The sequence below is a fragment of the Haliotis rufescens genome, unplaced genomic scaffold (genome assembly GCF_023055435.1).
Source record: "Haliotis rufescens isolate VD_foot unplaced genomic scaffold, xgHalRufe1.0.p SCAF_16, whole genome shotgun sequence".
Lineage (NCBI taxonomy): Eukaryota > Metazoa > Mollusca > Gastropoda > Lepetellida > Haliotidae > Haliotis > Haliotis rufescens.
The window spans coordinates 19574105-19646193 of record NW_025963846.1 but is presented as its reverse complement, the minus strand read 5'-3'; the positions used below and the strand labels follow the sequence as shown (position 1 = coordinate 19646193).

Sequence of the window (72089 nt, the reverse complement as noted above, 5' to 3'; positions counted from 1 at the left end):
CAAGTTGTGCAACTGTCGATATGCTTAACACAGCGAAACAAATGTTGATCCGGGCGGTTCTTGTGTAAACGTTCGGATCAATAAATCAACGATCACGAGTTAAGACATACTAGCGAAAAAAAGCAGCTCTGTTTTATATTAAGTGAAGTGCAGGTTATGTTATTGAACATGGCAACAAATATAAATGGTATTTTGTCTGATCACTGTTTTATCATAACAAGTATATTGACAAAACTCACACCTCGTAACAGGAAGCAGAGCGACACGCCCAAAGAGTAAGAACTGAATTATCAATGTTATCGGCTGTGACCAACATAGGCGTTGATATAGGCGAGGCAGCGGCTGCACATTGAAGACACCAGATGATTGACAACAGCCTGGGGGATGTTGTACAAAATGTCAACCAAAGATTGGTCGAACTCGGTCGAAGATTGCGTTGCCGGCTGGTTCTGGTCCTGTCGTATGCGTCGAACCGTCCTATCCCAGAACATCCCATGTTCTAGGGGGTAGAGGTCTGGAGAAACAATCAAAGGGTAGTACATGACCTACAACGATGTTGACCCGGCAGCGTACGCCATTCAAATGGCCGTTGACAATGATGAGTTGTGTTCTCCCAATAGTTATGCTGCCACCCCATACCATTACACAACACTGACGACGTTGAGTAACGCAAGCTTCGCTAAAACGTTCCCCTGGATGCGACGTCACACGTGGAGGGCTGATCCGTAGCAAGTCATGAGCGTTGCCCTGCTGTAGATAACGTCTCAAAAGAGATTATGTTGCGTTTTGTTGAACACTTATATGTCTGGCAACTTCGTATTGCTGTATACCCACGGCGCGTGGACATTGACTTTCATCAATACGTACATGTAGCATTGCCTGAGCTTTAGATACGGTCAAGCAAAAGCGTTTTACATGATCACATGATAAACAATCATTGTGGGCTGTCACCATTCAAAACCCCCGAGTGTGGGTATCATGCATTCAACAAAGGCACAAACATCCAAAATCTGCGCCATGTATTAACATGAACGTGCAAATTGTGAATCACGACCTTAAAGTCGAGGAGATGTCTTTAGGAATTTCTTAAAACATGCATTATTGAGTTTCAGAATAAATCGATTTCTTATTGAAAACGACGTGAAGAGCAGTTATTTTTTCCGTTTATATACACAGAATATACATATTTGTGATATCATTTTGATTGTGACGTTATGGTGCCCGATGACATCACAATGGTCTTGCTACAAATCAGTATGATGTAAGTTCATTGTAGCGATATCTCTCCTGTCAGTACAGGAGCCAAGACCTGTGAATTGATGGAAAATTGAACTCTCTGATATAGAATTTTGGTGATTATTTCCAATGAAGGGAGTCCTTTGGCAATAGCAAAACCAATGTTTGACAACTGATCACTCTTGCAAAAGCACTATGGTCATCAGTTCTTTTAAAAAGGATCAATACACAATTTGCAGGCCTTGTTTCATATTGTTCACCCTTGACAAAGTAAACGGACTCGTATCACCTTGTATATGGATATATTTTATCACCATAAAACATTTAAACATATTTATTAACAAAGGTATATTCTTGACCCACACAATAATTTTCGAGATGGCCGCCATTTTAATGATGGCTGCCTAGATTCATTTGAAATTCTTATTCAGTTCGAAGATTTTCGTCCTATCACATTGCAATTTTGAAATATATGTGTATCTTAACTTGAAGGTTATTATTGTCAAGCAAGTGCTTCCTAGGGCAATTGAACACTCTTGCAAAAACATTTTAATGTACGATTATTAACATGTCAGCATTATGTTTGCGGTCATTTTCAATATATTTATAGATAAACATCACACTGATTGAGTCAACTGTCACGGATCTGGTTTATACAAATTTGTAATAAGGTGGAAAACATGAATAAACACATTCAATACAAAACAAACAACAATAAACAGATTTAATCGGGTATCTAGTATTACAACAAATGCATTATACTTACTGATTCATAACACATGATATTGTTTTGAAAATCCATCAAACTGGTGGGGCGGCTGAGGCAAAAATTGTGCACTTTGGGTTAAAAGCGCCAAAAAGGGCACATGTATACATTAAACCATTCCAAACGTTTCTGGATATTGAGCTCAGCAGCGTCTCTTGTGATATCAATTTATACTCAATATAACATGACCGTATCATATGGTCAATTTAAACAAATTATCATAGTAATTTATTCAGGACTATTTGCAACAATATTGATTTTAATAATCATTCAAATCTAGTATGAGGCGCCTCCTGGATCGTGACGAAAATCCAAGATGGCCGCCAAAATGACTTTATTTTCAGAATTTTGTTCCATTTCTACTGCAGGTATCTTTGATATCTCTTGCCTACAGATAAGTGAAGTTTTAGATGAGTAGAATATGATGAATAAAACACAGTTTTAAATGACATTACAATAATATATTCACTCCAGAAAAAGTAGCGAATATTCGAAAATAACAGATAATTGCAGAAATACAGGTGATGATAATGGATGGAAAAAGGACGGACTTGGTGCAACATGACAATCATAGGAGATGTTGTCGCTGTGTTGTAAGGACACAAACAACGTTAACCATGATGGCTGAATGTTTGAGGGCTTGGTTTCAGAATGATTGATCTTGGACCAAGGGGGGCATGTGTCGGGGTGGTCATTAACAATTTATGTTTGCAGAAAGTCAAAGTCTGGAAGTCTCAAAATCACTGACTGAAACACATTGAACACATGGGCTACCTCTCGACGAGTTGCACCAGTTTCAAGCATGCCAATACCCCTTGGGCGTTCATCATCTTGTAGACGATCCATTCCGAATCATATCACAAAATACTGCATTAAAGTAAGAGCTCAGAGCGATCTAACGACCCTTCACTTAAGTATCAAATTCAAGAATGACCCCTTACCCAAGGAGGAATTGCATGGTCCTCATACATTGTTTCGGGCGCGTTGGGGCGGTTGAGTTTAGCAGTTACATCTCTTGCAGTCATTTTTAAAGCTGACGTTTCTTCTGATGACCGATCATTACATTTATAGTTCATTTTCTACCTTTTTTGGAGAGTATATATGTTTTGTGTATGATCTATTAGTATCATGGCTCTACTTAGGACAAAAAGGCCTGTGCAAGACTTCATACAGGTGCAGTGCAAAAATAAAACGCCAACGCCATAAGAGTAAACAGTCTAAATTATCGTATTCTATTGGGCGTTAAAGGCAAAATAGTGATGAAAATTACAAGTGATGACACAAGGTGTTCGCGAAAAGAGTAAGCATATCCTGCCCTACCGGTAGTACCGACCATTCCCACAACTTGCACATAAAATTAAGTGTTTGTTTATTAATCCTGAATAAATTACTAAGATTGACGAGATAATGATGGTACAATAAGTACAAATTGACATCATTAGAGATTTCAGCCATGCTGGCGGTCACCCTGGATTTCCTACCACCAGGGAACCCTACTGAGCTGGATCCTTATCCAGAAATGTTCGGATTGGTTCAATGTATAAGTGTGCCAAGTTTCGTGCTTGAACCCCAAAGTGCACGGTTTTGACAAAATCCTGCCTAAACCTCACCACTTAACACCCACTAAGATTTGAACAAAAATGAAAATGTAGTTCAAAGTCAACACAAAACAATCAAGAGGCGCTTTGAGCGGCATTCGACCCATCTCAAAATTCCTAAAAATTGATATTTTTTAAAACATGACCTCAGGTAACTTTTGGCAGAGCTTTAATGAATCCAACATTGGTTAGCTTACCCCTGAGGATGAACTTTACATGTATTGAGGGTCCAAAATTGTATTCCTGAGGTTGTAAGGTAAAGCCATATTTTTGCCTGCTACGAGACTTTGGATCCCGTACTAAAGGAGATCTCAGTGACCCCAAAGCGATATCTCTCATGGAAGCCAATTTTGGAAGGTAAATGTTCTTGTGCCAGGAATCCACACAAAGATAAGTGCAATTTATCACCCAAAACTGGCTCCCACAGGAGATATGGCTTGTGTGACCATTGTTACCATGACGTGACAATCAAATGACATCACTTATAGCTCTGCTACTGTTAGCAGTATTTTTTACACATAAGAGACTGTTTATTACTGTCTACAAACTGAAAAAGTTGGAAGAATGATGTTAGATGATCAATAAAATTTCACCCTCGTGTCTTTTGATACCAAATATATCAACACGAGTTGATATATTTGGTATCAAAAGACACAAGGGTGATATTCTCTATATAAGGATTTTAGAACATTGAATTTACATGGTCTACAGATGTGTTGTCCTGGGACGGGTGGACAGTGGTGTTCCGGGCTCAGAGTGAAACAGGGACGTCCATCTACTCAGCGTGGTTGAACGACAACCTCTACCACGACCACCCACTTCTACCACCTCGATTGATGCCTGGCTGTTTCTCACCCAACACATCTCGTCCCTGTGATGATCATTTCAGAAGCAAGATTGTCTCCACATGGGAATCAGCTAGTGTTCAGCTGGTACGTACATATTTAGTCTACTGAGAAAACTACCAAGTACTGTTATTTTATAGTTGTTCATTAACATGTACATGTTTTAGCTAAGTATATAATAGACATGCACACACACACACACACACACACACACACACACACACACACACACACACACACGTACGCATGCACGCACGCAAGCACACAAATTCATTAGGGTGTGCGTACGTGAATGCGTGCATGTGTATATTTAGCATACAACCTTATCAGAAACAATATATTTTCTTTAAGGTGAAAGTCCTACTGAGAAAGAACAATCAAGTTCGAGGTGAAATTATCTTTAATGGATTCGGCACTAACAAGATGTCCTGGTTTTCGCCTACCAGAGTGATCAACTCAACATGGACTGATCTCACGACGTCAACATTCAATAAATTCAGTATCATAGGGTAGGTTTTCAGTAATTTATATTTAATAAAAACGAGAAAAAAAAAGTTTCTAAAAGGAATTGTTGATTTTATTTACATTATTAAGGCTATTCGCTACACCCAATAATGATATGCCGTATCGTCTCATCTTGTGCTCTATGCTATTCACTGTTCATTTACCACTGTTTGCAAATCTGATCTTCAACCAAGAAGTAATTTTGTATACTTGTACACGATTTGAGGAGTACGTTCCCCGCGCCAGTGATAATGTTCACATTTGTGCTAGTCACATAGCTGTGCTCACTCAACCGCGACAGACACCGTCCTACTTGGCCTAATGTGTCAGGGTTTTCGATGTTATGCAAGTATCATTAGGATTCAAATTGAATATTCAAATGACGTTGAATTAAATCCCAGTCCAATTAGAATAAAAGACTTAAATGCGGTTAAATCAGCCACGATAGTTGATGAGTTGTGCGAGTTTCAAGCTTTCAACTTCAAAGGAAATGTTTTTCTCTGGAGATTACATCAAGAAAGACATAGAGAACGTTAGGTACGAACAAGAAATTATGCATGGAGATGTTGATGCATTACGGGATCAGATTGATAAACTCGAACATCGTTTAGAGGAACAATTGTCTAACATAAAGTGGCTAGAAGCATTTAGTCGGAGGGACAACGTAGTGTTCCGCGGTGTTCCAGAATCAAAGAGTGAAACTCATGAAGATTGTAAAGATACCGTAATTACTCTCCTCAACACACATGTGTCGAATAAATTGTGGCAAAATCGGGATATAGTGAGATCACACTGGTCAGGACCGAAGAGAATGGGGAGTGGAAGTGAGCCCCGCCCACTTATTGTCAAGTTTGCATTTTCTGATGACAAGATTCAGGCACTTGGTAACCGCCAATCATTTCGTCAAGACAACATCTCAAATGATCTGACACATAATCAAAGACAGACTATTGCAGAAATGCGAAGTCGTGTTTTTTTGTGTGCATTTTTTAAGAACGGCCGCCTCCAGACAAAACCCGTGCATGCAGGTTATAGATGGAAAACACTGGCCGCCGCGACAAAATCTAGGTCAAAGGTGAATACTGACGGTAGACAGCCGACACCCAGCACCAACGTGGAGGAAACGTCACAACCTCCACTTAGCATTACCGGTGACTATCCTGAATAGGGGTGTGGTCCTGGCCCAGAGCACCCTCCAGCACCAATCCTTAACAATTCCTTAACAGATGAATGTTTACTTACACATTATCTTAAAGTTTTATCCTGGAATATTAACCATATATCATCTAAACTCGATGATTAGGATTTTCTAAAATATTTATTAGAGTTTGACATTGTGTATTTACTGCAAACATTCAGTGATAAACTATTATCAATTCCATATTTATCAGAGAACACCCCTTATTTAGCAAAGGCACATAAAACTGACCGTCATGTCGACTGTCGAGAAAGACATTAGATGCATTGCGCACACGTGTGATGCTTGGCATTGATAATTCTGTTGCTCTGAGAATATCTAAACGGGTACTGCAAAGCATAAAGGATATTTTCTTGATAGGTATGCACGTACCACCAGAGGGGTCGACATACTATACATCAAGTGTGAAAAGCATTGGTATTGAACTTCTTGAACAATGGCTGGTTGATAACCCAGATATCTAAGCTGACTGTTATGTGATTATCATCGGTGATCTGAACGCCAGAGTTGGACAAAGTAACAACTCGTTTTTCCTCAAGAGCAACCGGTACCACTTAAAAATCGCAAGTCAAGTGACAATGTTACCAATAGATTTGGAAGAATATTACTAAATTTGTGTTATACATTTAATATATATATTCTCAAAGGTCGAGTGTCTGGGGACGCCGACGGAGAATTTACCTTTATATCTGAGCAGGGTTCAAGTGTAAACGATTATTTTATCGCGCGAGTAGACGCTTTTCAGCTGGTGGAGTCAATGCTTATACGCGACAGGGTTGAATCGGATCATATGCCTCTAGAAATCAAGAAAAGACACGGAAAATGTATAATCTGCAACATTCAGATATATGTAGTGATAATTACAAATACACCTGGAAACCAACTCTAGCTAATGTATATATTGAAAATATCCATTGTGCCTCCCGATCATCTTTGTTAGAAGCAAGACCACTGGCTGATATAAGCATTGATTGCGCTTTCGAATCATTTGTCCAGGTTGTTTTAAAAGCAGCCGAATGTATGAGAAAGCGCAAATTTACAGGCGCTTTTAGTGGGTTTTTTTATTTTCAGTGTAAGCGAGAAAAGTGTCGAACTCGCAAGACTTTACGACATTTTCGGAAATGCAAATGTGTCCAAAATAGGCGACTTTATTTTGTTGAAATAAATAAATATAAGAGCATTTGTAGACAGACAAAACAAGCTTATCAAATGTTGAACAAACAACGAATAACCTGTTAGATTTTGGAGGGTACTTAGGGGGATATCCACAGTGCCCCGTCATTTTAACACTATCAGTCAGAATATGTGGTTTTCATATTTCAGTGAAATGTTTCAGTCCAACAGTTTAAACCGCAAGGATAATCAGATTAATATTGAAGAGCCGCCTTTAGATGAAGTTGATTTATACATTATCCTCGAATGGCCTGTTACAGAGGCAGAAATTAAAAAGGCTCTTTATCATATACAAAATGGAAAATCGGCGGGTATAGATGAGATTTTGATTGAAATGTTTAGGAGTACATCAGAAAGTTTTATGCTATTTTTATTTGCCATTTTAATCATATCCACAACTCTAGTATATTTCCTTCAGTTTGGACCCAGTCTATTATTGTACCGCTACATAAGAAGGGAGATAAGAAGATTCCAGACAACTACAGGGGCATTTCATTATTAAGTGTTATAAGCAAGATACACACGGGTGTTCTAAATAACAGACTTTCCGCTTGGGCAGAACTAAAGGACAAAATACTAAAGTCTCAGGCAGGTTTCCGATCTGGGTATTCCACCATCGATCATATTTTTACTTTGCACTCTATCATAGAAAAGTGTTCGATTAAAAAGAGGAAAAACTTATAGTTTGCATTTATAGACTTTAAGAAAGCCTTCGACTATGTAAAAAGAAATAAACTATGGTACTATGGTTTGCAATGTAATGGCCTGGGTGGAAAATGTTATCAGCCCTAAAAGCCGTTTCCTCTTCTGTTAAATCTTGTGTGAGACAAACTCCCTCATATACAGATTTCTTTGCCTGTCCAAGTGGTTTACGCCAAGGTTGCATACTTAGCCCTTTGCTATTTTCTCTCTTGATAGGAGAACTATCAAACGTTATACATGAACACGGTAAACATGGCACACAATTATTTCCAGATATTTATGAAATCTGTTTACTTTTATTTGCAGATGACGTCATCCTTGTCTCTGAATCTATTGCGGGTTTACAGACCCAGCTTAACATACTTGAGGGGTTTTCAGATACATGGGGATTAACTGTTAACATACGAAAATCAAACGTGGTTGCTTTCAAAGAGGGAAGAGTCTTATCTTCCAAGGAGAAATGGACATACAAAGACAACCACTGCCCATAGTTAACAGTTATAAGTACTTGGGTGTAATATTTTCTTCAGCTGTCAAGATGACAAAGTGTATTGCTGATCAAGCAAATCGTGGAAAACAGGCTTTGAAGGAAATAAATATAAATTGGAATAAAATACGAATGATTGATCCAAAGGTATATTTTAAAATATTTGATACACAGGTATTACCAATACTTTTATATGGGTCAGAAGTATAGGGTTACAAGTGGTATGATCAATTAGAACGAGTACATCTTTTGGCATGTAAAAGCTTCTTAAACGTGGGAAAACAAACGCCAAATTCCATTGTCTACGGTGAATGTTGTCGCTACCCGCTTTTATGTCAATGCGGAGGTCCGCATTATAAGTATTGGTTAGAATTAACCAGAATGCACGAAGGAAGGGCGTATCCCAAGAAAGGTATATAACATGTTGATGTATTTCAACAACATTGGTCATAACACTTTGGTAGGATCTGTTCGCAACATTTTATTTTCGCATGGTTTTGGTGTTGAATGGCTAAACCAGTCTGTTTGGGACAATATTGTTTTTATCAGGGTATTTAAAACGTGTGTTGCAGATGAATTTTGTCAAAACTGGATGTCAACACTCAACAATAGTACCCGATATGTGATCTATAAAGAATATGCAACAAGCAGAAGGTTTCAAATTAACCTAAACGTGACATCGCGAGAGTACGACATTTACATTGTCACGTTGTCGCATTGTCGCTCTTTGAATAGTATTTTTTAATTTTTCTCCTAAGGCCAAAATATGTCACATTGTCGTATTGTCTGTCGCCCCATGTCTGTCGCTCCACTAAAATGTGTAAAAATGGCCTTAAAATGCGCGACAATGCGACATATTGAAAATGTCGTTTTGTCACCCCTTTCTGCTCCATTCCATTCCGGGGCGGTCGTGTAGCCTAGTGGTTAAAACTTACGCTCGTCACGCTGAAGACCCGGGTTCGATTCCCGACATGGGTACAATGTGTGAAGCCCATTTCTGGTGTCCCCCGCCGTGATATTGCTGGAATATTGCTAAAAGCGGCGTAAAACCATACTCACTCACTCACTCACTCACTCCATTCCCTTCCATTCCAATCTGGCATAGGCTACTTAATGTTCATCGATACATCCTAACTTAACATTAGTACATACTCTAATGCGTGCTTTTACAGACACATAAAAACTCGTCGCTTCCTGATCAGCCACGCTTACAAATCATGTACCAGGGATACTATATGGATGGTGGTCATCGATGTAAATGATGGAAGGCGCCCATGTAGATGGGATAAGGTAGGAATCACACCCAAGCTCCTCTACACCACCAACAGTGAGAAGACCGCCATAGGAACGTTAACAGGTAAGTCACGACTGCAATATACTGTCAGTGCGTGCGTATGAACACACACTCACACCACCTGAATACGTACATGCGTTTTAAATGTAGTACCACCCTGTTTGCTGTCATCAGAGACCATATAATAGATGCTCCCTGCTGTCATACACATGTACGAGGTTCATTCTGTCACATGGTGAGATAGACAATGACAATTTATACAAGAACCTATATTTGATAGTTATTATCTTTATTCTTCTATAATGTTGTTTCTCGGTCTTATCCACGGCAGCATCACAAACGGCATTATATTCCGATACAAATTTACAGGGGGTTTTCCTAAACAAAATATACTTCTAGCAAGTATGGAATACTACAAGGGGCATAGTCGCGTTGTCACATTGTCGCATTGCTGCATTGTCGCCCTTGCAAAAACAAGCAAAAAGTGTCAAAACTAGCCAAAGCGCGACATTGCGACAGTGCGACAACGCGCCATTTGTCGCATTGTCGCGTTGTCGCACTGTCGCGCTTTGAGTAATCTTTTTTTTATTTTACTAAAGCCCGATAATGCGACAACGCGACATTTTTCAAGGTCAAAATATGTCGCGTTGTGGCATTGTTGCGTTGTCGCGCATTTTAACGCCTTTTTTACACATTTTTGATGGAGCGACAATGCGGCAACGCGACATATTTTGACCTTGAAAAATGTCGTTTTGTCGCATGACTTACAACGTAAGCTGCAACTGTTAACCATCATGCCTGCTTCTTTTCAGACTTCGAGTACGGAGATGTCATGACGATTCTCGTAAAATTAGGCAACTGAGGTCACCAGAAGTCAATCACAGCGGGCGGCACGGGTGGCCCACTCGTCGAAGGCGCCGCGATTCGCTGTGCAGAGTTGCGTCCCTTGTGCACGCCAGAAAACCATGATTTTGGGTTCGAATCCCGGTTCGCCGTGATTATGTTTCTAGGTTTGTCAGCACCACACCCGTGCTCGTGGCCACATTGAGCTGACACGCCGCGATATAACTGGAATACTGTTAGAAGCGGCGTTAAACCCAACTCACTCACCCACTCACTCTAAATATCTCGCCTAAAACTGGAGGAAGAACGATAAGTCTACTACTGGTTTGCCACAAAGCCTTCCGAATATTTAGAATGTACATCATTTGGGGAAGCAAATATCACATAATGAAACTGCGCATGTTTATACGGAAACGAAAGGACGTGTTGAATGAACTAAAATGCCAGTGTAACTTATTCTATGATTTTGTGGTAAACGCGTATATGTTTAAAAAGAGATATAGAGATTACAACACGAGTGTCTGTAGGATACCATTTATCTTACAACGAGTTGTTTCAAAATGCATGTAACGAGCGAAAGCGATTAATGGTATCTGACAGGCATGAGTGCAGTAATCTGTTTCTTACACAGCCTAAAATCGATGCATTTTGTCTGTTATAATGATCGCAGTGGCGCATTAATACATAGCAACACTGTCATGAGTGATGGCATCCGACGTACTGATTACTACTCATAAATAATGTGATCTTCCACCAAATCTGTGGATTATCAAGGCGATGGTGATGGTCATAATCTGACCTCGGGTCATCACCATGGAGTAGCCAATGACGGACTTGGAATTCGTTCACATATGTTTGATACCAGTTATCTTAAATGGGTTTCTCACACACAGGTGTGTAGGAGGTACATGTCCGTATCCATGTGTGTGTAGCGGCCATAAAATGGCCGAGTCCCGTGGTGGGATTCGAACCACGGACCTTCTGACCGAGGTCGGACGCCTTGTCCACATGATCAAAGAGGTTAACCCCGTCAGCAAGCTGATAAGGTAAGGATGTCCTGCTACATACTCCCCAATCAACAGAAGGCACGTCCCGGGCCGCATAGTAGGGCACTGAGGCTTATTTTGCTCAAATTTAATTCATAAATAATGTGACCTTCCACCAAATCTGTGGGTTATCAAGGCGATGGTGATGGTCATAATCTGACCTCGGGGCATCACTATGGAGTGGCCAATGACGGACTTGGAATTCGTTCTCACTGAGGCTTATTTTGCTCAAATTTAATTGTAATGTGCTCAGCCCCACGTCCGAGTCCCGTAATGGGATTCGAACCATGGACCTTCTGATCCGAGGTCGGACGCCTTGTCCACATGACCAAAGAGGTTAACCCCGTCAGCAAGCTGACAAGGTAAGGATGTCATCTGTGGGACGACTCCACGCCCTGCTACATGTGCATTGATGTCTTCAGGACATGGTAACTGCAATCAGATAGTGCTTGAAGGTAGATGTAACCAGATGTGAGGTCAACTCCCCAGATCCCCAATGGTACTGTAATCATGTTGTGTAATCACAATTGTAATTTCATGACAGGGAACTTTATGCGAATAACAAATCTGTCCATAAACAATGAACCACGTCAGCACATTGTTTCAGACAGCAATGATATTGTCATGTAACCACAGATCTTATCATGGTGCTAGCTAATGTGCTTGGAGTTATACAATGTCCTAACTGTGTGGAAGCTGGCTTGTGTGGAAACTGGCTTGTGTGGAAGCTAACAGATGGAAAGATTATATTTACAAACGCATATCAATCGTTAATATATATATATAACGTGAACATCAGAGAAGCCCATTCTCGATTATCCGACGAAACTGTTGGGCGTGAGAGACAAAATAATTTTTTTATGAATATATCACTGAAAACGTACCACTATCGCTATCTCCGCGGCTTAACCTTGTCAATGTGTGAAAACGGTGAACTGGAGATCTGTACATGAACTCTGGTAGTACTTTATGTGAGATATTGTTACGTCCATTCAAAGTTTTACTTATGATGCATTAGACAACAAGTTACAGAAATAGAGACTGCCTATTTAGTGAGTCATTGTACAATTGATATAATCTTTTGCACACTAATATCGATAAGGCTATGCATATGTTAGTAACTTTTAATCACGCGGCTGCTCATGCGAAGAGTATTTATCCTACATGACATAAACATGTTGTTGAGCAAGACCAACTTCCTCCTTGGTAGGACCAGGAATTAGAGGAGATACAAAACATGAACGGAAAGGTCTTAGAGGGCATGGACATTATATTCAGGATTAAAGTGTTTTTGGACAGTTTTGGAATTTGTTGGTTTTTTATTTAACAAGGAGCAGTATTTCAGTACAAAGAAAAATAAATTAGAAGCTTCTAGTAAGAACTCTAAACTGTACTGGAGACTGCTTAAGCAGTGCAATATAACTAGTTGTATTTCACAGTCAATACCTACTCAGCAGTGGATGGATCACTTCATGTTACTGTCTGTTGAACCAGTCAATGTATTACACCCTGATATTGATTTGCTCCCATCTACAGAAAAAAACACTGGAGAACCTAATCAACCAATCGCTGATCAAGAAGGTTTATTTAATATAGTAAATGCTGCAAATATCAAATCACCAGGCCCAGATGGTGGTGCTGCTGATATTTTAAACGCTTCTCTGCATCTTCCTGTCCTTTATCTTACTCACCTTTTTAAATATGACTCCAACAGCTGTAGACGTATTTCTCTCATTGTTAGAGAGAGAGAGTCATAATATCAACAAGCCGATTTAAGGGTTCATGAATTTGTTTTTTTCATTACAAGCAATAGTTCAAAAATACATTGGTTAGAAAAAAAGGCAGATTTTACTGCCACTTATTTGGCTTTTCCAAGGCATGTGTGATGTTCGCCTGCATTTACTGTGTGCAGTTTGTATTGAGGGTATTTTCTTTCTTTTTTTATCACTTCAATGTATCATTATTTATCAGCTTGTGATAGAACCCCTAAAGGTATATCTCAGTGTCTAGCTGTAACCTTGGCTCCCTTCAAATCTGTGTTTCAGGTCCACAAATATTTATTATCTATTATTTTATAAACAAGTTATGTAACCTCATGGAACGAGAGGGTGGTCAAGGTATTACTGTTACATCTTCTATTAATGATTTGTGTTCTCTCATGTTTGCTGCTGATGTCTCAGCAGTGTCTGACACCCTGCTCACAACTGCCAAAAAAGATAACTGTACTGGAAAGCTTTACTTCAGAAAGTAAATCTGAGTAAAACTCAGATTATTGTTTATAAAGGGTAGTCCCTTAAGGTCATATGAAAAGTGCTTTATGATGGTACACCTATAGAAACAATATCTTTATATAAATACCACGGACTTCACCCATAAGTTAATCTGGAGCAAAGCTCAGACCTTGTATTTCAAGCAAATTATACAATATTTTCTGTTTAAAGGAAACTTGGTAATATCATTTGTCAAGATATATTTAAGATATTCGATTGTATGATAATACCTATATTATGGTTCTGAAATGTGGGGCACGAAATATTGTAATACTATTGAATCTGTTCATATTAAATGTTATAAATCTAGTTTTAAAGATGGTTGATCAACATGCAATAATATGGTTCTAGGGGAATGTGGAGGGATGCCTTTACAATTGGTGCAGACTATTACATTAAGCAAACAATAAGGTAACAACACAGTGTTATATTATGTTAAAATCTTTGGATGACACAAATAAAAAATATTCTGTTTTAAAATGAATTTGTCTTTGCCTGGATAAGTCAGGAAAATGGAAACCAAGCAGCCTTCAATGCACTTTTTCAGCAAAGATTACATGATACTTTCTTTCATTCATGGCAAGCATCCTTACCTACAAATCAAAAGTGTTTCTTTCTATAATCAGTTTAAATCCCTTCTATATATTGAAAAATATTTAAGCAAAGGTGATTTGAGAACATTTGAGAACATGCAATCCTAGATTTAGATGTTGAAATTTCAAGCTTGCCTTTAAGTGAGTGAGTGAGTGAGTGAGTAATTTGTAATTTTACATCGCATCGGCAATATTGCAGCCATATCGCGATGAGACTTGCTGATAAGACAGGCAGGTATGAAAATATTTTTTTAATGAAAGATATTGCATTGTATGTCATGCAAGTTTAAAAGCTATGTCATATGTATGTGATTCCTACTCTGAATTGAGATACAAATTCATTGTAAAATTGTTTAGTAGATATCCGACAAATAATAATCTTATTTCTATTATGTAAGAGTATTGATATTATCAGGAATGTCTGTCTGTTCCTATATCTTGTAAGTATAAAAAGAAACACCAAATTATAAAATATAACCGTGCCTTTGTATGTATTTTGGGCTGGAGGTATTATACTGAATAAAACTGTCTGTCTGTCTGTCTGAAACAGAGATTGCTACGCGTGTCCCCATTATTGATGCTGTTTTAATTGAGTGTGTTTCTAAACGTATGTCGTAAATGAAGTACATTATGTAGATACAAACTATTAACGAAATCATAGCATATGAATACAAAACAAGGGAGTGATTCCATGAAGCTGGTGAGGTGAAATTGGGTTTAAGGTCGAGTCCAAGATTATTGCACTTATATAGCGACGTGCATGTACGTGTGTGTGTGGCTTCTTGTACTAGTCCGGACTGATGCCGATTTATAGTGCTAGCTCACTGAGATAGCATGCCGCAGTTTAACATGAATACCCCTCTCAGACACAGTATACTGACTCCGAGCCGACCAGTCCTTGTTTTAGCCCCTTAATGCCGAGCGCCAGACAGGGTTACAACAAGTACCATCTTTTAACGTCTTTTGGTATGACGCGGCTGGGTATCGAACCCCGGACTTTCCGCTCTCCGGGCGGACGCTCTACCACTAGACCATCTAGAGGTAGACATAAATTTCCATTGAAAGAGGTGGTCTTACATGCTCTCTCAGGGGGACAATAATGTTATGCATCTTCAACCCCCGTCCAGGGCAAGGCCACGAAGAATCTCAGTTACTTATCATTCACTACCGATTTATAAAATACATAACTTTTTATTTGTGAATTAGTTCTATATCTTTTATTTAAACGTTAATTAACATTGCTAAAAAGGTCCTTAAGTGTTTTGACACTGAAATATTGATCCCTTCTAATGGAAAAATCAATACAGTCAAGCAGCACATGCTTGACTGTAATTCTCTCATCACAAGGGATACAAAACGGAAGATACTCACCTTTTAATTACTATTCGTGAGTATATCTACTATGGCCAATACGTCATCCTCGTAAAATGACCTCTCCAAATCTGGACTAACAAGATTGTAGGTAGGTGTAACCGATATTTGGTTTAATTACATTTAACTTATTCTATTAATACCTGATTGGGTGTCCCACTTCTTTTGCATGAGATCTCGGATGTAATCACTGTATGGGATAAGAAGTGGCGTCGCAGATTTGTTGAGTTCTGCTTTTGCTGCAGCATCAGCCATTGTGTTACCTTCTATGTCCATATGACTAGGTAACCAGTTGAAAGGTCATTGTAAAGTTCTAAAATATCTAAAATAATTGGATGAGTCGAAGATACATTATTCAGTGCCTGAAGACAAGAAAGAGAATCAGAAATACTGATAAACTGTTTACATGCAGACTGTCGTTGAGTATATATCAAGGCTGTAAGGATAGCATTAGCCTCAGGTATTGTCTGGTATTCTAGATGATATAATTTTTGATCCAACGACAGTAGCACTTGCTACTTTGCCACCATCAGACCCATAAGTAAAGATTGAATGGCGAGTGTCGTATTTATTTCTTAATTGTACATATTCCTGTTGATTAGTGTCAGATGTTTTAAAACGTGTGAGGGAAATGTCTACTTCCGGCCTCTCCAACTGCTAGGGAGTAGAAGACAAAAGTCGGTAAGGAAAGATAATATCCAGATCCAGATTTGCAGCATTAATATGAGATTTGAGCCGAATTCCAAGTGGGGGAAACCAGCTTTGGTTTCTTGTGAAACAGTTCTTCATAGAGGGGATTAAAACGGAGTCATAAGCAGGATTGGAGGGATTGGAACGTAATTTAGTAATATATTCGAGACAATTAAGTACGGCGTTGTTTTAAAGAGGGTTCATCGGCCTCGACAAAGAGGCTGTCAGCCGGATAAGTTCGAAAAGCACCAAGTCAAAGTTTTAACCCTTGATGGTGGATTGAATCCATTTTTTTTAAATTACTCTTGCAGGCTCGAGCATACACAATGGAGCCATAGTCCAGTTTAGAGAGAATTAGAGATCTATATAAGCGAAGACGGGTTATCTGATGCCCTCCCCACTTTGAATTTGAGGCGTCTTTTCACAAATCTAGGGCCTTCAGGCATTTTGTCTTTAGATATTTATAATGTGTCAAAAACGTTAAATGATGGTCGAAAGTTGATCCTAACAATTTGGCTTCTTTACAGTCGTGATTGGCGTGCCATCTAAAAAGAGTTCGGGGTCTTTTGGGGGTTTATAAACTCAAAAACAAAAGTTCCTGTGACACTAATATTATCGTGTATATTTCAAACAAGTAAAGTTTGGTTTTCAATATTGTAGTACATGTATGGAATCAAGTCACAAAAACGCAACTGCTTCAGAAAAGCATGCATTCCATGCAAAAGTTGACTTTTATGCAAGCCCCATGAATTTCACTACCCCAAAATGGGTATAGAAAACATGTGCGTTAACGTGATGTTGCAAGACAATTTAACGTCCACAGAAACACCATTTGGTGTGTATGGCAACGTTGGCAACAGACGAATGCAGTCAGAGACCATCTTCGGAGTGGGGCGGTCGGGTAGCCTAGTGGTTAAAGCGCCGATGACCCGGGTTCGATCCCCGACATGGGTAAAATGTGTGAAGCCCATTTCTGGTGTTCCCCGCCGTGATATTGCTGGGATATTGCTTAAAGCGGCGTAAAACCATACTCACTCACTTTTCGGAGTGGCAGGCCACGCGTAACCAATAATCGACAAGACAACTGGATTCGAACAAAACACCCACGACATCGATTCCAGCCAGCAACAGTGGCTGTAAGAAGCATCCCTGGCCACCGTCAAGCACGTCTGCAATGGTGCAGACAGCGTCTACGCTGGACGGCCATGCAGTGGGGACAAGTTTCCTTTTCACCTCCGCCACAGCGATGGAAGGATTCGAGTGTACCGACGTCGAGGTGAACGTTACGTCAATCATTGTGTCATGGAAGAAGATCGGTTCGGGGGCGGCAGTGTTATGGTATGGGGTGGCAGAGGCAGAGAACCCATTTGATAGTGGTAGAGGGAAATCTCAATGGACAGCGCTACCGCGACGAGATCATCGGCCCTGTTGTTCTACCGTTTTTGCGTCGTCATGGCCCAGGCATTACCTTTCAACATGACAACGCCCGGCCTCATATTGCTCGACTTGTTCAGGATTCTCTTCAACAAAACAACGTGAATGTCATCCCCTGGCCGGCTCGCTCCCCTGATCTCTCACCAATCGAGCACATGTGGGATGAGATGGATCGTCACCTTCGGCGTCAACCACGTGTTCCACAGACACTTCAGGAACTTGGAAACATGCTCCAGCAGATATGGACAGATATCACATAGGACATTGTGCGACGCCTGGTCCATTCCATGAGACGAAGAAGTGTTGCTTGCATCGCTACCAGAGGTGGACACACACGCTATTGATTTGTAAATTGCCATTTTGTCATGTTCATGGTTTTTTTTATGAAATCACGCATTTTCGTAAGTCAGTAGGGCAAATTAAACCATTTGAACACTTACAGGAGTTTTTTATCTGTTGCAAACCGAAATTGTTTCAGATTTGGTAAAAATCATAACTTTGCATTAAATCTTATTCAATGTCACAGGAACTTTTGTTTTTTCGTATACATGCAGACCTATGATTCATGTAAGCACACATACACACGTGTACAGACATAATACTTGCAGGCAAATGATTCATGTAAGCACACATACACACGTGTACAGACATAATACTTGCAGGCCTATGATTCATATAAACACACATACACACGTGTACAGACATAATACTTCCCGGCCTATGATTCATGTAAACACACAAACACACGTGTACAGACATAATGCATGCGGGCTTATGATTCATGTAAACACAAATACACGCGTGTACAGACATTATACATGCAGGCCTGTGATTTCATGAAAAAACACAAACACGTGTACGGACATAATACTCGCAGGCCTACGATTCATGTCAACACACATACACACGTGTACAGACATAATACTTGCAGGCAAATGATTCATGTAAACACACATACACACGTGTGCGGACATAATACTTGCAGGCAAATGATTCACCAAAACACACAAACACACGTGTACAGACATAATACTTGCAGGCCTATGATTCATATAAACACACATACACACGTGTACAGACATAATACTTGCAGGCAAATGATTCATGTAAACACACATACACACGTGTACGGACATAATACTTGCAGGCAAATGATTCATGAAAACACACAAACACACGTGTACAGACATAATACTTGCAGGCCTATGATTCATATAAACACACATACACACGTGTACAGACATAATACTTCCCGGCCTATGATTCATGTAAACACACTTACACACGTGTACGGACATAATACTTCCAGTCCTATGATTCATGAAAACACACAAACACACGTGTACAGACATAATACATACAGGCCTATAATTCATGTCAACACACATACACACGTGTACAGACATTATACTTGCAGGCATATGATTCATGAAAACACACATACACACGTGTACAGACATAATACTTGCAGGCCTATGATTCATATAAACACACATACACACGTGTACAGACATAATACTTGCAGGCTTATGATTCATGATTCATATCTTACCCCAGTTTTCATTTAACTTATTTGTTTTACACAAAATTACCCAGCCACAGATTTCCTTAAGCAAACTGTTGCAGAAACGAGTGATTGTAAAATATACCTAATCAAATTTAACAACAGTTATTTTAATTTTCAATACCATAATACCATGTCGAAAGAATCGACACACACACACACACGCTCTCAAACCATGTATGTTTTCTCTTATATGTCCGCTTCCTTATTTTTGTATTGAAAATTCGTAAATTATGATTTGCAAACATAATTTTCACCAACGGCCCAAACAATCGTAAACGCAGTCCATTATCTCAAAGGACGTCATTTTGTAATATAAAGAATAGTTAAAAATATATTGAATTGAATTTGTAGAAAATACTAAAACAATGAACACACCAAATAAAACGAAAATGATCAATGAGAGCTGTTGGCTGCCGTGAACTGCTATTCATTGATGTAAGGTTTGAACCGTTTGATGAACCTAGTGGGGATTCCAGGTTCGACTCGGTCCCCATCCACCTATATGCGGTTGTACGATGTGACGTAAGTGATCGGGTTGTCAGGCTTTCCTGTCTTGATTGATTGCTTGTCAAGGTATCCCGACGACGACTGCTGATAACATAAATCACTGCATTGGCTGGCAAAGGCGAGATCATTGTGTGTGTGCGTGCGTGCGTGCGTGCGTGCGTGCGTGCGTGCGTGTGTCTGTCTGTGTGTGTGTGTGTGTGTGTGTGTGCGTGCGTGCGTGCGTGCGTGCGTGCATTTGTGTCTGAGCGCGCCAAAGCATCATGCATTCAATCGTCCGTTGGTGTGCTTAAAAAATGCCTATGAATATTCTTGCTTAAAACGCTCAAAATGGATTACCCTAACTATAGGTATTAGTTTTCATGATAGCGATAACAAAAGCACGACCCATAGACAACGCTTTCGATTCAGGTTGCAAACATCGATCAGCAAACTTGTACATGTCTGAAATACATGTTCAAATACAGTGAGTGAGTGGTGTAGTACACTTATCCGTAGATGTATTATTCTGTGATATGTGTAAACATTGACTGTCATGTGATAAATAGATGTTTCCTCAGAAAACGGAGCAGAAACCTTTTCAAAACAAGGAAACGCAGGGCCTGGTTGATTTCCCGCCGCTATTACAGTTGCATCAAGGCGTGCCAGCTTCATGTTCCCGGACAACAAGAAGTGATGCAGATCGGAGATGTTCAATACAACGCTAATGGCAATAATTAATGAAGCGGACGTACATGTACACTCTCCATTGGTGTTATGCGCACTGCCAAACATGTTCATATCGAGAAAGAGTGATCACTGGGGAATGTTTGGAAAAAACAATTTTACATGGTTGTAATCCGTGAGTTTACAGATATAACAACAGTTTTTATCTTCTATTCTTCGTCTAAGGCGCCGCGATTCGCTGTGCAGAGTTGCGTCCCTTGGGCACGCCAGAAACCTATGATTGTGGGTTCGAATCCCGGTTGGCCCCGATTATGTTTCTAGGTTTGTCAGCACCATACCCGTGCTCGTGGGTTTCACCGAAGTGGTAAACGTCTAAGACCTGCATCACTTCGGGCTTTCCTCCCACATTAAGCTGACACGCCGCGATATAACTGGAATACTGTTAAAAGCGGCGTTAAACCCAACTCACTCACACTCTATGTGTATCAACATATCAGTTTGCCGTGAATCATTGTTTGGATCTATTCATTATTGTACAGGCTTTGTCGGATGACATAAGTTTTTGTCCAACACATAAAACGTAAGGAAAACATTCATGAACACGTGACAAATGTGTTTAGCATATTTTGTTTATAATTTTATTTTACACATAAGAAGGCAAATCGAATCACGCGTTAATTGATTTGTAGTCGTTCCCTGTGATCTCGTCAATAATGTTTCTTGACATACAGAGCGTTTTACGACCGCAGCCATAATGGTTTCCAGCGGAGTAATCTCTGCTTCTGACCCTGTTGAACAGTGAATTGGTTACGATCTAATATTAAATGGTAAATGAAGCCTTCGTAACTGACTATGTAACTACAAACACATTTGCAAGAATGAAAGAAACAAAATCCTGTCCGCAATCTAAATAAAACCTACAAAACCCTGTCTATATCTAAAAGCAGATTCGATTGACGATTCCGACTTTATCATGTGCGAAATGGTTTTTGTCACAAACACATGTAAAGACAAGGCCATTCATTGTTCACCTGAAACATCACGGGACGATATTGTACAAGTCAATATAGGGAATTGCATCGGACATCCTTTTTGTCACTGGTGCGTGAACGTTAAGCAAAGGAATATCCATGAGTCCATGTGTGGGTGTGGTTCATTGTTGTGGATGTTATGACTTCCATTGGTTATTAACAGAAAATTCTCTTTCAAGAAAATGTGCTTTTGACTGAACATCATGATTCTTGTAAAGATGAGGCTCTTGGGAGTTGACGAAATATCTGAATACTTCTATCCTCAAGCATTGTGGCCACCTGTGCTGATGGCATCCATGTTCAAATGGATACCCACATGTGCATCCCTTTCTGAACATGGACATGGCTTACAACAAAGTCACAGAAGAACTTATATGGGCATTTTAGTTCACTCAATGGGTGCTTTCTTTTCGTTTATGAAAATGTGAAGTTTCATTTATTTGCGTTTTGTGCTCATATGATGTGACTCAGTTGCCCAATTTTACAAGAATTGCCATGACATCTCCGTACTCGAAATCTGAAAAAAGCAAGCATGATGGTTAGCAGCTGCAGCTAACGTTGAATAGTTAACAGTGTGTGTGTGTGTGTGTATGTGTGTGCGTGCGTGCGTGCGTGCGTGCGTGCGTGCGTGCGTGCGTGCGTGCGTGCGTGCGTGCGTGCATTTGTGTGTGTGTGCATTTGTGTGTGAGCGCGTGTGTGTGTGTGTGTGTGTGCGTGCGCGTGCGTGTTTGTGTGTGTGTGAGTGCGCGCGTGTGTGTGTGTGAGTGCGTGTGTGAGTGCGCGCGCGTGCGTGTGCGTGTGGTGTGTGTGTGTGCGTGCGCGCGCGTGTGTGTGTGTGAGCGTGAGTGCGCGCGTGTGTGTGTATATATGTTTGTGTGTGTGCGTGAGTGCGCGCGTGTGTGTGTGCATGTGTGGGTGTGCGTCAGTGCGCGTGTGTATGTGTGTGTGCATGCGTGCGTGCGTGCGTGCGTGCGTGTGTGTGTGTTTAGAGTTTTCAGGGGGCGGGAGAGTGGGGGGGCGGGGGGGGGGGGGGAGGGGAGGAGGTAGAAGCATCCTGGGGCAATATGTGATAGAATTAGATAAAGGGTATTATTCGGTCACTGCTTTTAAACAGGCTTTAAAACACGCATTCGTTTTCAAACTTTCTTTGTCATAGCATACAGCTCGTCCTGCATACATTACATATGCTTAGGGAATACTGGGGGCAAGTATTTTCTTTAATTTTGTGTCTGGATAAAAAATTGTTGTTATTTTTTTCAAAATAATCCAAGACCCCCTCCACAATATGAAATGATCGGTGCCTTGGATACCTGCGCAGATTATACCAAATATTGTGGGCCCTTTTGTATCTGTATATATCGCCATTGTGATGCCACCGTCTCGGTAACCGTATTTATAAAAAAGAATACACATTACAAATAATAAACATATATTGGTTCTTGTATATTTTTACATGGTCTATCTAATAATGTGAAATAATGAGCCGTTGCATAGATGCAAAGTAAGACTGAGCCATTCGCCGCATTTACCGCGAAGTTATGGACGGAACGCGTAAGCAAAGGGGCCTGTCCAATCCATTGATAGCGTGTTGATTTGGAGAGCACTGGATCCGGCACTGGGCTGACATATGCTGTACATGTCGTCATGAATTACCTGTTAGCGTCCCCGTGGTGGTCATCTCACTGTTGGTGGTGTAGAGGAACTTGGGTATCATTGCTGGGGTATCCCAGTCACATGGGTGACTTCCATCATTTCCATCGATGACCATCATCCACATTACATCTTCGGGGCAGAAATCGTAGGCGTGGCTGATCATGAAGCGACGAGTAGTTGGATGTCTGTCAAGAGACCATTGCTTTGAGGGTACATTAGTTTAAGTATTGATGAATGTTGGGTTGCCTATAAAGAGTGTATTTTACAATTACATTATGTATTATTTGAAAATAGGAATGACTGTTTAATTGAGATATCCTCTTGTCTATAATTCCAAAACTTCGTCACATTTGTTCAAATGGCCATGTGCAGTGTCTACCATGTCTTATGGATGAGTACATGACCATGTATATCGCGTCTTTATCAATTGGTACATTGTCCAATATATTACGTCTTATAGATTAGTACATGGTCATTTATATCACTTCTTATATATTGGTACATGGTCATGTATATCACGTCTTTATCAATTGGTACATTGTCACATATATCACGTCTTATAGATCAGTACATAGTCATGTAAATCACGTCTTTATGGATTAGTACATGGTCATGTACATCACGTCTTATGGATAGGTACATGGTCATGTATATCACGCCTTATGGATTAGTACATGGTCATGTATGTCACGTCTTATGGATTAGTACATGGTCATGTATATCACGTCTTTATGGATTAGTACATGGTCATGTACATCACGTCTTATGGATAGGTCCATTGTCATGTACATGAAGTCATTTAGAATTAGTACATAGTCATGTATATCACGTCTTTATGGATTAGTACATGGTCATGTACATCAAGTCTCTATCGATATGTCCATGGTCATGTATATCACGCCTAATGGATAGGTACATGGTCATGTACATCACGTCTTATGAATAGGTACATGGTCATGTATATCACGTCTTATGGATCAGTACATGGTCATGTTTATCACGTCTTTATAGATTAGTACATGGTCATGTATATCACGTCTTTATGGATTAGTACATGGTTATGAACATCAAGTCTCTATCGATAGGTCCATGGTCATGTATATCACGCCTAATGGATTGGTACATGGTCATGTACATCACGTCTATGGATAGGTTCATGTTTATCACGTCTTTATGGATTAGTACATAGTCATGTATATCACGTCTTATAGATTAGTACATGGCCATGTATATCACGTCTTTTGGATCAGTACATGGTCATGTATGTCACGTCTTATAGATTAGTACATGGTCATGTAAATCAAGTCATTATGGATAAGTACATGGTCATGTACATCAAGTCATTATGGATAGGTACATGGTCATGTACATCACGTCTTTATGGATAGGTACATGGTCTTGTACATCACGTCTATGGATACGTTCATGGTCATATATATCACGTCTTATGGATAGGTACATGGTCATGTATATCACGTCTTATGGATAGGTACATGGTCATGTACATCAAGTCTTTATGGATAGGTACATGGTCATGTATATCACGTCTTATGGATAGGTACATGGTCATGTATATCACGTCTATGGATAGGTACATGATCATGTACATCAAGTCTTTATGGATAGGTACATGGTCATGTATATCACGTCTTATGGATAGGTACATGATCATGTACATCAAGTCTTTATGGATAGGTACATGGTCATGTATATCACGTCTATGGATAGGTTCATGGTCATGTACATCAAGTCATTATGGATAGGTACATGGTCATGTACATCACGTCTTTATGGATAGGTACATGGTCATGTATATCACGTCTTATGGATCAGTACATGGTCATATATATCACGTCTAATGGATAGGTACATTGTCATGTATATCACGTCTTATGGATCAGTACATGGTCATGCATATCACGCCTAATGGATCAGTACATGGTCATGTATATCACGTCTTTATGGATCAGTACATGGTCATGCATATCACGCCTAATGGATGGGTTCATGGTCATGTACATAATGTCAATGGATAGGTACATGATCATGTATATCACGTCTATGGATAGGTTCATGGTCATGTATATCACGTCTATGGATAGGTTCATGGTCATGTATATCACGTCTTATGGATAGGTACATGATCATGTGCATCAAGTCGTTATCGAGAGGTATATGGTCATGTATATCACGTCTTATGGATAGGTACATGGTCATGTATATCACGTCTTATGGATAGGTACATGGTCATGTACATCAAGTCATTATGGATAGGTACATGGTCATGTACATCACGTCTTTATAGATAGGTACATGGTCATGTATATCACGTCTTTATGGATAGGTACATGGCCATGTATATCACGTCTTATGGATCAGTACATGGTCATGTATATCACGTCTTTATGGATCAGTACATGGTCATGCATATCACGCCTAATGGATGGGTACATGGTCATGTACATAATGTCAATGGATAGGTACATGATCATGTATGTCACGTCTTATGGATAGGTACATGGTCATGTACATCAAGTCTTTATGGATAGGTACATGGTCATGTATATCACGTCTATGGATAGGTTCATGGTCATGTACATCACGTCTATGGATAGGTTCATGGTCATGTATATCACGTCTTTATGGATAGGTACATGGCCATGTATATCACGTCTTATGGATCAGTACATGGTCATGTATATCACGTCTTTATGGATCAGTACATGGTCATGCATATCACGTCTATGGATAGGTTCATGGTCATGTATATCAAGTCTTATGGATCAGTACATGGGCATGTATATCACGTCTTTATGGATCAGTACATGGTCATGCATATCACGCCTAATAGATGGGTACATGGTCATGTACATAATGTCAATGGATAGGTACATGATCATGTATGTCACGTCTTATGGATAGGTATATAGTCATGTACATCACGTCTTTATAGATTAGACCATGGCCATGTATATCACGTCTTATGGATTAGTACATAGTAATGTCTATCACGTCTTATGGATTAGTACATGGTCATGTTTATCACGCCTTTATGGATTAGTACATAGTCATGTATATCACGTCTTATAGATTTGTACATGGCCATGTATATCACGTCTTATAGATTAGTACAAGGTCATGTATATAACGCCTTATGGATCAGTACATGGTCATGTATGTCACGTCTTATAGATTAGTACATAGTTATGTACATCACGTCTTTATGGATAGGTACATGGTCATGTACATCACGTCTTTATGGATAGGTACATGGTCACGTATATCACGGCTTTATGAGTTGGTACGTTGTCACGTATGTCACGTCTTTATGTAAAGGTACATGGTTATGTCCGGACACCGTCAGTTTAGCACAACGTTTTCTGGAAGCCCAGTCCTCGTCGTAGCCACAATTGTAACGTTCGTTATGTGGTGCCAGAAACGTATGATTGCTGGTTCGAATCCTAGACCATGATTAAATGGTTATGGTTTTTTTAGCATCATGCCAGTACTCGTGGATTTCACCAGAGTGATAAACTTCTTACATCTGCATCACTTGCCTAATGGAGGTGGCATACCGTGATACAGATGGCATACTGTAACAGTTGAAAGCAGCCACATTAAACCAAACTCACTCACTCACTCACTGAACAATGGCTGTACATGTTAGTTAGATCTACATGTACACGACAATTAGTGTTTATGCGTATGTTTGTACTGTAAACGATTCAGTTCGATCACATATATCATTCATGAACATTTTATTTGCACTTTAAATGTGTAAAATTCACAATTTATTTCATTAATATAAATTTTCATTTCGTGATATAAAGGGACCTACCATTTGAAATTTCGGGGGGCTGAGATTTTGTGTGAAGACACTTGATATCTTTTCAGCTACAGTTGCAAAACCAGACATTTTAAAAACTTTAAACTAAGAGCCTATATATTCTCCATTTTTTAAAAACAAAACACACACACCTGGCAGCAATGATTTTTTGTGGCAGGCAGTGTATTTTGTTTTCAAAAGTCTGAAGCATAAATAATTTTTGAGCATTATCTTGGTACATATATTTTTTTCGATAAAATCCCAGGTCACCTTCCTCCCTCAAGAAACTCAAATGATCGGTCTCTAATAAATATATTGAATACTTACCCTGTGATACTGAAATAATTAAAAGATGACGTCGTGAGATCAGTCCATGTTGAACTAATCACTCTGGTAGGCGAAAACCAGGACATCTTGTTAGTTCCGGTCCCATTAAAGATAATTTCACTTCGAATTTGATTGTTGTTCATCAGTAGCACTTTCACCTGAAAGAAATCCTCTTGTTTTTGATAATGCTGTGAGATAAATGCTTTTTATCACACACGTTAGACACACATTCACGCTAATTTATGTTACAGCATGACCTCGACACATTTATTTACAATTTGCCCTGATAAAGCTTTTATATTCTTAACAACGACGTTAAACAATAATCAATCAAAAATTCATATGCATGATGTTGTTGGCTGTTTAAGGACACTGACCACTTAACACTGACCACGAGTAAAGGTAGTAATGAACCTATCGCTGCCTGTCAATCAAGCAACATGACCGACCACTCAGGAAGTCCTGAGGTATACAGAACTACACAGGACTGTGATATAAAAAAGAAACGTGTGATTTGTGTGAGGTAGGAAAATACATTTATACGAGGAACCGTACAAGGTATTGAGCCAAAATATTGTGGAGAGATTGTAGTCATCTCAGTTACATGGGTACATAGGAAAAGTCCAAGGTGAAGGTCAGCTACCATCAATAACGCGTATGTCCCCCGTTGGAATCGATAGCGGCCCATGGAAGAGACGAGTATGCGAATAACATCCTGGGGAATGGTAGCCCACTCGGCCTGCAACGCAAAAGCCAACTGCTTCAACGTCTGGGGTTGTGGTTGACGCCGGCGTAGCCGTCTATTCAATTCATCCAACAGGTGCTCTATCGGGTTCAAATCCTGGGATCTTGGGGCCAGGGGAGAACATCAACGTTGTTGTGTAGACAGGCTCTTGTGATCCGTGATGTATGCGTTCGAGCGTTGTCCTGCTTGAATACACCGTTGCCGTTGGCTGCAATTGGGAGGACGTGTGGTAGGAGAGTTTCGTTTACGTATCGTTGAGCCGTCAGATTGCCTTGGATATGGACCAAACCTGTCCTGCCATGATGAGAGATACCCACCCACATCACAACGCTACCCCCATCAAACCTGTCCACTTCCTGTCCGCAGTTTCCGGCGTAACGTTCTCCCCGATGTCTGTAGACTCGTGCTCTTCCATCCCCTCGACGGAGGAGAAATCTTGATTCGTCGCTAAACAAGACATCTCTACATCGCAGTTGAGGCCATACCCTGTGTTGACGACAACAATGCAGTCGTTGTTGACGATTTTGTCGATTTAATACGACGCGTCGAAAAGGACGTCTTGCTCGTAGACCTGCTGCTCTTAAACGGTTTCGTACGGTCTGATCGGAGCGCAGTCCGGGTATTTGGGATGCGGTTGAGGTTGCTGTGGTCGTCCTTTCACGTAGGTGGCGCAGTCAGATGTAGCGGTCTTGGGCGGGGATGATTACTCTTGGTCGTCCCGACCTTGGCCGATCACGTGTTGGCCCATGCTGTTGAAACCCATCCCATAGCCTTGTGATGGTGCTGAGCGCTAAACCCTCGCTACAGCTGATCGGGATTCCCCTGCCTGCAAGCGGCCTATGACGTTGTTTCTTTGCACTTCTGTTAATATTGGCATGTTGTTGAACTGTCACTGTTCCGTTGACGCAGATGCCAGGCAATCAAAAACCCTGCACTTTAATACCGTTCATAATGCTGCTGCACGTGCAGCACTTTCAGATCCATGGCCCTCTATGACCACTGGGTGCGTTTTTTCCTAATCGTACGTGTTTCCCGACTAATGGAATGCATGTCCTTGTTGTGATCAATTTGATCCGGGACATTTGACACTACACACTACACTGACACTGACACACATTAAACCTCTTCATTTTGCACCTTTTAGTCCGCTAATCTTGCTTTTATGGCCAAATATATCCGTATTGCGGTGTGTGTTTTTAAGAGTATATTATCTGCAAAGCGTAATTGCCTATCATATACAGATCTAAAAGAAGAAAGGAGTGAAAAATGCTAGAAACATTAAATAAAAGTTTGAAAGTGTGTCTAAAACTATTTTAATACAAAAACGAGCGTGGACGTCCGAAATGATCACTTGTGGTGGGAAAACATCTGAACAGCATCTACGGAAATGTACATGTCTTGTTATTAAAGGTATCTACAGATGATAATCAGGAGTAACATGGATGACTATGCCGAGTTTGGGGGCGTGGTTAACTCGGCTCTTGCAATGTTGATGCTGGTGCCACTTCGTCTCTCAGAATCGGACAGTTCATACCATATCGCTTACAGATGGCGAGGTTATAACTATTGAGTAATTATAACAACTGAACACATTCAGATGATTCATACCTTCTCTGAATTACTTCATTTAATAAATGTGAATGTTATACTCTAAATGTAAATAATAAACTGAAGAGCAAAAGAAACTATGTCTCTAAATTTTTCGTGTCACATGTTTCATTTTAAATTAAGTTGTAATATATCTACTGAATGAACTGGCGCTTAGTCAGTTCTAATAAATTACTTCTACATAGTTTTGCTTTAAAATATATTTTGATTTAAAAATAGATTAAAATATGCGCATAGTACACAACTGCTGATGGGAAACCTAGTCATGATGTCTTTGAAAATAATTAAATTTGCTTTTTTAGGCACAAAGTAACAACATTTCAAACATGGTAGAGGTCACGTGGTTGCAAATATATTTCTTACCCAGATTACTTTCTATAAACTGTTTCAGGAATGAATGCAGGTTAAATATACCCAATAAAATTCAAAAACAGTTGTTTCAATTTTCAGTTACATAAAAACAAACACGATATACATTCTTTTGCACCTCTGTAAATGTATTTTCTGTTGTGCTCTTGCATTGGTCTGATACAATGGAACCAGTTCGGAATGGTATCGCTCGTGTTGAATTATTCTCTTTTTTTCACAACCTTGTTTCATATAAACATTATGCATTACGAATGATCGTGGTCGTCATTAGGCCGTTAGTTGTATAGGACATGATTACTACGCTAGTTTGTTCATACAATTTTCTCTCATGCGTGTGTGTGTGTGTGTGTGTGTGTGTGTGTGTGTGTGTGTGTGTGTGTGCGTGTGTGTGTACGACTGTACGTGTGTGTGTGTACGACTGTACGTGTGTGTGTGTACGTGCGTAATATATATGTTGGAAAACATTTACACGCCAATAAACAAATATTAAATTTTAGTTCTCGAAATTATGTTTTGCTATCTCCTTTAGGCGCAAACAAACAAAGAAAACCACTTTAGACAACATGTGAGACGAACTAAAATCGTTCATATGTGCGTACCAGCTGTACACTAGCTGTTTCCCATGTAGAGATAATCTTGCTTCTGAAATGATCATCACAAGGACGAGATGTGTTGGGTGAGAAACAGCCAGGCTTCAATCGAGGTGGTAGAAGTGGGTGGTCGTGGTAGAGGTTGTCGTCCAACCACGCTGAGTAGATGGACGTCCCTGTTTCACTCTGACCCCGGAACACCACTGTCCACCCGTCCCAGGACAACACATCTGCAAGATCATATGCGATATAAAACACATTATTTTATGTAAAATCAATGTTCTAAAAGCCTCATATTCCACTTACTTCTGGGTGGATTCCCGAGAAGAACATCTCCCCGGTATCTCATGCTTGTGGCAAGAGGAAGAGACTAATGAAGATTCGGTGGTCAGGCTGACTGTGTCATTGAGCCTAATGGCGAGGATCTTTTCTCAAGCACCAAGTCAGTGCTTTGTATGACCGAGAGTAAAACCACGCCGCTAAACATAGCTCAGTATGTCATTAAGAAACCCATATTTAGTTCGTCATCTCATATTTAGTATAACACTTGCTCTTGTGTAGCTCTGTACAAGCAATTGCAGTGCCTCAGACTACTGAAGAACCAGCACCTACGAGACAAGATGTACAAAGGGTGGCTGAAACGTTATGTGCCTAACTACGACAGATATACAGTACACACATAAAAGTGTGCATGTCTTAAATACAATACTTTCCAAGCTAACAGGATGCATTTGAACCACATACAGAACCAGCCAGGCATCAAAGTGACTTGGTATTCTCTGTTGATAAAAATGGACAAAACAGGCTACCATGCTGCCATCAAGTATCTCCTTCTGAAAGGACAAACTCCAACTACAATCCATGCGGACATGATGTCAACCTTTGAGGATGATGTTCCTTTCTTTGTCACTGTTAGGAGGTGAGCAGCAGAGTTCATGAGAGGAAGAGGGATCATCAAAGATTAGGAAGACCTTCAACCTGTGCCACCTCTCAGCAAAATGTTGATTAGATACATGGTATTATCATTGGTGATCGACGATTCAACACGCGTTGAAAACAATAGGCATCTATCTCATGAGAGGGTTGAGAACATCCTAAGGAATGAACTGGGCATGTCAAAGGTTTCAGCGCTCTTGGTTCTAAGCCTTCAGTTTCAGGTACGTCCCGTGAGAAATAACGTCATTTCGAAGCAGAATGAATTGCTTTAGTAAAGCATTTTGTAACCATGGATGATTCATGGGTTAAACGCCATAGATTAAACAATATTCAAAACAGTGGAAACATCTGACGTCTCCTCCTACGACGAAGCCACCGTCAGCTGTTCGTCAGCTGTTACATCAGCTGTTCCATCAGCTGACAAGGTGATCGCTTCAGTTTTCTGGTATTTCAAAGGAATCCTACTGATGGACTACCACCGGAAAGGTCAATATGGCCAATGTGGCGTTACACAAGATTACACGTCATGTGAAACATAAGGTGTGCAACCAATTCTATCAAAGCAGTCCATCATAATTTCAAGATATATATTTCAATTCCTATATTTCACGAATTACCTACAAGATAAGAGGAACTACGGCTTAGGAGTAGGTTGTTCCATAAGTTACCCAAGACAGTCATTTCAAAGAAACACAGAGGGTTTCCCGATCACAAGTAGAAACATCAGTCAATCTAATTCTGGAACGACGTCACTTATTATTACCCACGCGGTATTACGTTAACAGGTAAACATTACAAACTGTTTTTAAAACGGGTGCGTCATTGCACTTGTTTTGGAGTTTGATAGGCTGATACGCGAACTTTGACCACTCTGGAACTACTTTGGATTGATTGATTGATTGATTGATTGATTGATTGATTGATTGATTGATTGATTCATTGATTCATTCATTCATTCATTCATTCATTCATTCATTCATGAGTATATTTTCAAACATAATTAAGAATGGATACCTACAGTGAATGTTTATTCAATGAAACAAAATTGTAAACATGATACATGTGCATAATATATGTCTTCAATTACACAAGCATTTAATATAAAGTGTAATGATCTTGTTCGAGATAAATGTAAAATACATTTCTGTTTAGAATTGCCTGCTGTCTGATTGGAAAATGTCCGAACAAAGGGGATGAGGCGTTTGAAAAATCCATGTACAAACGAATGTAGACGAATACTGACCTACTTCAGGTAACTTACCAATGTTGATGAGGTGAGGTAAAATGTGGAACGTCGCGTTCAAGTATATTTCAAATATATTATGATGTTAAGCACGTTTGCGTGGCTGCTTGTACTTGTCTGGATTTGTGCTGTTATCATAGTGCTAGCCCACTTTAATACAATGCCGCAGTTTCACAGAGATACCCAACTGAGACACATTATAGGGATTGCGAGGCATTTAGTCCCTGCTTTTCTCCCTTAATGTCGACACCAGGCAGGGTAACAACAAGTACCATCTTTGGTCATTTTGGTATGAGGCAGCAAGGGGACCGAACCATCGACCAGACGCTCTGTCCGCTGGACCACGGGGGCGGCCCTTATGCTGATGATGTTGTCATACCATCTGAATCATATATGGGTTATCGTTTATGAATTCCAGACAGATGGCTCACCTTTCCAACACAACATTTCAATCTGACGCTTTCACATGGCTACATGCAGTAAATTTGTGCATGTCAACCTAACAATGTCGATAATCATCCCGCAGGCTTGTTTTTTTCTTGAATTTGCGTCTTTGAATAAGCTAACATGTTGTGTTTGCTCATCCATATGTAGGTATAATATTTCAAATCAGCGTGCTCTGTAAAGAACACAATCCTGACGTGTGCCTGATTCATCAGTACGGCAATAGCAGTGTTGTTTCATCGATGTAAGATATCATGCATATAATGCATAACATTAGTGGAAGTGAGGCGAATATGTTGGGACAAAGGTTTACCATAAGCATGATTGCCTTGTGGTTAAAGCGTTCGCTCGTCACGCCGAAGACCCGGGTTCGATTCCCGACATGGGTAAAAAGTGTGAAGCCCATTTTTGGTGTCCCCCGCCGTGATATTGCTGGAATATTGTTAAAACCGGCGTTAAACCATCTTCACTCACTCACTCACTCATTAGCATGGATTTCCAAAGTATTCTGCATTCTCCATATTTATATTGCAGGATGTTCGGGTGTGCATGCCAGAAGCGATGGGCTCTATGTTGGCATTGTCCATACTTTGTATTCATACACATTTAGCTCTCCTTATTAGGACGCATAGACACAATGGCTTAAGTTGTTGATAATTGAAAGAAAACATCGTTGGTAATAAAGCTCGTTCCCATTACATTTAGTCTTTTTCCCAAGTGGCATATTATTAAGCGGCATAAACTTGATATGAAATTAGAAGCTATATCTTTGTGACGTCATCCACTTTCAAACAATTCAGTCTCTAGCCTAAGTTTCTTGCGTTCAACATGGTATCTTCTCCACAAGTCAGAAAACTGTGACAACCCTTGAGACTTACACAGTCCATTCAACAACTGATATATATGTGTATTGTCACTTGCGAACAGATTATACAATTATATAACTATGTGCAACAAAATGGTTAATTTTCATTGAGAAAATGTCATAAAACGTGAAAAGCTATTTCCATTTGCGCATTTACCTTTGTCTGGAATGGAATGGCTGTACACGCCAATGGTTGTGCACGCCACATGCAGGCAGCGAAAACCTTCGGACAGCTGGCGATAAGGTCACTTTGGTGTGTAAGTTACAATGTCATACTCCTAAATGTCGCTGTGGTAGAAGGAGATCTTAATTAGTTTGACAAACAGTCTGTCCAACTGATAGACTTCCATTATCACCGACTACTCTCATTTCAAGTTTCGAGTGTGTGTACAAACAAGAGAAGAGTCATTTCTCGTTCAAGGCAAATTGGTTTATGGCAGTGGTGCAATGCCAAGTCATCATTGCGGAGGAGTGTGGGAACAACTATCATTAATTAGCCGATCGACATGAAGTGAGAATTACTGAAAATAATTACACCGATATCCTGGCCCTTATTGGTAAAACTATAAGTTGTCGACCGGTCTCAAGGTGATGTAGTCTATGTGCCGCAAGCGGTACTTCACACCATATACCCCGAGATAGACTAACATCTAGTCTCTCAAATGAACATTTTTTACGGGGGAAAAAAAACAGTTCTTAAAAGTTATAGTTACAAAATGTAATCAAACGGAGCCAAAAGACTTACTTCATTTTCAGAGCTCAAACAAATGTGCATAGCTTTGATCCTTGGAATTTCATAGCACGTGTAAAGATTCCTACCACCCATTACTGACATGCTACTGAAGGTGCGTGTGACAGGAATGTTTACTGCACCTAGTACTTCTCCCCAAACACATCCTCTCACTGAGGGTTGTAAGTGTCCAATGTACAGAAATCTATTTTGAGGAGCTCAGGGGTACCAGCTCAGAGGCGGCATTTAGTGTTATTCTAGTCTGTCATATAGACCCTGAAATACATATATCTAATACAGTCCATGCAAGTCTATAATGTTTGGCAAGTCTAGATTACTGCAGTATCAGGAAGAAAGTCTCTTGGCTCCTTTTTATTATTGTTTATAACAATAAGTTTACAAATGTTATATTCTGTAAAATATCTTCATTTCAGAGACTAGATGTTAGTCTTGTGTGATTCCTATGTCAAGGCAACTTGATCTATTGAAACTCCTCCAAAGATTTCAAAGTAACTTAATATTTCTACAAAATCTGAAGGTTCTGTTTGCACTATGTGGACAGGGTGATTGATGCAGCATCGAACAAGAGAAATTTTTATTGGAAGTACAAAGACAGAGCCATGTCTTCTGTTTGAAAACGTCAGTACATCGGGGATGTTCTGCAAATAACGTGTGTCGAATAACGAGGTGAGGAAACACAAGTTGACAATGCTTGAAGCCGACTTCTGACATCATTTGAAAAGACAGTTGTCTATTTGTACCAATCCCACAGAACCAAAGACGGATGTTCTGTATATTTGCTTTCATCAGTAACACAGCAATTAGCTTATCAACGTTTCTATTCATTTTTAACCAGAAATGAAAAACGTTTAGAAATCATCTTTTCTATCCTTACCAGGGTAACAAGAGTCATCGGGAGATGACATCAGTATGACATGGGCTTTATTGGTTTCAGGGTCTGTATGGCAAACTAACTCAGGGAGACAGCACAGAGAAAAAAGTCTTGTGAATTTTACTAACTTAATTAGTAACAATGGCCAGCACTCACTTCACTTACATTATGTGGGGGTACATCAAGGACTTTATGCGATGAAGGACAATCACTTGATTGTCTGGTCCAGACTCGATTGTTTACAGACCGACGTCATATAATTAGAACATTGCGGCGTTGAACAAGAAACAAACAAACAAACAAAAACAAAAATATAAAGGAAATGAATTCTCGGACCCCTTTCCGGGATTTAAAATAGAATAAATATTTGATGATTAAAATAATTTATATTCTGAAAGATTCTTGAGAACGTATGGATATCATTTCATATAGTATACAGACAACAAATGTAAACAATCGTACCTGATCTGGGTTCCATGTAAACCCAATCGTTGCTTTCCATAAATGTTGAATCACCATCGAACAACTTCACACTGTGTAGTTCGCAGATACCCTCAGTCTGACTGAACGAAGCACTTGCACAAGATGAAGCCAGACAGTGATTCAGACACCACATTGCAGACCATTTGGTAGGTTTATAGCCCACAGTCGACATGGGTGGGTTCGTTAAGCGATATCCACGTGCCACTGAATAAAGTTCTTGTCGCATTTCTGCTGAAGCCACCGCCATTAGAAATAACAGCTGCTGTAGACCAGATTGTGTCATCATTTTAACAATACCTGCATAAAGTAACGGCGGATACTGTCGGTAAGTTTAGGATTTATCCGTCGGCTCAACTCTCCCTGGAGACTCTCCCTGCGTACAAGATGTTGGTTATATAACCAGATCTGGGAGGGGACGCTGGAATATTGATCCGTTAGATTTACTGAGGCTTTTGTACTACTGGAGGCTTTTCAACCTTATGGAAATAGGTAGGCAACTCCCACTTAGTATACTGAATACAAAGAAACAGTAGCCATTGGTTGTGAGACAGTGGACGTCACGAGAGATACTGTGAGACAAGGAGACCGCTATCACCTGGGTCCACGTCACGAGGGATGCTGTGGGACATTTAAAGACGAGTCAAGTGCAGCAATACTGATTGTATCGTCCTCTGATTTGATGCATGTCAAACGGTGGGAGATCCTTTCAAACTATCATGACCGGAATCCACACGGGGCTGTCTATTTACTGACTTGGCATCGGTTTATAGCTTGATTTAGCTCACGAATACATACCGAGTAACGCAAGATGTCATTGTATCTCACTTGAAGACCGTGATCGACTTGATCAGTGTACGTTCTTCTCGAGGGGGATCAATACGGACAATGGTACTTTTAAAACAATAATGATCACTTATGATCCCAGCTTGCTATTTCTGTCTTTGGCGCCTTACCAATGATCTTGTGTTCCATCTAAGGAGTAAACCTGTTCCAGTATATGCTTTCCTCAGACATTAAGTTGATACGCAGTGATATTCCTGAAATATAGTCAAAGCGGCATTAAACGAAACTCACTCACTCACAAAATATTAGCTAAAATTTGTTCATGAGAGATACTTCTGACAGATATATACCTGTCGAGGAACATTCAGTCTAATATGTCATTGTCTTTGTCCTATTCTTGGTCACGAGAATGTCGGAACAGGGGCTATCGATATTCGATCGACGATAATTTATTGTAGCAAAAAAAATCATCCGGAGGGGCAGGTCATGGGGTTTGACCCCACCCTACCCAATTTGAAAATCAACCTTTGAACCCAATGCAATGAACCAAAGAATATTGCCTTCCTCTCGTCAGATTTGAACCATCCCAATAGTCACCAGAGGTAAGCAAAGTTAGACCCAACTGGTAACACGGGTTGCATGGTCGTCTTAGGCGCCGCAATTCACTCTGCAGAGTTGCGGCATTTGGGCGTGCCTGAGCGAGCACCTTTCCAGCGCGTGGCACCTTCGTTACCTTCGCGGTATTATCGCTGCCACCAGTGTGCTACCGGCCATAACAGTGAGTGAGTGAGTTGGGTTTAACGCCGCTTTTAACAGTATTCCAGTTATGCCGCGGCGTGTCAGCTTGATGTGGGAGGAAAGCCCGGAGTGATGCAGGTCTCAGACGTTTACCACTTCGGGGAAACCCGGGATTCGAACCCACAATCATAGGTTTCTGGCGTGCCCAAGGGACGCAACTCTGCACAGCGACTCGCGGCGCCTTAGACGACTGGGCCACCCGTGCCCCCGTTTATATCGATAACTGAGCAGAGGAGGAAGCTGTTCCCACCGACGGAGGCAGTAACAGAAGTAGGGAAGAAGACTAGCCTAGTGTAGAATCGCTTGTACGTAGATGGAAAACTGTAAGGACCAGTTCGGAGTTCGGATGAGGATGCGCTATCTGTATTAGTTTGTCGATTGCCTAATTGAAACAATTAGAAACACAGAAATCTAGTTATCTAGTAAAAGAATTTAGTGTGAAACCAACACACAAATGGTATACATTCAACAATTGTATAACAATGTTATCAACAACGTTCCACATTGTTGGGATACCTTGACACGCAGTCAACCAAGAAGGCTGACCACCTGTTCACTAACGACACCTCGTACAACAAGTTAATTAGGTGGATGGGAACCAAGTCGACCTGGAATCCCTGCTGGGTTCATCAAACGGTTCAAACCTAACATCAATGAACAGCATGGCATGGCAGTCAATGGACGCAACCGTGTAGCTGACGTTATCGCTGTGAAGACTCGACAGAGGAAAAGATCGTAAAATGTGTAGACACTCCTTAGAGGTGAGGTGAGGTGAAATTGGGTTTAACGTCGCGTCCAAGATTATTGCACTTATATAGCGACGTCCATGTACGTGTGTGTGTTTGTGTGGCTGCTTGTACTAGTCCGGACTGATGCCGATTTATAGTGCTAGGCCACTGAGATACCATGCCGCAGTTTAACATAAATACCCCACTCAGACACAATATACTGACTCCGAGCCCACCAGTCCTTGTTTTATCCCCTTAATGCCGAGCGCCAGACAGGGTAACAACAAGTACCATCTTTTAACGTCTTTTGGTATGACGCAGCCGGGGATCGAACCCCGAACCTTCCGCTCTCCGGGCGGACGCCTAGAGTGCCTCCTCGTACCCCTTTTCTATAATTATATGTTATTCTGATACAAAGAAAAAAACCAGTATCGCTCACTGATCATTAAGGGATGATTTCGCTTCCCATGTTCGTTGTTTTGGCAATTTCTACAAAATAAATTCAATATTTCATTGAAATTATTCTTTGTATAACAAAATGAAGTCCTTAAAGATAATGGACTGCATATACGATGATGGTGATGGTAAAAAAGTGTGGTCATAAAAAATCGATATCGGTTTAAAAGCATCTTTATAAAACAAACAGTAACAAACATGTAAAATCGTTTATCAAAATATGTTTCAGTTAGAAATGTGTGAAATCTGTATCATTTCACTTTTATGTGTCAATACTTAAAATATATATTCGAAAGAATACATACCAAATAAATATGATATTGGACAGTCGGTTCAACACTTTATTTGTCTTATGGCAAATTACCAAGATTTTAAATATGTTATGTTATATTTCAAATATGCCTTCAAGACCAGAAATGTACTTAAGTGAACCACGTGAGTATATTTGTAAAATGATCCTGTACTGTATTGTATGCACCACAATAAACATTTCAATTGAATTAAATAATGATGCAGTAGAAACACTCAACGTCCTAAAAAACCAATACGTGTTAAAATTAATGGTAAACCTGTTTTCAGGTACAGGCATATCACAAAAGTATATCCAGGATATGAATGTGAGGCTATTATCCAGCTGTACAGATGACATTTCCCACGCTTAAACATAATGTTCACGGATGCGGCAAGGACAAACGATCACCCTTTATACTGCATTACAAAACAATATATAGATTCTTACCCTTCGATTTGTCTGTTTTAAGAAGTAATAATCAATTCCCCGCTTAATCAGGACGAAAACACAAAAGGAACCCTGTAATTAACTCATTAGGGAATGGTACGCCCAATAACAGAAACTAATGAAGGGCTGTAACTGCGTACTGTCGATATAAAATCTCAACTACACTTACGGGCAAAAGAAACTGCCCCATATACCAGACTTAAGTAATAATTTGAAACATTAATCACCTAAACCCAACCAACATGAATGTATCTGAAAGCAGCAATCTAGTCACGGGATCTCGTGCAAAATGACTTGATGCGCGTGGAATACGCTGTTATTTGGACTGATATGGTATAAAAGCAGTGGATCCGCCTTCTGGGGATAGGTCGGGGTGGTTTGGGGGGAGGGAGGTGGTCACGGACGGTCAGCAGAATATTGGCAGAACAGAAATTGGAAACAGGTTGTCTGTCCTGCCGAAATTCGATTCCAGCTTTTCAGTCGAGGCACGTTGTTGCATTCGGGAGGTCGTGCCATTCGGCGGCGGTAGCGTCATGATTTTGGACGGTATCTTTGGACAGCAGACCACGGATATCGTAGTTTTCAACGCAAATCCCACAGATGACGTACACTACTGCCTAGAAGTTCATTCCCCTTACACGCATGGGCAACGCGTTACGCAACCCGTGTGCACCCCGTTGGTCACTCGTGTGGAACCAGTCCGCCACTCTTGTGATACCCGTGTGCAACTCGTGTGGAACCAGTCCGCCACTCTTGTGATACCCGTGTGCAACGCGTGTCACACTCATTAGAGAGGGAACAAACTTTTGACTAAAGGAGGACCCATGAGCATGTCCAGCTGAACCTGGAGGTGGTAACAAGGAGATAACCTTTTGATTTCCTGACGAAAAATGTTAATACACATTTTATTATATGTACTTGCTGATGTTTCATTTTTAGATGTGATTACATGGTGTCTTGCGATGGTGTAAAGAGAATACATGTTCCTGTTACATGTTATTGCTATTCAAATGCTTTTTTGTGATTTGACATTAAGCGTCTGTAGTACGACTTTCAGTGATCATGTTTATGAGGTTTGGTGGAGCATTGTTTTTATTGGACCCTAATTACTTTATGATGGTTGGGCCTCTTCGTCTCAGCTCCATAGTCGTGACGCTGGGAAAGGGCAGCATGTAATTAATGAGAGTAGAATATATCCTGGAGGATACACTTGAGGGAGAGGGCTATACTAATTACCGTACCACAGGAAGAGACCGTAGACGTGAGCACGGGGTTGTGTGTAAGATGGCCGTCGCATAATGGCCGCCAGGAGTGGTAAACATTGAGCTAAAGCAGTGTTGTTTTCACGGGCCTGTTGAATAAATTTCCAGCGCTGCTGTCCATATATCTTCTACTTGATCCTGGATACATCATTTTGGCATTTTCAACGTACATTAATGGTTTACTAGTCATATATTTTAGAGTATTTGTCAATTGTGTTGAACGTACAAGCAATAATTGTAATTTGTGGTGACATCTAAATTTAAACGTCTCATTTAAAACAATAAGTAAGTACGATAGTAAATAATAATATTCAAATCGCATTAAAATACAATGATAACAAGATTCATATGTAACCCTAAAGCCAGTGTTCCACATTCATAGCGAGGAGGACACCTACTGACTAAACAAAGGGAAGAAGCTTGCCCTTACATATATGTAGAGACATCATCTGAATATGACTATATATGCAAATGTTACGAAACTCTACCTATCTTCACGAATTATTAAAAAATGGGCATAAAGTTCACGGAGACGAAAGCTATAGATACAATACCATATTTTATTTTTTAGATGATAAAGTAAATCATTTGATAATGAATTCAGTTATTGATATCTAAAAACCGATTTTCCATATTAATAAACATTTCATGATAAAACACAATCAAATTTGTGATATAAATTCATTCTTTAGTATCCATAAATGAATTATTGATATCATATAACGAATAAATAGTAAAAATGCGCCCTATATATTGTTCTTTGTGGACTGTATTAAGTAACGCATTTGCATCACGGCTATAATGTTAATTGCTTGTCTTTTTTCTGCACCATCATTTCATCATTTCTTTCATCTTATGAAAAACTGTTTAAAAATGGCAACTTATAATTAACCAAGGTAATAATACTTTTAAGTGTATATACTTATGTCATACATCGTACTGGTTAAGGAATGACACATCATCGCGAGATATATGTACTCCATACACATGATTCTATAGCACAGAAAATCGTTACCCCGAGTTACTGTGTAACGGTTCACCCCTTGTTTTCAGGGTTTATGCACGCCAGAGCGACACTGGGGTGACAATGGTGTCCTCCCAAAACTTCTACATGCCAAAACTTCTACAGCTTAAAACAACAACGTTTATGGTCCACTGCACCACTAATCTCCTGGCTATTACCTGTTGGGCATTGATTGGAACAGTCCAATTAATTAAGTGTACAACATACAACAAAACAAAACAATTTCAAGACAATGAAGACAATTTACTCATATAGCACTGGTATAAATAAATAGTACACACACTAATCTAATGTCACAACTGGCCCCACTCTGTCACATACAGCACTAAAACTACTATATTTCAAGTCTCTTAACCAAGTTTGAGAAGATGACCAACAACATCAAGGAACTCGATAGGGGTTTTCTGTCCTTGAGTCAACATGTCCTTAAGACGTCTCAGGCGATTTTCAGTCTATCTGTAAACTCGCTTCCTGCTGGGTGGGGCGGCACCAAAGTCTAACTGTTTTTAATTTGTCCTGTCTGCACACTCAATCTTCTTAATCACTTCTACAAATCGGTAGATATTCGGGTGGCGGTGGGGTAAGGTTCTGTTTAGGCGATGGTGAAATCCCTCAAGATTGTTGTTGGTGCGAGGGCCGGCTGTCTGGTGGTGATTCCACAGAGGTATTGGAAACCGAGCATCTTCGTCAACCCAGTTGATGACCATATAGTCTTTGAAGTCTTCAGTTCTCGGAACTGGTGGAGTTGCCTGCTTAGCATCCAACCAGGTGTCCTGGACATCAAGCAAGGGCAGGAGGGCAAGTCCAGCAGCTCTTCTGATCCAGGATCTTCCTTGTACTGTACTGCTAATCCAAGACCCTGTGTCTTCCGCCAGATCGCCTGACAATAATGAAAAAACCAACCTTTGACGTCGGCATTCGGGAACTCTGTGTTGACGGCACGAATGGCAGCCCTCTCAAAATCCGCCTGGACAGTGGCAGGAGCGGGGGGACGGTTGAATCTCTGTTGGACTTCTGTTTTGAGTCGGCTGAACAGTCTGGTGTAAGTTGTGGTCTGTCTGACAGGCAGGAGGGCGAAGACAAGTGGGCACATACAAGAACGACTTCTTGCATGTATGATGTATACCTGGTTCCACAGATCTGGGCAAGATGTAAATGTTCCGTCCATGTATACAGTGTCTGCAGACTGCAAAGCTTGGAGTTGGTCATGGGTAGAAAATACAACAATCTTGTTGGCATCTCAATCAGTGAAAAGCAGGAATGCATTCATTCATTGTCTCTCGAATATATTACTAAATTACGTTCCAATCCCTCCAATCCTGCTTATGACTCCGTTTTAATCCCCTCTATGAAGAACTGTTTCACAAGAAACTAAAGCTGGTTTCCCCCACTTGGAATTCGGCTCAAATCTCATATTAATGCTGCAAATCTGGATCTGGATATTATCTTTCCTTACCGACTTTTGTCTTCTACTCCCTGGCAGTTGGAGAGGCCAGAAGTAGACATTTCCCTCACACGTTTTAAAACATCTGACACTAATCAACAGGAATATGTACAATTAAGAAATAAATACGACACTCGCCATTCAATCTTTACTTATTGGTCTGATGGTGGCAAAGTAGCAAGTGCCACTGTCGTTGGATCAAAAATTATAGCATCTAGAATACCAGACAATACCTGAGGCTAATGCTATCCTTACAGCCTTGATATATACTCAACGACAGTCTGCATGTAAACAGTTTATCATTTTTCTGATTCTCTTTCTTGTCTTCAGGCACTGAATAATGTATCTTCGACTCATCCAATTATTTTAGATATTTTAGAACTTTACAATGACCTTTCAACTGGACAATACGACATCGTCTTTTATTGGTTACCTAGTCATATGGACATAAAAGGTAACACAATAGCTGATGCTGCAGCAAAAGCAGAACTCAACAAATCTGCGACGCCACTTCTTATCCCATACAGTGATTACATCCGAGATCTCATGCAAAAGAAGTGGGACACCCAAGCAGGTATTAATAGAATAAGTTAAATTTAATTAAACCAAATATCGGTTACACCTACTTGGGTTGTCAGTCCAGATTTGGAGAGGTCATTTTACGAGGATTACGTGTTGGCCATAGTAGATATACTCACAAATAGTTATTAAAAGGTGAGTATCCTCCGTTTTGTATCCCTTGTGATGAGAGAATTACAGTCAAGCATGTCCTGCTTGACTGTATTGATTTTTCCATAAGAAGGGATCAATATTTCAGTGTCAAAACACTTAAGGACCTTTTTAGCAATGTTAATTAACGTTTAAATAAAAGATGTAGAACTAATTCACAAATAAAAAGTTATGTATTTTATAAATCGGTAGTGTATGATTAGTAACTGAGATTCTTCGTGGCCTTGCCCTGGACGGGGGTTGAAGATGCATAACATTATTGTCCCCCTGAGAGAGCATGTAAGACCACCTCTTTCAATGGAAATTTATGTCTACCTCTAGATGGTCTAGTGGTAGAGCGTCCGCCCGGAGAGCGGAAAGTCCGGGGTTCGATACCCAGCCGCGTCATACCAAAAGACGTTTAAAGATGGTACTTGTTGTAACCCTGCCTGGCGGTCGGCATTAAGGGGCTAAAACAAGGACTGGTCGGCTCGGAGTAAGTATACTGTGTCTGAGAGGGGTATTCATGTTCAACTGCGGCATGGTATCTCAGTAAGCTAGCACTATAAATCGGCATCAGTCCGGACTAGTACAAGCAGCCACACACAAACGTGCATGCACGTCGCTATATAAGTGCAATAATCTTGGACTCGACCTTAAACCCAATTTCACCTCACCAGCTTCATGGAATCACTCCCTTGTTTTGTATTCATATGCTATGGTTTCGTTAATAGTTTGTATCTACATAATGTACTAAATTTACGACATACGTTTAGAAACACACTCAATTAAAACAGCATCAATAATGGAGACACGCGTAGCAATCTCTGTTTCAGACAGACAGCTTGCTGACGGGGTTCGAATCCCATCACGGGACTCGGACGTGGGTCTGAGCACGTTCATATTAAATTTGAGCAAAATAAGCCTCAGTGAGAACGAATTCCAAGTCCGTCATTGGCTACTCCATGGTGATGACCCGAGGTCAGATTATGACCATCACCATCGCCTTGATAATCCACAGATTTGGTGGAAGGTCACATTATTTATGAATTAAATTTGAGCAAAATAAGCCTCTGTGGTGGAAGGTCACATTATTTATGAATTAAATTTGAGCAAAATAAGCCTCAGTGCCCTACTATGCGGCCCGGGACGTGCCTTCTGTTGACTGGGGAGTATGTAGCAGGACATCCTTACCTTATCAGCTTGCTGACGGGGTTAACCTCTTTGGTCATGTGGACAAGGCGTCCGACCTCGGTCAGAAGGTCCGTGGTTCGAATCCCATCACGGGACTCGGCCATTTTATGGCCGCTACACACACATGGATACGGACATGTACCTCCTACACACCTGTGTGTGAGAAACCCATTTAAGATAACTGGTATCAAACATATGTGTGAGAACGAAGTCCAAGTCCGTCATTGGCTACTCCATGGTGATGACCCGAGGTCAGATTATGACCATCACCATCGCCTGGATAATCCACAGATTTGGTGGAAGGTCACATTATTTATGAGTAGTTATCAGTACGTCGGATGCCATCACTCATGACAGTGTTGCTATGTATTAATGCGCCACTGCGATCATTATAACAGACAAAATGCATCGATTTTAGGCTGTGTAAGAAACAGATTACTGCACTCATGCCTGTCAGATACCATTAATCGCTTTCGCTCGTTAGATGCATTTTTAAACAACTCGTTGTAAGATAAATGGTATCCTACAGACACTCATGTTGTAATCTCTATATCTCTTTTTAAACATATACGCGTTTACCACAAAATCATAGAATAAGTTACACTGGCATTTTTCGTTTCCGTATAAACATGCGCAGTTCCATTATGTGATATTTGCTTCCCCAAATAATGTACATTATAAATATTCGGAGGCTTTGTGGCAGTAGCAGACTTATCGTTCTCCTCCAGTTTTAGGCGAGATATTTAGAATGAGTGGGTGAGTGAGTTGGGTTTAACGCCGCTTCTAACAGTATTCCAGTTATATCGCGGCGTGTCAGCTCAATGTGTGAGGAAAGCCCGAAGTGATGCAGGTCTCAGACATTTACCACTTCGGTTTACCACTTCGAACCCCCATTTCTGGCGTACACAAGGGACGCAACTGCGAATCGCGGCGCCTTAGACGACTGGGCCACCCGTGCCACCCGCTGTGATTGACTTCTCGTGACCTCAATTGCCTAACTTTACGAGAATCGTCATGACATCTCCGTACTCGAAGTCTGAAAAGAAGCAAGCATGATGGTTAACAGTTGCAGCTTACGTTGTATTGTTGACAGCATCATTGTCATGTCAAGGTCAAAATATGTCGCGTTGCCGCATTGTCGCTCCATCAAAAATGTGTAAAAAAAGGCGTTAAAATGCGCGACAGCTCCACATACTGTGACCTTGAAAAATGTCGCGTTGTCGCATTGTCCGGCTTTGGTAAAACAAAAAAAGATTTCTCAAAGCGCGACAGTGCGACAACGCGACAATGCGACAAATGGCCAAAATGTCGCGTTGTCGCATTGTCGCAATGTCGCGCTTTAGCTATTTTTGACACGCATGTACGTATTCAGGTGGTGTGCGTGTGTGTTCATACGCACGCATTGACAGTATATTGTAGTCGTGACTTACCTGTTAACGTTCCTATGGCGGTCTTCTCACTGTTGATAGTGTAGAGGAGCTTGGGTGTGATTGCTGGGTTATCCCAGCTACATGGGCGCCTTCCATCATTTACATCGATGACCACCATATAATATCCATGGTACATGATCGGTGGGCGTGGCTGATCAGGAAGCGACGAGTTTTTATGTGTCTGTAAAAGCACGCATTAGAGTATGTACTGATGTTAAGTTAGGATGTATCGATGACCATTAAGAAGCCTATGCCATGTCATCCTAGATTGGATTGGAAGGGAATGGAGTGAGTGAGTGAGTATGGTTTTACGCCGCTTTTAGCAATATTCAAGCAATATCACGGCGGGGGACACCAGAAATGGGCTTCACACATTGGATCTATGTGGGGAATCGAACCCGGGTCTTCGGCGTGACGAGCGAAAGTTTTAACCACTAAGCTACCCGAACGCCCCGGAATGGATTGGAGCAGAAAGGGGCGACAAAACGACATTTTCAATATGTCGCATTGTCGCGCATTTTAAGGCCATTTTTACACATTTTTGTGGAGCGACAGACATGGGGCGACAGACAATACGACAATGTGACATATTTTGGCCTTAGGAGGAAAAATTAAAAAAAACTACTATTCAAAGAGCGACAATGCGACAACGTGACAATGTAAATGTGGTACTCTCGCGATTTCGCGTTTTGGTTAATTTGAAACCTTTTGCTTGTTTTTTAAGGTCGACAACGTAACAATGTCGCTTCTGCTGCCATCTACCCTCGTTCTGCCGTAAAGGTAAAACTTTACATTTTAATGTAATAAAAACAATGCGCACATGTTTACTATTGTAAATACTCAAATATCTTTCAGGTTCAAACAGTGTTTTATATTCTTTATAGATCACATATCGGGTACTACTGTTGAGTGTTGACATCCAGTTTTGACGAAATTCATCTGCAAAAAACGTTTTAAATACCCTGATAAAAGCAATATTGTCCCAAACAGACTGGTTTAGCCATTCAAATCCAAAACCATGCGAAAATAAAATGTTGCGAACAGATCCTACCCAAGTGTTACGACCAATGTTGTTGAAATACATCAACATGTTATATACCTTTCTTGGGATACGCCCTTCCTTCGTGCATTCTGGTTAATTCTAACCAATACTTTATAATACGGACCTCCGCATTGACATAAAGCGGGTAGCGACAACATTCACCGTAGACAATGGCATTTGGCGTTTGTTTTCCCACGTTTGAAAAGCTTTCACATGCCAAAAGATGATCTCGTTCTAATTGATCATACCACTGGTAACCCTATACTTCTGACCCATATAAAAGAATTGGTAATACCTGTGTATCAAATATTTTAAAATATATCTTTGGATCAATCATTCGTATTTTATTCCAATTTATATGTATTTCCTTCAAAGCCTGTTTTCCACGATTTGCTTGATCAGCAATACACTTTGTCATCTTGAAAGCTGAAGAAAATGTTACACCCAAGTACTTATAACTGTTAACTATGGGCAGTGGTTGTCTTTGTATGTCCATTTCTCCTTGGAAGATAGGACTCTTCCCTCTTTGAAAGCAACCACGTTTGATTTTCGTATGTTAACAGTTAATCCCCATGTATCTGAAAACCCCCCAAGGATGTTAAGCTGAGTCTATAAACCCGCAATAGATTCAGAGACAAGGATGACGTCATCTGCAAATAAAAGTAAACAAATTTCATAAATATCTGGAAATAATTGTGTGCCATGTTTACCGTGTTCATGTATAACGTTTGATAGTTCCCCTATAAAGAGAGAAAATAGCAAAGGGCTAAGTATGCAACCTTGGCGTAAACCATTTGAAATCTGTATATGAGGAAGTTTGTCTCACACAAGATTTAACAGAAGAGGAAATGGCTTTTAGGGCTGATAACATTTTTCCACCCAGGCCATTATGTTAGACTTTCCGCTTGGGCAGAACTAAAGGACAAAATACCAGAGCCGCAGGCAGGTTTCCGATCTGGGTATTCCACTATCGATCATATATTACTTTGCACTCTATTATAGAAAAGTGTTTGATTAAAAAGAGGAAAAAACTATAGTTTGCATTTATAGACTTTAAGAAAGCCTTCGACTATGTAAAAAGAAATAAACTATGGTACTGTTTGTACCCGTATATATCTTGCTTATAACACTAAATAATGAAATGCCCCTGTAGTTGTCTGGAATCTTCTTATCTCCCTTCTTATGTAGCAGTACAATAATAGACTGGGTCCAAACTGAAGGAAATATATTAGAGTTGTAGATCTTATTAAAATGGCAAATAAAAATAGCATAAAACTTTCTGATGTACTTCTAAACATTTCAATCAAAATCTCATCTATACCCGCAGATTTTCCATTTTGTATATGATAAAGAGCCTTTTTAATTTCTTCCTCCTCTGTAACAGGCGATTCGAGGATAATGTATAAATCAATTTCATCTAAAGGCGGGTCTTCAATATTAATCTGATTATCCTTGCGGTTTAAACTGTTGGACTGAAACATTTCACTGAAATATGTAAACCACATATACCACTGATTGTGTCCGAATGACTGGGCACTGTGGATAAACACCTAAGTACCCTCCAAACTCTAACAGGGTTATTTGTTGTTTGTTTAACATTTGATAAGCTTGTTTTGTCTGCCTACAAATGCTCTTATATTTATTTATTTCAACACAATAAAGTCGCCTATTTTGGACACATTTGCTTTTCCGAAAATGTCATAAAGTCTTGCGAGTTCGACACTTTTCTCGCTTACACTGAATATAAAAAAAACACTAGAAGCGCCTGTAAATTTACGCTTTCTCATACATTCGGGTGCTTTTAAAACAATCTGGACAAATGATTCGAAAGCTTATGCAATGCTTAATCAATGCTTATATCCGCCAGTGGTGTTGCTTCAACATGTACGACATGGGTACAATATGTGAAGCCCATTTCTGGTGTCCCCCGCCGTGATATTGCTGGAATATTTCTAAAAGCGGCGTAAAACCATACTCACTCACTCTGACAAAGATGATCGGGAGGCACAGTGGATATTTTCAGTATATACATTAGCTAGAGTTGGATTCCAGGTGTATTTGTAATTATCACTACATATATCTGAATGTTGCGGATTTTACATTTTCAGCGTCTTTTCTTGATGTATAAGAGACATTTCTAAAAGCATATGATCCGATTCAACCCTATCGTGTACATGCATTGACTCCACCAGCTGAAAAGCGTCTACTCGCGCGATAAAATAATCGTTTACACTTGAACCCTGCTCAGATATAAAGGTAAATTCTCCGTCGGCGTCCCCAGACACTCGACCTTTGAGAATATATATATTAAATGTATAACACAAATTTAGTAATATTCTTCCAAATCTATTGGTAACATTGTCACTTGACTTGCGATTTTTAAGTGGTACCGGTTGCTCTTGAGGAAAAACGGGTTGTTACTTTGTCCAACTCTGGCGTTCAGATCACCGATGATAATCACATAACAGTCAGCTTAGATATCTTGGTTATCAACCAGCCATTATTCAAGAAGTTCAATACCAATGCTTTTCACACTTGATGTATAGTATGTGGACCCCTCTGGTGGTACGTACATACCTATCAAGAAAATATCCTTTATGCTTTGCAGTACCCGTTTAGATATTCTCAGAGCAACAGAATTATCAATGCCAAGCATCACACGTGTGCGCAATGCATCTAATGTCTTTCTCGACAGTCGACATGACGGTCAGTTTTATGTGCCTTTGCTAAATAAGGGGTGTTCTCTGATAAATATGGAATTGATAATAGTTTATCACTGAATGTTTGCAGTAAATACACAATGTAAAACTCTAATAAATATTTTAGAAAATCCTAATCATTTTGTTGTTTAACGCCACAATCAGCAATATTCCAGCTATATGACGGCGGTCTGTAAATAATCGAGTCTGAACCAGATAATCCAGTGATTAATGTCATGAGCATCGATCCACGCAATTGGGATCGATGACATGCATCAACCAAGTCAGCGATCCTGACCACCCGATCCCGTTAGTCGCCTTTTACGACAAGCATAGTCACCTTTTACGGCAAGCATAGGTTGCTGAAGACCTATTCTACCCTGGAATCTTCACGGGTTTGCCATAAAAGGCAGAAGTTTTGGTGCCAGTACCTGGTCGCGGTAAGCAGCAGCGTTGAGGTTGCCACGGATGACAAGAAGCCTGGAACGTGCATTGCCACAGAAAGCACCACACACCATGACACTTCCCCCTCGAAATCTGTCAACTTCCTGCACACAACACTGGGCGTAACGTTCATGACGTCGCCTCCACACCCTCGCCCTACCATCAGCAAATCGAAGATTAAATCGGGATTCTCCACTGAAGACGACTTGATTCCAATTCCTCTGAGTCCATCGTAAGTGTCGCTGTGCCCACAATTGACGTTGACGTCTGTGTCATTGAGTCAGAATCGGCCCGCAGTATGGCGGTCGTGCTTGAAGGTGAGCAGTTCTCAGACGGTTGCGAACAGTTTGCGCACTCAGTCTGCCCCTAAACAGTTCATGTTTGGTTGATGTAGCTGTCAAAAATCGGCTACGGAGGTGACGTAAAGACAATCTGTCGATCCTCTGCATGTGACGTCACACGTGGTCGACCTGGCCGAGGGCGATCAGCGGTGGTACCCGTTAGCTGTAGACGCGTCTGTAAATCACAAACAGTCCGTCGACTACAACCCATCGTCCTTGCTACTTCAGCTACGGACGTTCCCGTCTGCAACATGCCGATGGCACGTTCACGTTGCACATTTGAAAGGCGTGGCATGACAAATGGCCGTAAAGACGTTTGTTTTCTTGTGTTTTTCTTTTTTTTTATTAATGACTGCTAACAAGTATGGCTGAAAACATGTGCGGTATTATGGCCACGTGACCAGTTGCACGTGGAAAAACACTTATGCCACTATAGTGCTGTGCACGTGATTTTGATCGATTCACCTGCACAAAAACGGGTGTTATCTGAAGACAATACGTGGCCATTACTGTTTAAATACACAATAAGGGCCCACAATGATAACTGGTCAAAATGTTAAAATTTTAGGATTGTGAAGTTGTTAATTTGGTTCAGTATATGTAAAGGCAAGCTTCTTCCCTTTGTTTAGTCAGCAGCTGTCCTCCTGGCTATGAATGTGGAACACAGGCTTTAGGGTTACATATGAATCTTGTTATCATTGTATTTTAATGCGATTTGAATATTATTATTTACTATCGTACTTACTTCATGTTTTAAATGAGACGTTTTATATTTGTATGTCACCACAAATTACAATTATTGCTTGTAAGCTCGACACAATTGACAAATACTCTAAAAGATATGACTAGTAAACCATTAATGTACGTTGAAAATGCCAAAATGATGTATCCAGGATAAAGTAGAAGATATGTGGACAGCAGCGCCGGGAATTTAATCAACAGGCCCGTGAAAACAACACTGCTTTAGCTCAATGTTTACCACTCCTGGCGGCCATTATGCAACGGCCATCTTACACACAGCCCCGCGCTCACGTCTACAGGTCTCTTCCTGTGGTACGGTAATTAGTAGAACCCTCTCCCTCAAGTGTATCCTCCATGATATAACCTACTCTCATTAATTAAATGCTGCCCTTTCCCAGCGTCACGGCTGGAGCTGAGACAAAGAGACCCAACCATCATAAAATAATTAGGGTCCAATGAAAACAATGCTCCACCAAACCTCATAAACATGATCACTGAAAGTCGTACAACAGATGTTTAATGTAAAATCACAAAAAAAACCATTGGAATAGCAATAACATTTAACAGGATCATGTATTCTCTTAACACCATCGGAAAACATCATGTAGAAGCCACAACAGTACTCCTCATATTTTCCAACAAAATCACATCTAAAAATGAGACATCAGCAAGTACATAAAATAAAATGTGTGTTAACATTTTTCGTCAGGAAATCAAAACGTTATCTCCTTGTTACCACGTCCAGGTTCAGCCTGAATAGTGGGACGCAGAGTGTGATAGAGTGAAGTCGGAGAAGTATTTTGCACTGGATAGATTCAGAGACACGGATAGAGATGAAGATTACCAAGTATATAAACAGCACAGACGAACCTTTAAAGAATTATGCAAACAGAAACAAGATGAATTTCAGCGTTCACTCAGAGATGGATTTAATGAGATAAAAAGTGATAACAACAAACTGTGGAAGGAAATCAAGAAAATAAAATGTTGCAGGAAAACAAACAGTATCAGTTCTTGGGGATGGTTTTCATCTTTCCAGAATCTATTAAATTCTCCCCGTTCGAAGTCATCTATTGAAGATTTAGTAAAATCAGACATATCACAGCATGACAATGATGTATGTGAGGCCCGTGAACGTGGATCGCCTGAAGACGAAAACAGAGAGATATCAAGTGATGAAGTGAAGACAGCCATTATCAACATGAAATCAAATAAAGCACCAGGATGTGATGGGATCTCTTCTGAACTATTTCTGAATTCTTTGGATATTATTGTTCCTATATGTGTGCATCTGTTTAACGAGATAATGAAATCAGGTGTTTATCCGGAATCATGGTGCAGAGCAGTTATATGTCCGCTGTATAAAGATGGAGATACGAACAGTGTGAATAATTATAGAGGCATTTCATTATTACCCGTTTTGGGGAAAATATTCACAAAGATGATCAACGAACGCCTGCAGCTATGGTGTGATGACAATAATATATTATATGAAAACCAGTTTGGTTTTAGAAAAGGACGCTCAACAGTCGACAGTATTTTCACATTGTATGGAATGATACAGAAATACCTATCAAAATCAACCGGTGGAAGATTTTATTGTCTCTTCATTGACTTCAGTAAAGCGTTTGACTGTGTTCACCATAACTTGCTTTGGCATCGGCTTATGAAATATGGTATACATGGAAACGTTCTAAAAATTCTACGAGATATGTATTCGAAACTAAAAGCTTGTGTGAGAACTGATAATGGTTTAACTGAATATTTTAACTGTTTTGTTGGAACACGACAAGGATGCATGATCAGCCCGACACTCGCCTGTTTATAAATGAATTGGTCAACGAACTAAATCAATCTGACTGTCGTGGAATATTCATCTCAGAAGAAGCACCAAATATTTGTTCTTTATTATACGCCGATGATGTTGCCAACATTGCCGATACCACTGGAAGATTACAACAACAGATCAACTGTATAAGTGAAATTTGTAAAAAATGGGGACTGTCTCTAAATATGAACAAATCAAAGATAATCGTTTTTAGAAATTAGAAAAGGAACTATGAAAATTGGACTTACAGAGAAGAAAAGATAGAGAGACTGTTTCATCTTATAAATATTTGGGACTATTTGTCACTGCTAAATTGCTATGGACAAAAGCAACACTTTCACAACAAGCAGAAAAAGTATGTCATTATATCTATAAAATAAACTATCTATGTGGAGGATTACCAATCACTACTGCAATCAAGATGTTCGAATCCATGGTTTTACCAATATTAACATATGGCCCTGAAGTTTGGGGTTTCCAATACTACGAAACTATAGAGATGGTACAGACTAAATATTACAAACGGATTCATTACCTACCAAATAATGCAAGCAATGACGCTGTTCTTGGTGAAACTGGAAGACAACGATTATATGTGTATTATATTAGTAAATGTATTAAATATTGGACAAAATTAATCTCTATGAACACTGATCGTCTACCTTAGCAAACGTATTTAATGATGTACAAATTAGATGAAGCTGGCCGTATATCATGGGCAACATAGATAAAAAACATTCTTTTCAAGTATGGATTTGGCTACGCCTGGATAATTCAAGATGTTGGAGATCCGCAAATATTCATTTCACAATTCAAACAACGTATCGTGGACTGTGGTCAACAACGTTGGACTGAAAACCTATCTCAAAAATCAAAACTTAAAACATATTTAACTTTCAAATCGGTATTAACAATAGAAATGTACCTTCAGGAAGTAAACAAGAAGATCTATAAAGAAACCCTAACAAGATACTGATGCAGCTGCCATAAACTTATGATCGAAACTGGACGTCATACCAATATAGAAGAAAACAAAAGATTTTGCCCACAATGTCAAAAATTGGACTTCAACTACATTGAAAATGAATATCATTTCCTCCTTATTTGTACTTCATATTCAACATTACGTTTACATTTTATTGATACATATTTTCACACTAATCCATCATATGAAAAATTTGTAAATCTTATGTCTTCTAAATGTAAATACACTATTACACAACTTGCTAAATATATCTACCACGCTTTTAGATTACGCGAGTCACTCACAATTCACTGATATATTATTTATGTATTATATTAATTTCATGTATTTATGCACACACTTTATTGATATCATGTATGTTCTATGGGCCTATGGCCTGAAACTTGGAGGAAATAAACTCTAGAGAACGTCCAGGTTCAGCTAGACATGGATCCTACTTTGGACAAAAGTTTGTTCTCCCTCTAATGAGTGTGTCATGCGTTGCACACGGGTATCACACGCGTGGCGGACGGGTTCGAGTGACCAACGGGGTACACACGGGTTGCGTAACGCGTTTCCCATGCGTGTAAGGGGAATGAACTTCAAGGCAGTAGTGTAGCTATATATTGTGATACATGCACAACCAGGAAGTCAGTTTACAACGCAGTTATATATAGTAATACATGCACACCAAGAATGTCAGAACACAACGTAGCTATAAATAGTGACATATGCACACCTAAGATGTCAGTATACAACGTAGCTATATATAGTGATACATGTAGACCGAAGATGTTAGTATAGAACGTAGCTATATATAGTGACACAGGTACACCCGGGATGTTAGTATACAGCGTAGCTATCTATGGTGACACATGCACACCCAGGTTGTTAGTATACAACGTATCTATACATAGTGACACATGTACACACAGGATGTCAGTATTCAACGTAGCTATACATAGTGACACATGTACACACAGGATGTCAGTATACAACGTAGCTATATAAAGTGACACATGTACACACAGGATGTCAGTATGCAACGTAGCTATATATAGTGACACATGTACACCCAGGATGTTATTTTACAACGTAGCTATATATAGTGACACATGCACTCCCAGGATTGGGAGTACACAACGTACCTATGTATAGTGACACATGCACATCCAAGATGTCAGTTTTCAACGTAGCTATATATACTGTCACATGTACACCTACGATGTCAGTAAGAACGTAGCTGTATGTAGTGGTATATGTACACACAGGATGTCAGTATACATCGTAGATATATATAGTGATAATGTACACACAGGATGTCAGTATACAACATAGCTATATATAGTGACACATGTAGACCCAGGATGTCATTATACAACTTAGCTGTATATAGTGGCACAAATATACAGGGAAATTCAGTATACAGCGTAGCTATATGTAGTGGTAGATGTACATATGTATACACAGGATGTCAGTATACAACAGAGTTATACATAGTGACACATGTACACGCAGGATGTCAGTATACAACGTAGCTATATATAGTGACACATGTAGACCCATGGTGGCATTATACAACGTAGGTATATAAAGTGACACATGTACACATAGGATGTCAGTATACAACGTAGCTATATGTAGTGACACGTGCACGCCAAGTATGTCAGTATATGAAATAGGTTTACCTGGTGACACCTGCACAACCAGGATGTTAGTATATAATGTAGCTGTTTATAGTGACACATGTACACACAGGATGTCATTATACAATGTAGCTATATAAAGTGACACATGTACACCCAGGATGTCATTATACAATGTAGCTATATATAGTGACGCATGCACACCCAGGATGTTATTTTACAACGTAGCTTTATATAGCGACACATGCACTCCCAGGATGGGAGTACACAACGTACCTATGTATAGTGACACATGCACATCCAAGATGTCAGTTTTCAACGTAGCTATATATACTGTCACATGTACACCTAGAATTATATATAGTGGTACATGTACACCCAGAATGATAGACTATATAATGTAGCTATATGTAGTGAAAGGTGTACACCCTGGGTGTCAGTATACATTGTACAACGTAGCTATATATAGTGGTACATGAACACCCAGGATGTCAGTTTGCAAAGTAGCTATATATAGTGACACATGTACACCCAGGATGTCAGTATACAACGTAGCTATATATAGTGACACATGTACACCCAGGATGTCAGTATACAACGTAGCTATATATAGTTGCACATGTACACCCTGGATGCCAGTATGCATCGTGGCTTTTTAAAGTGCTACATGTGCACAGCCCGGTTGTCAACACAGAACATTATGTTTCAGACAATGTGTATAATCAGTCAGCGTGTCAATGGACAATGAACAGATTTGTCACTTAATTTGTAAAATGACTAAAATATTTAGACATTTTAGAAATTGCCTAAATGAATCAGATTTAACACATTGAGTGCAACATGTATATAGGTACGTATTCACATTGGGTGTTAGTGTAGATCATAGCAGGATGCGCATGCGCCTGAATAGCATGTCGCTGAAAAGAATGCTCCGTCACAATCGCGTTAATTATGAGATGATGTTGTGCAAAAATAATGTAATGTGACCTTGAAGCAACCCGGAATGGGTATATGTGAGTGAATCATGAACATTATTGAGCGTTTTGCTTAAAATCAAGTGTCCAAAATGTAAACAAATGTGAAGGCGAATTTACACAAGTATTGTCACTGCTGACTGACCCAGCGTCCAGGCAATCAACAAACAATGGGCAGCCCGAGCAGGGTCATTGAAGCACTGACCAGCTCTCACAGCAAGGAAGACGGCCTACGATATCCAAAGTGTGGAGGATACACGCATTGACATTTTCAAAGCAATACACAGACGGCTTGGACAACGTGATGGAATTTATTTTGAAAATGAACTGTTTGAGACATACACTGATGATGAAGAAAACGGAACGAAGAGAGGAAGAGTAGACATGAATAGTCGACGTGATTCCCCAAAATGGACGTCCACCAAAACGTGTTCACAGAGAGCATTCCAAGAAGTCGGTGATTGAGAAATGTGCGTCTGGTGTATATTGCCTATATGACCTTTTTACAAACACAACCCCCTCCCACACACTGGAAAAAAACCAAGCACGCAGCAATTGCAAGCCCGAACCCCGCCCGACCAACATGGAGACAGTTCAATGGACAAACAACGAGGTAAAGATTTTTCTACCCTTATCTATACCACGTCCAATTTTCATTCTTTAAAAATCTGTTGTCCAGAAACTCTAAGCATTGTGGCCGGTTTTACACATTTGCTCGTGTTGTTTCCACGGAGACATCCTAAGGTGTGAAAAGCGCAGCAATATGTTGTCGAAAAACCACGTGGTGACCAATTTTCCTTTGCACAAGTCTGATATGTTTGGCAGTCAAGACATATAACTCAACCGATGTCTAATATAATTCAATGTTTAGCGTCATGTAAACATTTGTCCCATGAACCAGCGCGTGTTCCTTCACTCAAAAACCATTTCTTTGTTTTGAAGAAACTCAACCGTGTAAATACAAATATCACCAAACGTAAGTTATGCTTTTATTAAATATAATTTAATAGACACTGTGATTTCTCAAAAAAATCCATGTTGTAAAACAACCGTGTGATAAAACCTGCGCCCTTGTCAACACCTACCGTTGGATATTTATGTTCAGTCAGACGGGTGATTGGTAAAAACAATGAGGGTAGGGGGGGAGGGGGGGATACTTGTGTTAGGAGGGTCACCTAACCTGTTAGTGGCAGATTGGTGTGTCACTTGTAACAGGACAGGCTTTGGGCACATTTAGACACCTAATATTTTCATGACTTCGCGTTGTGATTTTTTTATTAAGGAGATATTGATGCCGAAAATACTAAAGCATGTGTCTACGGTCCCTCCGTCTGTCCTTTACGACCTCAGTTTGTTGGCTGTAGGGAGGTGATTCACGACAAAATATAATCAAGTTTCAACAGTTTATTACAGAAAAAAAAAACACACAACAAAATATAAAACAACAATTACAAATTAGTCAATACTATTCCTAACTAAAATTTACATTATTAAGCCAAAAATCCTACTTACTTATACCTTAAGAATAAAACCCAGAAGCAGCCTAAAGCAGACGAACAAACCCCTAACTAAGCCACTTTAATAAATAATCACTACAGCATCCTTAACACAGTCTACGAGGACAAACAAACCACCCTTCCAAACCTCCCAACACAATCGGTCAATGTAGCTACATCACATAGCTTACATTATTTCCTAATTAAATCCACCCGTCCAACCCACCTTTATAACCATAAAACACTAAATCGGCATGCAAGCGACAAACGCACGTGCCCGCACGTGGGGCAAGATCTGAAGCGTGTTGTCCCAAAGCGAACTACATATCGGTAAGGAGCTATTAACCACGTAAATGCTACCATATATCCTACATAATCAGAGGAAATGTTAATGTTTCTACACCAGAATAAGGGTAGGGAGTTCGGACATTACCGCAACACCAGATGCACTTTACAACATGCGCATGCGCCGCAATGTAACATGTCTGCAGTTTCTAAATACGATGTCTCTACAAATATTGAATGTTTACTGATAAAAGAAGCTGTCATATTACGATTTCGCGACAGAAACCCTGTAAATTCATTTACAAGTAATTGCTGCAGTTTGTCAACATTCATTGTTACTGACTAGTATATCACATAGATGTTTCTTTGACGATATTCATCTTTACTCACGTGCTTTCAAAAGCTTTACATTCTCAAGTTCGACTACTTCAAACGTGTAAACCTAATTAAATTGCATTAAACATTATTTTGAAATGAAATGGCATAGTTTTCGTATTTACAGCTGTTACTTCCGTGTGTTTACCGATTAGCATACAACGCTTACACAATAACATAGCGAAAAAGATGGTCAAGAGCGCCTATTGAAAATCTTTATTAACAAAGTATGTACGTAATTAAAGTTTTAATGCCAGAGTAATTTATACGTAATTTAAAGTCTTAATGCTGGAGATAAAAAGGTCTTGCCGTGACCTCGTGAACAGAAAGTAATGAACTATTACTCTGTGAACTCTGACATAATCTCTGGTGTTCTCACGAGTAGTGTCGGATATGGTCGACACATTTCACTCACTACCCCGAACATAACTCGGTGTCTGTTTGTTGCATAACATTGATGAGAGATGAATTGACTTTCAAGCCAGTATTCCTCTTTTAAACAGCAAGATACTACTTTGTATACACCGGTCTAATGTTCATTTAATTGTAAAATACTCTTTGTTAGCCATTTAGAAGTTGTAGGAACATGGGGACATAAAACGGTTATGGATAGCAACTTCAATGTTTGTAGCGATGTTTCAGGGTTACTCTATCATGCGAATACTGAGTAAGATTATTGAGTAACATTGTTTATCACACATCACACATCACGCATCACATATTACATTTCATACATACTACCCGTCATCTATCGCATGACACACATGACATGACATGACACATAACGCATTTATACGCATGTATACACGAGGAATGACAAATATCAAATATCACACGAAACATATAACATAAGGGCCGATGGAGTAGCCTAGTGGTTAAAGCGTTCGTTCGACACGCTTCAGACCCGGGTTCGATTCTCCACATGGACACAATGTGTGAAGCCCATTTCTGGTGTCCCCCGCCGTGATATTACTGGAATAATGCTAAAAGATGCGTAAAACTATACTCACTCACTCACTATAACGTATTACATAACATTCAATGTATGCCATGACATATTTCGCGTGACACAACACATGATACATCACACAAATCACATATCACATGATACGACACACGACATATGAGACGTATATATCACCTAGGACATGACACATGACAAAACAGGACACTACACACATCATATGCCACATGACAAATACCGGACGCCCCATATTACGAAAAACCTTTCGGGGCTCATACCACAGAATACATGACACATATCACAGGTAAAATGATACATATCATAAACATATCGAATATCACATGAAACAAGACACATCACGCATAACAAGTTAATCACATATCACATAGCACGTTACAGAACACATATCACAGGATACATGATATATATGGCACATTACTTAATACATGACGCACGATACAGGACACATATAAACGAACTCATGACAAACGTCACATAAACATATCTCCTGATATATATCGCAAGACACAGGACACATTGCATATAACATCGCATTACACATATCTCACCCCACATATAAAATGACAAATGATATATGAAATGAAATATACCACATATGATATGACGCATATGGCACGCATACATGACATATATGGCACATCACAAATATCAATTGATCACATCACATATAACAACAAAAACAGTGCATGCTACAGATCACAGGATACATTACTCATATTGCCCATGGCACATCACACTTATACAATTACTCACATAACACCAAAAATACATGACACATATCACAGGATACATGACAGATATGGCACATGCCACGTCACACATATACAATGACTATGATATGACGCATATGGCACGCATACATGACATATATGGCACATCACAAATATCAATTGATCACATCACATATTACAACAAAAACATTGTATGACAGATCACATGATGCATGACATATAAAACGCATCACATATATACAGTTACACACATTACATTACATATATCACGGGATACATGGCGCATATGGCATATCACACATATACAATTACTCCTATCATATATCACAAACAACATTCCACGACACAGATCACTGGGCCCAACGTTATATGACGCCTGTTTGTACCAATCTGGTTAAAATATCAGGTAACAAGCCCTACTTTTGCAAGCTGAATGCACTTTGAACTCTAGCCGTGAAAGAATTGAAATAAAAAGAAATATTCAAAGTTAAAAATATGTAAAGAATCATATCTTTTTCAGAAAATATGGATATCAAAATCAAATTTTGCACCAACATTGGCCCAACGTAGGACCGCCGATAAAAATAACGTTGGCCCAATGTTGATAGCTAACGTTGGCCCAACGTTAGATTACGCCTGTTTTATTCCTCAATACCTCCCAGGCACCCTGACATGTTTGTACCAATCTAGTTAACACATCAGGTAACAAGCAAATCATTGTGCAAGCTGAATTCACTCCGAACTCTGACCATGAAACAGTTGAAATAAAAATAGATACTCGAAGTTAAAAACATGTAAAGAATCACATTTTTCCGAAAATATACACATCATAATCAAACTTTGCACCAACGTTGGCCCAATGTAGGACCGCCGATCAAAATAACGTTGGCCCAATGTTGATAGCCAATGTTAGCCCAACGTTAGATAACGCCTGTTTTATTTCTCAATACCGCCCAGTCAGCCTGAAATGTTTGTACCAATCTAGTTAAGACATCAGGTAACAAGCACTTCATTCTGCAAGCTAAATTCACTTTGAACTCTGACCATGAAAGAGTTGAAATAAAAAGAAATATTCGAAATTAAAAACATGTAAAGAATCATATGTTTTCAGAAAATATACACATCATAATCAAACTTTGCACCAACGTTGGCCCAATGTAGGACCGCCGATCAAAATAACGTTGGCCCAATGTTGATAGCCAACGTTTGCCCAACGTTAGATTACGCCTGTTCTATTCCTCAATACCGCCCAGTCAGCCTGAAATGTTTGTACAAATCTATTCGAGACATGATGTAACAAGTACTACATTCTGCAAGCTGAATTCACTTTGAACTATACTGAACCAAATCAAAAACTTCACAATCCTAAATTTTAACATTTTGACCAGTTATCATTGTGGGCCCTTATTGTGTATTTAAACAGTAATGGCCACGTATTGTCTTCAGATAACACCCGTTTTTGTACAGGTGAATCGATCCAAATCATGTGCACAGCACTATAGTGGCAAAAGTGTTTTTTCACGTGCAACTGGTCACGTGGCCATAATACCGCAAGTGTTTCAGCCATACTTGTTAGCAGTCATTAACAAAAAAAACCACAAGAAAACAAAAGTCTTTACGGCCATTTGTCATGCCACGCCTTTCAAATGTGCAACGTGAACGTGCCATCGGCATGTTTATGATTTACAGACGCGTCTACAGTAAACGGGTACCACCGCTGATAGCCCTCGGCCAGGTCGACCACGTGTGACGTCACATGCAGAGGATCGTCAGATTGTCTTTACGTCACCTCCGTAGCCGATTTTTGACGGCTACATCAACCAGAAATGAACTGTTTAGGGGTAGACTGAGTGCGCAAACTGTTCGAAACCGTCTGAGAACTGATCACCTTCAAGCACGACGGCCATATTGCGGGCCGATTCTGACTCAATTACACAGACGTCAACGTCAATTGTTGGCACAGCGACACTAACGATGGACTCAGAGGAATTGGAATCAAGTCGTCTTCAGTGATGAATCCCGATTTAATCTTCGATTTGCTGATGGCAGGGCGAGGGTGTGGAGGCGCCGTCATGAACCTTTCGCCCAGTGTTGTGTACAGGAAGTTGACAGATTTCGAGGCGGAAGTGTCATGTTGTGTGGAGCTTTCTGTGGCAATACACGCTCCAGGCTTCTTGTCATCCGTGGCAACCTCAACGCTGCTGCTTACCGCGACCAGGTACTGGCACAAGAACTTCTGCTTTTTATGGCAGCACATGGACCCGGTTTGATCTTCCAACACGACAATGCCAGACCCCCCACAGCAAGTTTGACAAGGAATTTCCTTCAGAATGCGAGGTCAACGTCATGGACTGGCCGTCAAGGTCTCCCGACCACAAACCCATCGAACACGTCTGGGATGCTCTTGGCAGAAGTCTGCGCACTCTCTAGAAGCAACCACAGAATTTGCTAGATCTTGGCACCATTTTGCAGTAACAATGGCGTCGTCTTCCCAATCATGTGTTCACAAGCACCACAAGGTCCATGCGGAGGCGTTGTGTGGCAGTTGTCAACGCACATGGTGGCCATACACGTTACTGAATTTGTGTGCCATCAGATTCTCGTGCTTGGGACTTATGATTTAAACTGTTGATGTTATTACCGAATACCGTAGGTGCTTGGAACAAATTATGGTTACCACCGTTAATTAAAATCCTTCTTTGGACATAAATGATTAAAAATTACCTTCTCCGATACATTTGTCCGTTGTATATCATATATGGGATTACTTTTAAAAATGTGAAGTTTTTAATTTGACTCAGTATATATCTGCGAAAGAGTTGAAATAAAAAGAAATATTCGAAGTTAAAAACATGTAAAGAATCATATTTGTTTCCGAAAATATACACATCAAAATCAAACATTGCACGAACGTTGGCCCAACGTAGGACCGCCGATCAAAATAACGTTGGCCCAACGTTGATAGCAAACGTTGGCCCAACGTTACATTACGCCTGTTTTATTCCTCAATACCGCCCATTCAGCCTAAAATGTTTGTACCAATCACGTTAAGACATCAGGTAACAACCACTACATTCTGCAAGTTGAATTCACTTTGAACTCTGACCATAAAAGAGTTGAAATAAAAAGAAATATTCGAAGTTACAAAAATGTAAAGAATAATTTTTTCCGAAAACATACACATCATAATCAAACTTTGCACCAACGTTGGCCCAACGAAGGACCGCCGATCAAAATAACGTTGGCCCGACGTTGATAGCCAACGTTGTTAGATTGCGCCTGTTTTATTCCTCAATACCGCCCAGTCAGCCTGAAATGGTTGTACCAATCTATTTGAGACATGATGTAGCAAGCACTACATTCTGCAAGCTGAATTCACTTTGAACTCTGACCATAAAAGAGTTGAAATAAAAAGAAATATTCGAAGTTAAAAACATGTAAAGAATCACATTTGTTTCCGAAAATATACATATCAAAATCAAACATTGCACGAACGTTGGCCCTACGTAGGACCGCCGATCAACGTTGGCCAAACGTTAGATCACGCCTGTATTATTCTTCAATACCGCCCAGTCAGTCTGAAATGTTTGTACCAATCTAGTTAAGACATCAGGTAACAACCACTACATTCTGTAAGTTGAATTCACTTTGAACTCTGACGATGAAAGAGTTGAAATATAAAGAAATATCATAATCAAACTTTGCGCCAACGTTGGCCCAACTTAGGATCGCCGATCAAAATAACGTTGACCCAACGTTGATAGCCAACGTTGGCCCAACGTTTGTAGCAATCTATATGAGACATGATGTAACAAGCACTACATTCTGCAAGCTGAATTCACTTTGAACTCTATCCATGAAAGAGCATGTCAATGAAATGCGCTGTCTTCTGGCAGGGTACCTCGGCATACATAGTTTCAAATACGGCCAAGACAAAATTCAAATTGTTTTTAATTACATGCACAATTTTGTGATATAATATTTACTTTCCAAAACAATTTTCAAGACTACGTACAAATTGTTCACAAATGTTTCAACACTATTAAAAGATAAATGATTTTCCCACGAGTTTGCAAATTAAAAATCATCAGACAATAAGCCTGGCACGAATTGAAACATTTAATTTTTCTTGGCCTTACCCCATACATTCAGCATTGACACTGAGACAGGCAAAATAGTCCATGCATCGGATCTCCTATGATTTATTGCCTTGATCCATTAGGGGCGGTCGGGTAGCCTAGTGGTTGAAGCGATCGCTCGTCACGCCGAAGACCCGGGTTCGATTCCCGACATGGGTACAATGTGTGGAGCCCATTTCTGGTGTCCCCCGCCGTGATATTGCTGGAATATTGCAGAAAGCGGCGTAAAACAATACTCACTCACTCACTTGATCCATTAAAAAATATGATGACAGCAACAAAATGACAATAGAGTTCTGGTTTAGGTGACCTATATTTATTTGTTAAATGACAAGTCAGAACTCGGGCTGAGTGGTTGAGGAGCCTTTTCAGTCCTCAAATGAGGAATCAGACAAACTTATCACAGGGTGGATCTTCAACCTTATCCATGGTCACTGCTTTTGCCTTGGTAACTGAATAAAACAATTACACAAATATAATTAAATTCCAAGGTAAGAGTCATAATTTTGATCCTTAAAAAGTTGCCTTCCCTCAAACAATAATTTGATGTCTGAAAAAGTTTCAGCAGTGCTACCTCCACCCGTCCAAGTAATTAAACTGTTAAAAACTGCTAAAACTGGGAAGGTGGCATGGACAATAATACCATGATGCTCTTGGATCATACATTGGCAGGAAAGCTTTTAACACTAAAATGAACAAGGGAAACCTCGACTCATTCCTTTTTCAAAGTTTAAAACATGAAACAAATAATATTTGTTCCGAAAATACACATATCAAAATCAACATTTGCACTGCAACTCTCCTATTGGTATAGAAAGTGTGTCTCACATTTGGAAAGAATCCATACAGCATTTCTCAAGTAAAAGGTAGTACAAACATAGAATTAAAAACAACATTCTAGGTTCAAAACATGCAAAAAAAATCATATTGTTTCATAAAATACATATATCAAAATCAACATTTGCACTGCACCTCTTCTATTAGTATAGAAAGTGTTTCTCACATTTGGAAAGAATCCATACAGGAGCTCTCAAGTAAAAGGTAGCACAAACATAGAATTAAAAACAACATTCTGTGTTCAAAACATGTGAAAATTTCATATTGTTTCATAAAATAGACTTTTCAAAATCAACCTTTGCACTACATCTCTCTAATTAATATCCCAAGTTAAAGGTCGAACAAAAAAAAAAGATGTCTTTGGACAAACGGACAGACGGATACCCTTGGTATGGCTTTATCAACCCGCCCTTTTAGATTCGGGATATCATTGAAAAGAAACATCTCATTTTTTATTGATTTAGATGTTTGTATATATTATTGCAGGGCACATCACACATTAACACTTAATCACATCCCATATCGCATTAAAAAAACATTACATGACACAGATCAAAGGGTTCATGACACATATGGCACATGGCACATCACAAATATACAATTAATCACATATCACACAAAAAAATACATGGCACAGATCACACAGGATACATGACACATACGGCACATGGCACATCATAAATGTACAATTAATCACATATCAAGAAAATACGTTACATGACACAGATCACTGGATACATGACACATATGGTGCATGGCACATCACACATATAAAATCAATCACATCGCATATCACAAACAAAAACATTACATGACACAGATCACTGGATACATGGTACATGGCACATCACACATCACACATCACACATATAAAGTTAATCACATTGGCTATTAAAAAACCCAAACAATTCCATGCCACATATCACAGGATTCATGACACATATGGTACATGACAGATGGCACATTACACATAAAAAATATAATCACATTGCATATAAAAAATTAAATAAACAAAAACATTCCATGACACATATCACAGGATACACGACACATATGTCACATGGCACATGACGGATATACGAGTAATCACATCACATATCGCCAAATAAAAACATTACATGACACAGATCACAGGATACATGACACATATGGTACATGGCACATGGCACATCACACATCACAAATATGCAATTAATCACATCATATATCACAAAAAATATTACACGACGCAGATCACAGGGTACATGACACATCCCAGAAAAAAGTCAGTCGTTGTGCCGTCTGTCAAAACAACGTTGGTCCAACGTTGATAGACAGCGTTGGCCAAACGTTAGATTACGCCTGTTTTATTCCTCAATACCTCCCAGGCTACTGGAAATGTTTGTACCAATCTGGTTAAAATATCAGGTAACAAGCACTACATTCTGCAAGCTGAATTCACTCTGAACTCTCTCCATGAAAGAGAATGTCAATGAAAGGCGCTGTCTTCTGGCAGGGTGCCTCGGCATACATAGTTTCAAATACGGCCAAGACAGAATTCAAAAAGTTTTTAATTACATGCACAATTTTGTGATATAATATCTACTTTCAAAAACATTGTTCAAGACTATATGCAAATTGTTCACAAATGTTTCAACACTATTAAAAGATATATGATTTTCCCACGAGTTTGCAAATTAAAAATCATCAGACAATAAGCCTGGCACGAATTGAAACATTTAAGTTTCCTTGGCCTTACCCAATACATTCAGCATTGAGAGCAACACTTAGACAAGCAAAATAGTCCATGCATCGGATGTTCTATGATACGTTACCTTGATCCATTAAAAAATGTGATGACAGCAACAAAATGACAATAGAGTTCTGGTTTAGGTGACCTTTATCAATTTGTTAAATGACAAGTCAGAACTTGGGCTGAGTGGTTGAGGAGCCTTTTCAGTCCTCAAATGAGGAATCAGACAAACTTATCACAGGGTGGATCTTCAACCTTATCCATGGTCACTGCTTTTGCCTTGGTAACTGAATAAAACAATTACACAAATATAATTAAATTCCAAGGTAAGAGTCATAATTTTGATCCTTAAAAAGTTGCCTTCACTCAAACAATAATTTGATGTCTGAAAAAGTTTCAGCAGTGCTACCTCCACCCGTCCAAGTAATTAAACTGTTAAAAACTGCTAAAACTGGGAAGGTGGCATGGACAATAATACCATGATGCTCTTGGATCATACATTGGCAGGAAAGCTTTTAACACTAAAATGAACAAGGGAAACCTCGACTCATTCCTTTTTCAAAGTTTAAAACATGAAACAAATAATATTTGTTCCGAAAATACACATATCAAAATCAACATTTGCACTGCAAGTAAAAGGTAGTACAAACATAGAATTAAAAACAACATTCTAGGTTCAAAACATGCAAAAAAAATCATATTGTTTCATAAAATACATATATCAAAATCAACATTTGCACTGCACCTCTTCTATTAGTATAGAAAGTGTTTCTAACATTTGGAAAGAATCCATACGGGAGCTCTCAAGTAAAAGGTAGCACAAACATAGAATTAAAAACAACATTCTGTGTTCAAAACATGTGAAAATTTCATATTGTTTCATAAAATAGACATATCAAAATCAACCTTTGCACTACATCTCTCTAATTAATATCCCAAGTTAAAGGTCGCACAAAAAAAAGATGTCTTTGGATAAACGGACAGACGGATATCCTTGGTATGGCTTTATCAACCCGCCCTTTTAGATTCGGGATATCATTGAAAAAGAAACATCTCATTTTTTATTAATTAAGATGTTTGTATATATTATTGCAGGACACATCACACATTAACACTTAATCACATCCCATATCGCATTAAAAAAACATTACATGACACAGATCAAAGGGTTCATGACACATATGGCACATGGCACATCACAAATATACAATTAATCACATATCACACAAAAAAATACATGGCACAGATCACACAGGATACATGACACATACGGCACATGGCACATCATAAATGTACAATTAATCACATATCAAGAAAATACGTTACATGACACAGATCACTGGATACATGACACATATGGTACATGGCACATCACACATATCAAATCAATCACATCGCATATCACAAACAAAAACCTTTCATGACACAGATCTCTGGATACATGGTACATGGCACATCACACATCACACATATAAAGTTAATCACATTGGCTATTAAAAAACCCAAACAATTCCATGACACATATCACAGGATTCATGACACATATGGTACATGACAGATGACACATTACACATAAAAAATACAATCACATTGCATATAAAAAATTAAAAAAACAAAAACATTCCATGACACATATCACAGGATACACGACACATATGTCACAAGGCACATCACGGTTATACGAGTAATCACATCACATATCACCAAATAAAAACATTACATGACACAGATCACAGGATACATGACACATATGGTACATGGCACATCACACATCACACATATAAAATTAATCACATTGCATATGAAAAAAACACAAAAAAACATTTCTTGACAGATATCACAGCATACATGACACATATGTCACATGGCACACCACGCATATACAAATAATCACATCACATATCACCAAAAGAAAACATTACATGACACAAATCACAGGATACATGACACATATGGTACATGGCACATGGCACATGGCACATCACACATCACAAATATGCAATTAATCACATCATATATCACAAAAAATATTACACGACGCAGTCCACAGGGTACATGACACATCCCAGAAAAAAGTCAGTCGTTGTGCCGTCCGTCAAAACAACGTTGGCCAAACGTTAGATTACGCCTGTTTTATTCCTCAATACCTCCCAGGCTGCTGGAAATGTTTGTACCAATCTGGTTAAAATATCAGGTAACAAGCACTACATTCTGCAAGCTGAATTCACTCTGAACTCTCTCCATGAAAGAGAATGTCAATGAAAGGCGCTGTCTTCTGGCAGGGTGCCTCGGCATACATAGTTTCAAATACGGCCAAGACAGAATTCAAAAAGTTTTTAATTACATGCACAATTTTGTGATATAATATCTACTTTCAAAAACATTGTTCAAGACTATATGCAAATTGTTCACAAATGTTTCAACACTATTAAAAGATATATGATTTTCCCACGAGTTTGCAAATTAAAAATCATCAGACAATAAGCCTGGCACAAATTGAAACATTTAAGTTTCCTTGGCCTTACCCAATACATTCAGCATTGAGAGCAACACTTAGACAAGCAAAATAGTCCATGCATCGGATCTCCTATCCATTAAAAAATATGATGACAGCAACAAAATGAATATAGAGTTCTGGTTTAGGTGACCTTTATTAATTTGTTAAATGACAACTCAGAACTTGGGCTGAGTGGTTGAGGAGCCTTTTCAGTCCTCAAATGAAGCATCAGACGAACTTATCACTCTCAAGTAAAAGGTACACAAACATAAAATAAAAAAAAGTTCAAAACATGCAAAATTTCATATTGTTTCATAAAATACATATATCAAAATCAAGCTTTGTAATACATGTCTCCAATTAATATAAAAAAGTGTTCCTTAAATTTGAAGAGAACCCATGTAGCAGTTCTCACTTTAAAGGTCGCAACAATGTTGAATTTAAAAAAAAACATTCAAAACTTGTAAAAAAAAAATATTGTTTCATTTTCTTGTTTTAAAATGTGAAAAGGAAACCTACAGGCGATATATTTCCTTTTTACTATCCCTTACACCACGAAATCATAATTTCTGTTGACTGAATACCCAGAATAAGTTTGCATTAGTTATGCAAGATATATACGTAAATATTAGTTTTATACTTTTTAATTTACAATAATTTTCCTATCAAAACATTACAATCAACGAAGGTTTAATCAATTTCACTGTCCTATCAGAACAAGACACCCTGGATAGAGAAGAATTCCATGCGGACATCTCGAGGCATTTATTGCTAAGAAAATATTCAGTGGTAATTCACTTTCACGAAGACAAACTGAAGGCAGAAGTGTGCTAAGGGGACATTTCGAGGCATTGATTGCTGAAAAGATATTCAGTGACACTCAACTGTCACGAAGACACCCTGGAGGCAGGCAGGGCCAAAAAGTCATCTATGAGTTATGATTGCCAAAAAGATTGTCAGTGAAAATTTACTTTCACGACGGCGTCTTGCAGCTCATGAAGCAATTATGTCCTAGAAGATATTCGGTGACAATTAACTGTCAAGAAGACATCCTAGAATTCTTGAACCAATGATTGCCAAGAAGATATTCAGTGGCACTTCACTGTCACGATGACACCATTGAGGCTGAAAGGTGCCTTGATTGCTTCTGGAAACATTGATGTCCAAGAGGATAGTCTGTAACAAATCACAGAAGAGACACAGACGAGTTGCAAGGACACGTCTGGAGGCAATGTTTG

The 72089-nt window shown here is 39.5% G+C and overlaps 1 protein-coding gene across 1 annotated transcript; it reads right to left on the bottom strand.

Moving 5' to 3' along the window:
• Window positions 1–23391: 23391 nt before the first annotated feature.
• On the bottom strand, window positions 23392–36864 carry LOC124122642. The gene is made up of 4 exons (XM_046485743.2): window positions 36509–36864; window positions 30946–31166; window positions 27625–27782; window positions 23392–23656 (listed from the first exon to the last, which is right to left on the bottom strand). The coding sequence occupies exons 1-4, from the start codon at window positions 36813–36815 to the stop codon at window positions 23461–23463; spliced, it is 882 nt and encodes a 293-aa protein (XP_046341699.2). The 5' UTR covers window positions 36816–36864; the 3' UTR covers window positions 23392–23460.
• Between the last annotated feature and the right edge of the window lie 35225 nt (window positions 36865–72089).

Coding starts and splice junctions, on each gene's coding strand:
- LOC124122642 (XM_046485743.2), bottom strand. CDS start 36,815: ATGATGACACAATCTGGTCTACAGCAGCTGTTATTTCTAATGGCGGTG. Junction 31,167..36,508: donor TTACATGGAACCCAGATCAG/GTACGATTGTTT, acceptor ATGATCTTGCAG/ATGTGTTGTCCTGGGACGGG. Junction 23,657..27,624: donor AATTATTTCAGTATCACAGG/GTAAGTATTCAA, acceptor GTCTCTTGACAG/ACATCCAACTACTCGTCGCT.